Source organism: Cheilinus undulatus, linkage group 22, assembly GCF_018320785.1.
Source record: "Cheilinus undulatus linkage group 22, ASM1832078v1, whole genome shotgun sequence".
Lineage (NCBI taxonomy): Eukaryota > Metazoa > Chordata > Actinopteri > Labriformes > Labridae > Cheilinus > Cheilinus undulatus.
In genome coordinates this window covers 698175-770263 of record NC_054886.1, presented here as the reverse complement: position 1 = coordinate 770263, position 72089 = coordinate 698175, and the positions used below count along the sequence as shown (strand labels likewise).

The 72089-nt window shown below is 40.0% G+C and overlaps 1 protein-coding gene across 4 annotated transcripts; it reads left to right on the top strand.

Moving 5' to 3' along the window:
* Positions 1-14571: 14571 nt before the first annotated feature.
* tmem102 (transmembrane protein 102) lies at positions 14572-67303 on the top strand. Of its 4 annotated transcripts, none has more exons than XM_041778737.1 (7): positions 14572-14842; positions 18380-18459; positions 18703-18906; positions 60648-60989; positions 63996-64189; positions 64449-64661; positions 64836-67303. In XM_041778737.1, exons 3-7 carry the CDS (start codon positions 18705-18707, stop codon positions 65433-65435), a joined length of 1551 nt encoding a protein of 516 aa, XP_041634671.1. In that variant the 5' UTR covers positions 14572-14842; positions 18380-18459; positions 18703-18704; the 3' UTR covers positions 65436-67303. The 4 variants fall into 4 exon arrangements, with proteins under 4 accessions (XP_041634671.1, XP_041634670.1, XP_041634668.1 ...); XM_041778736.1 differs by having other exon boundaries at positions 14572-14892; XM_041778734.1 differs by lacking the exon at positions 18380-18459.
* The last annotated feature ends 4786 nt before the right edge of the window (positions 67304-72089 follow it).

The window sequence follows — 72089 nt, the reverse complement described above, 5'->3', positions numbered from 1 at the left end:
TCAGCAAAGCAGCCCCAGACCATGACACTACCACGGCCATGTTTGACTGTGGCATGGTTGTTTTTTTTGTTATTAGGAAAGACTGTGTTAGTTTAAGCCAGATGTAACGAGATGCACACACCTTACAAAAAGTTCAACTTTTATCTTGTCAGTCCACTGAATATTTCTCCTACATGTCTTGGGGATCATGAAGATCTTTTGGGCAAATGTGAGATGAGTCTTTTAGGTCTTTTTGGTCAGCAGTGGATTTCACCTTTAAACTCTCCCATGGATGGGAGACCTGCAGGTGTTTGGATGTTCTAAAGTCGTCGATGCAATCTTGGAGTCATTCCTGGAGAGGTTAATCACTGTTCCAAGTTTTCTCCATTTGTGGATAATGGCTCTCACCATGGTACGCTGGAGCCTTATGGCACTGTAACCCTTTCCAGACTGATAGATGTCAATGACCTTTAGATGGCACCATGCTGTGTTGCTGTTGGAGATCTTTAGCCTCCTTCACAAAGAGATTTCTGGATTCATCTGGTCTGGCATAATCAGGCCTGGGTGTGGCTTTCCAGAAAAATGTGAGCACATTAATTCATGATTTGACAGCTTGGTATGCAATTACTTTTTCACATAGGGCCAGGTAGATTTAGATGGCTGTTTTCTTAATAAATGGAATCATAATTTAAACTTTATTTTGTATTTACTTGTATTTATAATCTGAATCATTTCAGCTTGAAAATTATGCAAAAAAAAAAAAAAAAAAAAAAAAAAAATCCAGCAGTTGTTATTTAAATCTTTTTTGTTAAACACAGTAAAGCTATAAGACATGACAGCGAGCAGTAGGGTGCATTCCTTTATATTTATGTTACAGTTCAACTGAATCTGGAAGCCCTGCAAAAGCAGACCCGCTGGCAGTGAGTCTGTCTGGACTTTTGCCTCCGTGCCCGTCTGAAGCCTGCTGTGGTGAGCATCAGAGAAAGAAGCAGCACGGATACTAATGGTAGATATTGTTAATTATACCTTTAGGGACTTCCCCTACACTTCATAAGCCTCCCTCCCCTGTGTTTTTTTCTCTTACCCTGCAGACAGACTTAATTACATCAGCTCCTTCTGCAAGGGAGCGTCTCTTTGTTCCATTGATTTTCTTGGTCTGAGTCTGTTTTGGTCAGAAATGAAGAGAGTGGTTGTTTGAGAGTTGGTGGTGAGGTGATGGAGAGCGTAGAGCAGTGATACTCAACACGTGACTCTAAAGCCACATTTGCTCTTTTGTGAGGATTTATATATGATATGATATGATATGATATGATAATATGATTCCCCTGGAAAACTATTAAAAAGGGAAACTTTGACCTCAGAATTATCCCTTGCAATTTGTTTCCCACACTTTTACAGCAGGCTATAATTGTCGGATTTAATTGTCAACCTTTATTTTTGTCTGTATATTTTCATTGCCCTTATTTGCCACTTTTTGCCCATCTTTTCCCTTTTTTGCAACTTTTTTCCCATTTAAGGTGCCCCTTGCCATTACATGTCACTTTTCCCATTTTCCCCCACCTTTTTGCTGCATTTTGCTAATTTTAGTTATTTTTCACTCATTTTCCTCCACGTATTTGCTGCTTTTTGCTAATTTTGGTCACTTTTAACTCATTTTCCCCACCTTTTTCCTGCTGTTTGCCAATTTTAGTTATTTTTCACTCATTTTCCCCCACCTTTTTGCTGTTTTTTGCCAATTTTGGTCACTTTTCACCCATTTTCCCCCATGTTTTTGCTGCTTTTTGCTAATTCTGGCGAGGCAGCTGCTAGCACATCTACTGGTGAGTTGGGGTCTCCAAAAAAATCTATTAAACTCAGACTTAATTAACTGATTGTGACAGACCTGCTATGCTTCATATTGAAATACATATTTCGCCATACATCGGTTGGCTGGGTTCATATGTGCACGTATGCGTGTGTATGTGTGAGCGCGCGCCCACACGAGAGGGAAGCGTGAGTGTCCTATACGGTCACAGAGCAGAGTTGCTCTGTAGTCCTGCAGTTGTGTGCAGCTTTGTTGATGATGATGCTAGACTGGGTGATGTGTGTTTAGTGTGCGTGTATGCATTACTTGTGGTCCTGTATACTGCATGCTGTGTAAGACTTCAGCCTGAAACTGGAGCACTAGTTTGGGTGGACCCCCCCGATTGAGGCCGGGTATTTTGCACACTGGTTACAACACTTGATTGGTTGTTTAAGGTGGGACGTCAGTCCACAGGGGACTAATACTGTGACAGCACTCAGCCCACAGTATTGGTCCACTGTGGGCTGACGTCCCACCAATCAGTGTTGTAACTCTTTATTCAGGAGGGTATTTAAGGTTTTCCAACTGCACCAGTATTGTTTGACTCTGATGAAGATGCAGTGCGTGTTGAAACGTTAGTCCTCTGCACCTGATTAAACGTCATCAAGTGATTCGTGTGCTCCAGTTTCTTCATGGGGTGTACCTGGTTTGCCCACTGAAACACCTCTGTTTGTTGCTGGTCCTTCTGTGAGCACCGACCTCCACTAGTGGAGGGGCTGAAGCGCAAGTGACTCTCTCATCACAATAGAAGTTCACTTTACATTTAACGTTATTCCCCCCAGATAAACATCATCTGATCCGACCAAAATGTGCTGTCAACCTAACGTTAACGTTAAATTATAGTGACGTCACGTAACTGATGTTGGTTTCACTTGAACGAAATAAATGTTAACGTTGTCGGTATAATACCGCTGTGGACAGCGTTTATGTTACTCCACGCTGACTGCATCGTTGGATGATTATGATGTTCACAGAGATGAAGAAATTTACCCAAACCTTGCTCCCCTTTGGGAAAAAAAAGGGAGAAAAAGAAAGAAAAGTGGTGAGTGAGAAGTCAAGTACTGCCCACAGTTCCCACCCAGGACAGGATTATCCTTATGCCAAATACACACAGGTATTAAATAAACAATACTTTCCTCTGATCCAGTTCAAACAATGTAATGACCACAAATTTTGACCTTGGTATTTGTCAAATCCTGGTTACGGCCCTGTGCACAAGCAGGTGTTACGGTCAGGATTTCAAGAGGAATGGGCAGGTAGGGTGTTAGCAGTCCCACACAGCTCTTATCTTATCGTCTAGTCTGTTGAACACTGTATGAACGAGGAAAAAGAAAACTTTTTTTTTCTCTTAACGTCTTCCTGGGCTTCCAGTGTGTGTGGGCTGGGGAGCGCACATGGAGAGAGAGAGAGCGGCGAGGCTGGACGGTTTCACGAACAAGGGGCGTAGAGGTTACAGATGTGCAGGAGTTGATGATCTGATTAATTAGTGGACCTTTTCAAAATGTTCAGGGTTCATGACGGTGACCCCCTCAGCGTGGTGCCATAGGCAACCGCCTATATCACCTATGCCCAGAACCGGCCCTGCACAGACATCTTCATTTAAAATGTTAATCTGGAGTGAAAATTAACGTCTGTTTACGTACCTCAATGTGCTTTCACAGGTTGGACGGTGAGTTCTTGAATGCAGAAATGTAGTTTGTTCGCAGTGTACACAGAAGACTTTGAAATGATTTGAATCATTCTTCATTTCTGAAACCTCAAACATGGAGCTGAGATATGGCCATGGGTGCGCTGGTTTCTCAGCTTGAGTTTCTCCTGCCATCTCCATCGCCAAGTTTTGCTTGAATGAAGGCGGGAGAGCTTGCCACACAGAGCGAGGATGACGTGGCCTATTTCCGAATCCACCCCAGGTGTGAGCAGTGACTGTGATTGGTTCCCTTCTGTGAGAAGCACAGCGTGTGGCCTATTGCATTTTAGAAAAAAAAAAAAATCCGACTACGAAGCTATGCTAAACCTAAAAGGAACGAGTAACAAGTAGTGGAGTTAAAGTCATAAGTTTCCAAAAAAACAAATACTCAAGTAAAGTACAAATACTGAAAAAATGTACTCTGTTACTGTTCACTACTGCCGATAAGCCATTTTTTGTCACCACTCACCCATTTCTCCCACTTTTTCTCCTCATTTTTTAGCACTTTTCACTCAGTCTCTGCCATTTTCTGCCTATTTCACCCCTGTTCACCCATTTTTGGCCACTTTTTTGCAGCTTTTTCACCTGTTTTGCCAGCTTCAACTTATTTTTATCACCACTTTCACCCACTTTTCACCACTTAGATTGTGGCTCTTGCAAAGATATTTTTCAACAGTCTGGCTCTTTGGTTGAGCAGGATTGAATTACACTTAGAGGGAAGATCCTGGAATGAAACTGTCCTGGTTGTCCTCTCTGATTACCCACAGCTTCCTTCCTCTCATTCACACGGACCAGAGGATGCACAAATATCAACCCACAGATGCACAAAGGCAATATATTAAAGCACATGCCATATAATACCCACCACAGAAGCACCAAATCCTCTTGCAGGCATTAATCAGGCGGCAGCCGCCCGGACAGTGAAGCGGAATGACTGTAATGGCCGTCCCGAGCGTTTCCACATCCCGGTCTCTTAGCTGACCTCTTAAATAATGGTCAGCACTATCACACCTGCAGATAGATCACTCCCTCACTTCAGTGGACACTGAGGCCTCATCACTATAGCCTCCATTTTTCATGGCTTTAAACGCAATCATTTCACTTCAGTTGTAGCAGAGAGATGATGGCCACGCATCAGAGGAGCTAACAGGAAGAAACCCAGGGAGAGCAGCTATTGTTACCAAATCACCATAACCACTGACGGAAACAGTCGTCTCACAGAGTAATGTCCTGTCGGGGAGCCATTATTAGCCTGCTGGGAGATGGTGAAGAGCGACAATGGTTGTGTTAATGCTGTGTAAAAGCTAACTGCTTGTACTGTGGAGATTTACAACAAAAAGGTGTTAATAGTGTGACTTACCCTTCCCCATCTGGACCTTAAGTCCTTATGCACAGAGAAATTAAGCATCTATGTACAAACTCTACCACGTACAGTCATGTGCATTAGTTTAAGTCATATCGGACCCTAAGGATTCATCATGGCCCCACCTGCCACAACCTGGGGCTGGAGAGGCAAGGGTGGGGCAGAGTCAAGCTTGATGGCATCTCTTTTTTCCTGAGTTTTTCACGCCTGGAGACTACTGGTGATTTTCGGTCCCTCTGGACATCCACAGCATGAGCAGTGGCAGCCCTACAGTTAAAACCAGACGTTTACATACACTATATAAACAGGCACATAAACTTTTTTTTCTCACTGTCTAACGTTAAATCAGATTAAACTTTTCCTGTTTTTGGTCAATTAGGATTACCAAAATTATTTCTATTTGCGAAATGCCAGAATAATGAGAAAAGGATTTTTTTAGACAATTTTTATGACTTTCTTCAAAGTCAGAAATTGACATACACTAAGATTACTATGCCTTTAAACAATTTGGGAAAGCCCAGATGATGATGTCATGTCTTTGGAAGCCTCTGATAGGTTTATTGACAACATCTGAGTTAATTAGAGGCACACCTGTGGATGTATTTTAAGGCACACCTGAAACACACTGCTTCTTTGTTTAACATCATGGGAAAATCAAAAGAAATCAGCCAAGATATCAGGAAGAGAACTGTGGACTTGCACAAGTCTGGTTCATCCTTGGGTGCAATTTCCAGATGCCTGAAGGTGCCACGTTCATCTGTTCAAAAAATTATACGCAAGTATAAACACCATGGGAATGTCCAGCCATCATACCGCTCAGGAAAGAGACGGGTTCTGTGTCCCAGAGATGAACGTGCTTTGGTCCGAAAAGTGCATCTCAACCCAAGAACAAAAGCAAAAGACCTTGTGAAGATGCTGGCTGAAGCTGGTAAGAGTGTGTCATTATCAACAGTCAAACGAGTCCTGTACCCACATGGGCTGAAAGGCCACTCTCCCAGGAAGAAGCCATTACTCCAAAAGAAACATAAAAAAGCCAGATTACAGTTTGCAAATGCACACAGGGACAAAGACCTTAATTTTTGGAGACATGTTCTGTGGTCTGACAAAACTTAAACTGAACTTTTTGGCCATAGTGACCATCGTTACATTTGGAGAAAAAAGCCTGAGAACACCATCCCAGCTGTGAAACATGGGGGTGGCAGCATCATGTTGTGGGGTTGTTTTGCTACAGGAGGGACTGGTGCACTTCACAAAATAGATGGCATCATGAGGAAAGAACATTATGTGGAAATACTGAAGCAACATCTCAAGACATCAGCCAGGAAGTTAAAGCTTGGGCGCAAATGGGTTTTCCAAATGGACAATGACCCTAAGCATACTGCCAAACTGGTTACAAAGTGGCTTAAGGATAACAAAGTCAATGTTTTGGAGTGGCCATCACAAAGCCCTGATCTCAATCCCATTTAAAACTTATGGGCAGAGCTAAAAAGGCATGTGCGAGCAAGGTGGCCTACAAACTTGGCTCAGTTACACCAGTTCTGCCAGGAGGGATGGGCCAAAATTCCTGCAAACTATTGTGAGAAGCTTGTGGAAGCATATCCAAAACATTTGAACCAAGTCATACAGTTTAAAGGCAATGCTACCAAATACTAATGAAATGTATGTAAACTTCTGACTCTCAAGAAAATAATAAAAAAATGTCTAAAAAATGATCTCTCTCATTATTCTGGCATTTAGCAAATAGAAATAATTTTGGTAATCCTAATTGACCAAAAACAGGAAAAGTTTAATCTGATTTAATGTTAGATGGTGAGAAAAAAAAGTTTATGTGCCTTTTTATATAGTGTATGTAAACTTCTGGTTTCAACTGTATATCCACCTAAGCGGTGGCCTGGCCGTTTCTTTGTTTCTCTTTGTTTTTTTTGTTTTTGTTTTTGTTTTTGTTTTTTTTGTTTTGTTTTTTTTTACAGCAGAATATTTCCCCATGCTCCTGGTAATATTGAAAGACATGCCAAAAACTTATTCTGTATCTCCAATAACTCTACTTTAACCCTTTAGCTTTAAAGCAAATATATTCAGCCATCCAACTCTTTCCCTGCCACCCAAGTGAGCTATTGGATCTTCTTGGATCTGCTGTTGTATAATACGAATCAATACATCTTATCAGTTGGATTATATTTTCTGACGAAATCAACAGCCATCTTTAAAGTTGGTGAAAACTTCTTGGTTACCTTGTGGTGATGGAGGTCTCATGACTAATGAAGTTTCAGGGTGTTACACTTACAGAGGTTATTTGAGGGGTAAAACATAATTGTATTTCTTTGACTTTTTTGTGCAAAGATTAAAAAAAAAGTCAGCGCATTTATAATTTTTATTTCCAGAATGCACAAACTGGAGTAAAAAGGCAGCCCTTTGGTGTCTGATGTTCAATCTTCTGAATTCAAATGCTTGTCCCAGCCAGATCCGATCCATAATCTACATTTTTTCTTGACAGAACTGATGCACAGGGCTACTGAATGATATCTAGTGTTGTTTTGCCATTTTTATCGGGGTTGAATAAGGGCAAAAGAAGACAAGAGGGGTGTCAAGCATTGAGTTTGATATTGCACTTTGAAATGTCTCACTGTGTCTGCTGGAAGCCCGCTGTCTCTCTCGCCTCTCATTTGGCAGAACAGCAGTGTCACTCCCTCAACTTGCTCATTAAGTGCTGTTTGGTGCAGCATTATCTTGATAAATGTTCCACTCACACCACAGAATAGGCTGATGAATCAAGCACTGTATGGCACTCCAAAGACAGTTCCTCTCACAGCCGGTGATGCTGCAGTGTATGAGCTTGTAATGATCCATCGACAGGCTAAAAGAGAGGTCTGACAGGTTATTCCAGACACTATCAATCCAGAGAGGTTTAGCACTGATGCAGGAAATGAATAACTCGCAGCTTAATCGGGGAGGTTTACGCATGTTCAACAGCAAGAGGTTATAATTGGCTGCAAGGCTGCACCAGCAAAAACTTTACCATAAAGACTTTGAACATTATAACCCTAACCTTTACCTTACTTACAACAAGTTCAACTAATCTCATCTGTCTGATATGTTACCCTTTCCTTTTCACTTTGGTCTTTTTAGGGCTCAGGCACAGACTTTATTATTCTGTCAGAGGAATTGCTAATCTGGAGCTTTAGCATGTTCAAAAACTCACCAAACTTTCCAGAAAATTGACCCATAGTTTGGTGGAATCGTGCAAGTATATCACCCCACAGTTTCCCCAAATGTGGGTAAAAGCTCGCACATGAACTTAAGTGAAATCCCATTTTTAATCCATAGGGTTTATTATGACATCTTTCCACTCTTTGCAGCTATAACAGCTTCACCTCTTCTGGGAAGGCTTTCCAAGAGGTTCCACTGATGTTGGATGAGAATGCCTGGCTCTCAGTCTCCACTCTAATTCATCCCAAAGGTGTTCTATCAGGTTGAGGTCAGGACTCTGTGCAGGCCAGTCAAGTTGATCCACACCAAACTCTCTCATCCATGTCTTTATGGAGCTTGCTTTGTGCACTGGTGCACAGTCATGTTGGAACAGGAAGGGGCCATCCCCAAACTGTTCCCACAAAGTTGGGAGCATGGAATTGTCCAAAATCTCTTGGTATGCTGAAGCATTCAGAGTTCCTTTGACTGGAACTAAGGGGCCAAGCCCAGCTCCTGGAAAACAAGCCCACACCATAATCCCCCCTCCACCAAACTTTACGCTTGGCACAATGCAGTCAGACAAGTACCGTTATCCTGGCAACCACCAAACCCAGACCTGTCCGTCAGATTGCCAGATGGAGAAGCGCGATTCGTTACTCCAGCTAACGTGTATCCACTGCTCTAGAGTCCAGTGGCGGCGTGCTTTACACCACTGCATCCCACGCTTTGCATTGCACTTAGCGATGTATGGCTTGGATGCAGCTGCTCAGCCATGGAAACCCATTCCATGAAGCTCTCTACGCACTGTTCTTGAGCTAATCTGAAGGCCACATGAAGTTTGGAGGTCTGTAGCCATTCACTCTGCAGAAAGTTGGCCACCTCTGCACAGGATGTGCCTCAGCATCTGCTGACACTGCTCCGTCATTTTTCGTGGCCTACCACTTGGTGGCTGAGCTTCTGTCGTTCCCAATCGCTTCCACTTTGTTATAATACCACTGACAGTTGACTGTGGAATATTTAGGAGCGAGGAAATTTCACCACTGGACTTGTTGCACAGGTGGCATCCTATCACAGTACCACGCTGGAAGTCACTGAGCTCCTGAGAGTGAGCCATTCTTTCACAAATGTTTGTAGAAACAGTCTGCATGTCTAGGTGCTTGATTTTATACACCTGTGGCCATGGAAGTGATTGGAACACCTGATTTCAGTTATTTGGATGTGTGAGTGAATACTTTTGGCAATATAGTTTATGTATCAGGTCTAGATGAGAGAGTCTGTCAAACCATCCTCTAAAATGCACAGGAAGTGCACTACAAATAGCTACAGGTCCAAATTTTTGCCTCCTCGACAATGGACAGGTTGTAGATTGTAACAATCTTGCACAAAAGATTTTATTCTACAGTCTCCAGAGTTTTCGTGGTCATTCTGGACATGATGCCGATCATGTCTAAAGCTGTCAAAAACACCTCAGCTCTCAGCATAGGGTTGGCTGGTGACCGCCGGCCAGATTGGAACTACTTTTGTGTTTTTTGCAGAAAGAAAACACACGAATAAAGCCTTCTAACTTTTTAATTCTTTTATCAATCACCACCAGACCTCACAAGGATGATCACACATTAATCCTGCAGACAACTCATCAATAATGGTGCTGGGCAATTCATCAGAATTTTGATTAAATTGCTTTATGTTCTATCGCAATTTTTACAGAGCAACCAAAGCAATATTCCTTATATAACCTCCTGAGACCCAAGCTTTTATTTGGTGGGCATTTTTGATTTCTCATAGTTATATGGGATCAGTCAGACCTAATAAGTATAGAAAGTAAGCATTTTATTTTAAGTTGTCTTAAAAAGATGTCCTCATATGAGGACAGTGGGTTTATTTCACTGTGTAACCACTAAATATTCCATTGTGTAACAAAATACAGTGGCTTGCAAAAGTATTCAAACCCCTTGAACTTTTCCACAAAATTTTTCACGTTACAACCCCAAACATAAATATATTTTATTGGGATTTCATGTGATAGATCAACATAAAGTGGTGCATAATTGTGAAGTGGAAGGAAAATTAGACATGGCTTTAGAATTTTTTTTACAAATAAAATCTGAAAAGTGTGGTGTGCATTAACAACGTAAGAGCAATAGGTATGAGCTACTTTTCAAAGTAAAGCCCTGTAATATATTCTATACAGTAATTAGCAAGGAGGCATGAAGTGTTAATTTAACTATTTTTTTAAGCTAGACTTTTTTTTTTCTTTATTTGAAAAAAAAAAAAATCGAAGGAAAACAATGTATTCACTTGCTGCTCTAAACATTCTTAAAATGTAAAAATCATTAAAACATTGAAATCTATGTATTGATACATTAGTTTTAAAAACAGGCCCAGTCTTTTGCACATGCCAGGGACCTGTTTGAATCCCAGTCTGTCGTTGTTTCTATCTTGCTGCCTTGGAGAGAGGCACATGAAGGAATGGTGATTTTAAGGGTCAAACAAAGTTTTTTTCCCTTTAAAGTAAAATCCTAACAACTTTATTGTCATTGCACTGATGTACAATGACGATCACACGCCTCTCCTTGTGGACGAAAAAAAGTGCAAGTACAAGACAACAAGAGACCAACAGCAAACGCTCGTCATAAATAATACCAAACCTCGTCATGAATGTATTACACAGTCCCTGTATGAGCTCTGAGTTCAGCACTGGGATAGGAACTGTTCATGAATCCTGTAGTAGGGACCCTAAGGGACCTGTAGCGCTTCCCAGAAGGCAGCAGTGTGAGCAGGCTGTTGTCTGGGTGGGAGCAGTCCAGGATTATGTTCCAGGCATCTGGACCCTCAGTGGATTTTATGACTCTCTCTAGAGCAGATCATCAACTGGCGGCCCAGGGGCCAAGTCAGACCCCCTACAGCTCCCCATCTGGCCCCCAAAAGATGATAAAATTCAGAAAATATGAGGTGAAAACAATCAACCCTAAAACTATCAAGATTGATGCACAATAAGAATGTACTGATCAGTCCAGTCCTGATTAATAAAAAATTAAATAATAAATAATACATTTTGAAAGAAAATACATTCACTTTTATGATAATATGAGGACAGAGAGAAGGTGGAGCAGAAGAAAGCCGGGACAGAGAGTAAGATGAGGATGATGGATGAGAAGAAAGCAGGGAAATGGGGGTTTTTCAGGGTTGTGAAGAGGAGGAGTGTACAGTAGGCTAAAGGGGGCCCTGTGTAATATTCTTTCTGGGGGGCCAGAATCCCTAGCTGCCTCCCTGTGTGGTCTATGTTCCTGGTCTCAGCCTATTGGCTGCACACACTTAGATCTTCGTAGACTTGTTGTCATGTTTTCCTCCTGTTAACGGCCTTTTAGTATTTGAGTTTGACTTGCAGGCCACACTGAGTGAGGAGAGACACATAGGCATGTTATTCCCAGACTATATATGGCTTACATGTTTTTTACCCTTCTCCTCATATGATAATAATTTAAATCAATTATGATATTATAGCTTGTAAAATGTGCTTAGTTAGGATTTATGACCTCTAGGCTTTTAATATGAGTGCACTTGGTGAGTGCACTATAGTAAGGTTCAATACAGGTCATTTAGTTAAGCAGAGCTATAAATGGCCATCATGGAGAGTTTTTATTATGTGGGAATCATTATTAACCATCTGGAGAGGGCAGATGGTGCTAGTGGTTGGAGTTGTTGCATAATCTTAATTATAGGGTGAATTCAGGGAACCATTCTTGAATTTTTATAAGCATTCTTGGCATGAATTAAAGAGAACATCTTCATTTCTTTAACACTGAATATGTCAGCTATCCAATCAGGAGAGAGCTTTTATCATGACCCGGACTTACCTACACTTTAGTGTAAACTGGACATTTAATAACTGGTTGAGGATGATACGGTATTTTTTAAAATATAATTTGCTTTATATGAGCTTTTAATTTCCCTGCATGAATTCTCTCGAAGGTTATCAAAGAATATTTTTGAATGTGATTTGAGGTCTGCACACATGAAGAGGTTGTGAACCACTAATGTGGAGAATTTAGAGTCTCACAAGGTTGATCATTTTCAAACCCTGTCTCTCAAAATTCTGCTGGTCATTCACTGAGACTCTCCTTGGATTCATGGAGCAGCATAAAAAAGACCAAACTGAAAAACAAAAACACATTTTTTTATGAGTAGGAGCAGTGCAGCGTCACTTCCTGCTTTCCAATGTGGCCACGCCCCCATTTTGGTAGAAAAAAGCCCTGAGATTAAATGGTGGTAGGTTAGAAAATCATGAAAGAGTGTGTAAGAAGAGTTCTGTGTCTGTTGGCTGAAACTAGAGAGGACTGTAGTGTGTAAATGTCAAACCAGTGGTGTGTTCCTAATGACTTTAAGTTAGCGATCACTCTGTGACAGCAGGAGCTGTAGTCTGTCTGCCTGCTAGCATTTTCACACATTAACTCACTTATTTATCATGGCCTACATTATATGTTTATCTTACCATTAGATTTGGCTCTCAGTAACCGTTCAACCATATAGTTTTTAAATTCTAAGCCAATGATCCTCAGTGTGTGACTCTTAAGCCTCATGTGGCTCTTTTATGTCTGAATGTGAAAAATTATTCCCCCAGAAAACCTGAAAAAAGGAAACTTTGTCATCAGAAATTATCCATGAATCAGTCTGTTTCCCCCACTTACACAACCGGCTTTAATCATCAACCTTTATTTTTGTCTATATATTTCCATTACCTTCATTTGCAATTTGTTGCCCCTTTTTCCTTTTTTGCCACTTTAAATCCATTTTTACTGCTTTAAGCCCACTTTTGCCACTTCTTTTTGACACCTTTTGCCCATTTTTATCCCATTTATACCCGTTTTCACCAGTTGTTGCCTCTTTAATCCCGCTTTTTGCTATTTTTGCCATGTTTTGCCACTTTTCACCCATGTAAGCTGCCTTTTGCCATTAAAGGACACTTTTCCCCCATTGGTTCCCACCCCTTGCGGGATTTTGCCCATTTCCCCCACCTTTTCACTACTTTTTGCCAGTTTTAGTCACTTTTAACTTATTTTCTGCAATGTTTTAGGTGCTCCTTCTCAAAGGAGCCATGCTCACTGAAATCACTGGAGGTTAAGGCCACCAGGTAATTATACAGCCCAACTAAAAAATACTGAAATATCCCTTTAAAACCTGTAAGTCACCCTTAGCTCCACCTATGACATAGTTAGTAGTCTCGAACAGGGATGTCAAACTTAATCACAGCAGGGGCCTAATTCTGAATTTGGGTCCAACCTGAGGGCCTAACAGCATCCGCATTTAACCATAAACTGCCAAGCTCACTTCACCAGCAATGCATTATGGGGGAAAATACCTTATCACTGATGAAAAATCATTTTGAGATTGAAAAAGGTCAAAATGATAGGTTCAAACTTATTAGCTCAAAAGGTCAAAAATTGGCATTTAAAGTCAAACTAATATTTTAAAAAGGCAAATAGAAAGATAGAAAGTTGTTATCATGATTCTTCACAGTCAAAATATGAAATAAATTCAAAATCATTGGTTTAAAATGTCAAAACATGAGAAAAACATTTAAAATTTCGAGTTTCAAAGGTCAAAATATGACTTAAAATGTAAAATTGAGGATCTAAAAGGTCAAATTATGAGATAAAAGTCAAAGTCAGGAGCTGAAAATGTGAGAAAAGAAATCAAAATCATGAGTTTAATAGGTCAAAATATTACTTAAACACTTAAAATTGATACCCTGAAAGGTTAAATTATGAAATAAAAGTCAAAGTAAGGAGCTAAAAAGGTCAAAACATGAGAAAAGAAATCATAATCATGAGTTTAATAGGTCAAAATATTACTTAAACAGTTAAAATTGAGGCTCTTAAAGGTCAAATTATGAAATAAAGTCAAAATTGTAAATTGAAAGGGTCAAAACATGTGAAATAAAAAGTCAAGACCATGATTTTGTGTCCTGTGTGACGCAAAATGACCACATTCCTGACTTTTTATGTAATTAATTAAACTTTTTTCTCATTTTTATGACTTAACAAGGATATTTTAGATCATCATGGTTGCGTTTACATTTTTAACTGGAGTATATCTGCAGACCTCAAAGTCGGCCAGTTATAATAAGATGGGATCTGGTGGGCCGGGTGTAACTGTACCACGGGCTGGATTTGGCCCCCGGGCCTTGAGTTTGACACCCCTGGGTAGGCCGACTTGCCCACTGGCTCATCTTAGCCCTGTCTCCCCTAATATACACTGATGAATGCTATATATCTGTTTCTTCTGTCAAATTACAAACAAATGCGACGATTTGGTCCTTGTGAGAATAAACTTAACGTGACCCCCTCTGACAAAGTGACCCACCCGTTCATCTCGCTATTAAACGGCAGAGGGGAGGGCGGTGGATCAGCACCCACTCCCACATGCTGCACCCCTCTCTGATGTGGATCCTCCTGCTACATGTGCTGGACTTAAAGGGCTGCTCGCATGCTCATGCATGGAAACACCGGCTGTTGCGGTGGTGAATCCGCCCTGTCCAGCTACTGCTAAACCGTAGCACCGCCTCATCTTCTCTGCGAGGCACAATTTTAATCATAAACCTGAGCTCGCAAATCCGTTTGTAGTTTTGTAATGTGGGGCGTGCGTGCCACACATACTACTAATCCCTGGATCCTCAGAGGAGGAGGACCATGATTTCTGGGACGGTGTTGCCAGGGGGAAGGTGGCGGCTGGGACCTGTTGGAAATGACAGCTAAAGAAGGAGGATTCAGGAATCACAATAACAGTAAACGTAGAAGATAGCGAAGAAACTCCCTCGCATCACTGTGTTAAAGGGTGTGTGTCTGTTTGTGCTGTTTCACAGCTTTAGCTTTGATAGCTAATGATTTCACTGGTGAGCTAACGTAACCCGAGCTGAGAGTGGGTGCATGCCTGTGTGTGTGTGTGTGTGGGGGGGTATCTATAGATTTAAATGTGAGTATGTGCTGGTGCCTGTTCGTTTGTGTGCTTTAACGTGTGCTGCTGTGTTGTCTTCACTGTCCCCACCTGTCACGTTAGCTAGCATGCTAATTTTTCACAGCTAGTTGGCTAATACTGCTAATAATAAGAAATTAGCCGACTGTGGGCGGTGTGCCAAGCTGACCTTACCACTGCGAGTCAAATGGTTTGGTATTACAGTTGTAGAGCAGTTACATGAATGTATCGAGATAAAGCAACCCGAGCTAATTTGTTTCCTATCTCGAGTTATCTAATTAGCTTATGTTAACTGTCAGACGGCAAGCTGGCTAATTAGCTCGGCTATTAGCTTAGCTGCTACGTAGAACCAGGGAAGCTTTCTCGTTAATTGACCTAGTTTTAGGGGCAGAGGCCGTGTTGTCATTTCCTCTCGGATGAACTTTGTTTACCTTACAAGTTCAGGGCGTGTTCGTACGAGCACACAATGTTTTATACGAGCACACATACGTGTAAACAAGTTGGCTCTCACTATCTAACGTGTTTTAATCGGTGTAACCTGACCACAACAAACGTAATTCCCCACGACCCTAGCTAAGCCCTGCTTAGTCGTTTTTCTGGTGCGCGATATATCACGTCCTGTCCGAAGCAGAGTGCATTTTAACCTGGTTTAGATGTCAATTTACAACCCATTTAACTCCTTAGAGGCGTTAGCATACAAGAGAGTGACGCCTTGGAAAGCAGCTCGTCTTGTGATCAACAACATACAGTCTTATCCGCTTATATCTGGAGAAACTCAGAGTTGGCTTTAGGTTGAATGCAGGCACTCTCAGCTCTGAAAACATGTTAGTATTAGACACAAACTGCCTTCATCTAGGGCTGCTAATTGGCACAGGTCTGTACTACTGCAGAAGAGCGTATCATTGATAATGAGTACTGTTTTATACCTCTTATGTCAGGTTATACACAGGGACAGAAGCTATGGTATTGGGCATGTGCTCAATCATCATGTTACAGATGTGTTTTGGTAGTGCTGTCACAACACCACAGTTAAAGTCTAACACATTACTAAAAATACAAAGGTACTTGTGTCAATACAATAACAACAGAAAAGACATCCTGGACACCCACAACTAAGCCATGGTTATTATGCAGTTCTTTTTGATTTTGAGTCTTATGTTGACACAGATTGATTTCTGGGCTTCTCTGTCTTTATTCAGACAGGACAGCACCAGAGATGTCGGAGGGAGTATGGAGAACCACATGAGTAAAGCCAGACACACAATGTGCAATTTTGAGCCGACTCCCTTGCAGTTGTGGTGTAATGTCAGCTTATGAAGCATGCTAGATGTGCAAGATTTATGTGCTCACACTATGTCACAGGTATATATATGGGTACTATATCCCATTTTATGACTTTTAAAACATGATTTCAATTTTGCATCTTATATTTTGACAATTTAAATTAATTTTTTTACTTTTTGTATCATATTTTGACATTTTAAACTCCAAATTTGAAATTTAAGTAATATTTTTTACTTTTTAAAGTCATCATTTTGAATTCAAGCTCATATTTTGACATTTTTACCTCCTAAATTTTGGCTTTTTAATCCCAAATTTTGAACTATCAGACTCACAATTTAAAATTTTAAGTCATATTTTGACTCTTAAACTCATGATTTCAAATTTGATCTCATATTTTCACCTTTTAAACTTATGATTTTAACTTTCTCCTCACATATTTTCTCTTTAAAAACTTTTTTTTCTATTTTTAATATCTTTTTCTGATCTTTTGAACTAATAAATTGGAATTTTTATTTGATTTGACCCTTTAAACTTAACATTTGAACTTCCAAATGATTTATTATCAGTGCTGTTTTATTCATATTTTATTACTGGTGAAAATGAGGTTGACAGTTTATGGTTAAATGTTGACCCTGTTAGGCCATCAGGTTAGACCTAAATCCTGAATCCCCCTGCTGTGATTGAGTTTGACAGTCTGACAGTCATGCACAGCCTGATAGCTCACACCGTATGACTGAAGTCTGGAAAAATTGTGACAACTGTCAGTCAAGTTCCTTTGGAAAGTCTCACGTATGGAAGTTGAAGTCAGATTTGTTTTCAAGTAGCTATGAACAGCGACAAAACTGCTCTTATTGTCTCTCTCCGAAATGCATAAACAGCATTTCCTGCAAGCACAACTAGCAGCTAAATAATAACAAATATTAGCTGGAGGTCTGCCAGTAGCTCTGTTTCCTGCCTGTTTGTGTGCTTTATTATAAGGAAGATGCATCAAAGAAGCATTCCAGCTGTTTTTATGGCTATTTAAGATGCTGTCCAATACTTTACAAACAAAAGAAGTGATCCAAAGTTGTAGCTCAGCACTTTCTGTGGGGATTGTGTATTGTCAAATGACCAAATTATCAAACATATCAGAAATCCATCTGATTATTTGGTAACGGCTGGTTGAGCTGTGCCCAGGCTGTGGTTGGTCATCATGCCCCCCCTGCTACACTGCATGACAAACACTACATAATCAGACTTCCAATTGAGTCATGTGACTCAAAATATGTGTATAAATCTGCTAAAAATTGCACAGTGTATGCCAGGCTGAGTAGAGGGCCCAGTTTGCTACTTTCAAGGATGTCGGCCCATTTGCTCTGACACAACCAATGAGCCTATGAGAGCCCCTTTTGGCATTTTTATTTTCTAACCTGTTCTTTGAAACGGGTCTTTATTAGAATCTTTTTTGGGACCAAGTGGCTTGCTGTTTTTCTTATCTGCTGTCGAGTTGTTAGCAACAGACATTAGCATTGGTATGCACATTTAAATTGAAGTTAAAGGGACTTAAAAATATTTGCTAATCATTGAACAAAAAGCTCAACAATGTAGCATCTGTGACCGTCACAGATGTATACCACTTTAGCAGCAATTAGATAAAATCCGGTATTTTCCTGCATGTTTGTGTGGAGATGTCAACATGTTTTTTTAAGTTCTTTAGAGTGCAACTGCACTGGCACATTCAGAAATTAACATCTTATTACTCATCTCTATTACTGCTTTGTATCTTTCCTATGCTTGCTCTTGCTATTTGACTTTGGAATGAAAATAAAAGTTACGGTACTGTCCAGTGGGAAGCATATGGGTATTTATTGCATACAGGGTGTGATATTGGAAATTATTGAAAATTTTACAACCTTAATTTAAGGCATATAGTCCTCGTTCCAAAGCAGTCAGCACTAGGTTGAATGATGCTTAGTATGTTTGCTAGAATGCAGATTTTTGGATGGTTATCGAGGCTGTAACTACACCTGGATCAATGACATTTCTGTTATATGATGGAATATGTTCCCCTAAAACTGCCCTACAGACTTCATGATTCACACAAAGCTGCTGAAAACAAGAGGAGCATTATACTGCGCTGACATCATAAAGGCCCAACAACAAAAAGTCAGTCTAAAAATACATTTGGCTGTAAGACATCTTTTTTTAGCCCTGTGTTTTGTTCCACAGTTCTCTCTGATTCTGCAACCTTCAAGCTGGTACTCTGATAGCATTACTCATCTCTTCAGGGGCCATGTTGCCTTTGTTGACCATGAAATTAGGGCTTTTGTGACTGATCAACATTGGAGTTAAATGATGGCATCTCTAAAATACTCTCTCTTCCTTTGTCCTCACTTGGCTTGGCTGTAGAGATGGAGTCCCTGATGAGTGCTGTGGCACCGCGCTCCCCAGCCCCCGTCAAGAAGTCATCAGAGGTGGACTTCAGGTCAGGGGCTACCCTGGATCAGCTGTCGTCACAAGTGTCTGAGCTAGTCATACTGGAACAGGGGGAGTTTGGAGACCAGACGGCCTTAGAGGTCCACACTGCCAAGGATTTTATCTTCAACATGCTAGGTATGTCTGCAACTGTTTTTCCTCGAATGTTTACTTTGGCAGAAGGAAACGCAAACCTCACACTTTTAAAGCTGCTGTAGCAGGTTTTGATGTCTCATGCAGTGATAAATTTACATTTGTAATTGCAGGGTGCTAATGGCGTAAAGATATTCTCACCCTGCACCCATTATCAGTGGATCACTAATAATTAAAATGCCTAATACAGTGTCACTCAACCCTGCTCAAACAAAGAGCCAAATTGTTAAAAAAAGAATACCTTTGCAAGAGCTACAATCTAAGTGGTGAAAAGTGTCAAAAATGGGTTAAAGTGGCAATAAAAATAAGTTAAAGGGGAGAAAAAATGGCAAAAACTGACTAAAAAATAAGTTATAGGTGGCAAAAATGGTCAAAAAACAGTAAAATGTGGCAAAAAATAATAACTCTAATGGGAAGAAGTGGCAAAAATTGGAAAAAGTGGCATTCAATTGCAAAAGGCAGCTTAAACATGCAAGAAGGGGAAAAAAATGAAAAGAGCAAAAAGCAAGATAAACAAGGCAAAAACTGGTGAAAAAGTTGGCTAAAATTGATAACAAAAAACAACAAACAGTTGGCAAAATTGGTCAAAAATGTGGCAAAAAAATGAGTGAAAAGAGACTAAAATGAACAAAAGTGACAAAATCGTCAAAAACTGGCAAAGAAGTGGAAAAAATGGGGCAAAATGGGGAGAAAAGTGGCAAAATTGATTAAAGAATGAGTTACAAGTGGCAAAAATGTTCGAAAAAACCCCACTAAAAAACTGTAAGAATGTGGCAAAAAATTAGTTAAAAGAGACTCAAATGGACAAAAAAAAAGACAAAAAAAGTGACATTCAATGGAAAAAGGCAGCTTAAATGGGTAAGAAGGGGCAAAACATGGCAAAAAAGTGGAAAAAAATGCAAATAGCAAAAAGCAGGACAAAAAATGAAAAACACTGGTGAAAAGAGGCAAAAGAAGTGGCAATCTTGGGCTTAAAAATCTGTAAAAATGTATTAAAAGTGGAAAAAAGGGATAAAAATTGCAAATAAGGGCAATTGAAATATAAGAAAATAAAGGTGGACAATTCAAGCCAACAGTACAAGAGTCGGAAAAAAACTGATTCATGTAACTTGCAATGTATAATTTCTGAGGTTAATGTTGACCTTTTTAAAGGTTTATGGGGGAAAATATTTCAAAGAAAGAAATAAAAGAGTCACACATCACCACAAAAGAGCCACATGTGGCTCAAGAACCGCGCTTTGAGTATCACTGGCCTAAGATCTCCTTTTGCTTTTCGTGTTAGGTTTTTTTTTTTATTTTTTAAATGATTTCTGTAGCTAACTGGGATCGACACTGAGAAGACTGTCATGGCCTAGTTGGGATAATCAGTGCCCTCAGTATATTATGGTATAAATATTTTCTGTCATCACTTTAACAGGATCTGATTTAATAGAGTATAAGCCCCAGGGATAGTAATTATTTATTGCCTGGAGTTCAATTAACTATTAATATCCAGTACTTAAGTACTTTGTGGAGGTTATGAGAGTATCATACTGCACACACTGCATCTGTGTCTGTATTTCTGTTTATGAGTGTATTTTTAGTGTCGGTGCAGGAGCTCATCTTTGCTTATTTAAAGGCTCTGCTTTCTCCTGTACTGCCGTCCTCCCCAGTCTGCAGTGTTGTGTGTTTTGAATGTCTGGGAAAGTAATGTTATAGTCATCATGTACTGCACTGTGCAAACATCATAGTCTTGTGTTTTTAATTAGTTCAGTGTTTTTCTTCCTGTTGTTTCTGTCCACTGTTTAAATTCCTGAATCACTCTGCTCCTCTATGTTTCATACGATAAAAGCACAAGGTGTACAACCCCAATTTAAAAAAAGTTAGAGCATTTTGTAGAATGTAAACAAAACAAGAATGCTGTAATTTGCAAATCTCATAAACCAATAATTTATTTACCTCCCACCTTTTTGACAATTTTAGTTAGTTTTCACTCATTTCCCCCACCATTTTGCTGCTTTTTGCCATTTTTAGCCACTTTTCACTCATTTCCCTCCACCTTTTTGCCAATTTTAGTCACTTCTCACTCATTTCCCCCACCAATTTGCTGCTTTTGCCAGTATTAATTATTTTTCACTTATTATCCCCCACCTTTTTGCTGCTTTTTGCCATTTTTAGTCACTTCTCACTCATTTCCCTCCACCTTTTTGCCAATTTTGGTCACTTCTCACTCATTTTCCCCCACCTTTTTGCTGCTTTTTGCCACTTTCACCTACTTTTCACCCGTTTTTTTGTTGCAATGCTGCTTTTTTTTTTTTTTTTTTTTACCATTATTGCCACCTGTGAGCCTTTTTTTTCCAGGTCTCACCCATTTCTGCCACTTTTTCTCCATATTTTTTTGTCACTTTTCACCCAGTCTCTACCATTTTCTGCCTGTTTTACCCCTATTCACCCATTTTTGGCCACTTTTTTGCAGCTTTTTTACCTAATTTTCCAGCTTAAACTTATCTTTATTGCAACTTTCACCCACTTTTCCCCACTTAGATTGTGGCTCTTGCAACGGTGTTTTCAACAGTTTGGCTCTTTGGTTGAGTAACACTGGTATAGATATCGGCCCTTCAAAACCAATGTCAGTCCACCTTTATTTCCCACAGTGCTCCATCTTTTTTGGAATTAGGCTTGTATATGTCAGCAGATTTTTTATGTATTTCTGGTACTGGGGCAAGTGTCAAGCCCTGTATTTGATGTTTACTCTCTCCTTGCTTGAAGTGGAAGTTTTTTGTGGATCTGCAGTTTTTGCATGCTGAGTCAAAGCTCTCATTTTTGCTGTAAAGATGGAGAAGCGAAGAGAGATGTCTGAAAGCCATAACCAAGATTTGCAAGTGAAGCTTTAAAGGAGGTCTTTCACATGCCCCTCATATTCATCATCAGCCACTCTCTGGACTGTGCTGCTGATCAGAGTTATCTGATGCATTAGAGTACGCCTGGTTTTAAACCAGAGTAAGGCAGAGAACAGGAGGATGTGAAGTGTAGCTCTCCGAAATTTTTATGTTGGGTTACTTAACTGTTTCACTGTCTCATTAAACAACTCTTTTAACTAGAAGTCTAAAAATCAGAAGCACCAAAAACACCATTTTTATTAGGATCTTTTTACTGTGTTTTATTTACCCTATTAACTTTTATTGTTGATACAGAAAAAGCAGAGTCTGTAGCCAGTAAACACTTTAAACATGATTTAATATTTCCCATCAGTCCAGGGAGGCTTAGAGTAAAAACTAAATAAATTTAGCTGACAGTTTTGTGGTTGCAGTGTTTACTCTGAAAATCATTCTGGGTAGCTGACCCTTTCACCCCTCCACAATAAAGGCAGAAAACACTGCATATATGGAATTTATATAATTTATGTGCACTTGTTTATTTCAGCCGAGCATGAGTGCCTGATCTGTGTTTCACTGGCCTGTTTAGTCAGTAGAGAAATTGATTTTTCAGAATGCTGGTACAGTTTCCAACTTATGATTGGGTTGGCAGCCCACATCCAGCAGGTATATTTGCCTTGAGCCTCGCCTTGTCACGTTGTTTTTCAGACACAGACTCAGCGCTCTGACGTTAGACTACAAGCTAAATAGACGGGCACATCTTCCACAGAGTGAATCAGCTGCTTTGCTGAGCTGTGCTCGCCTAGTTTTCAGACAACACACCTTTATGAAAGTTCACCTTGAGTTCCCAAAGTTTGCTGGTAAGCGGAGTGTCTGCTCATGCTGTATATCTGCTCATCACAGAGCAGCAGCAGACTCTGGGTGTCCTGTTGTCAGATTGCACACATGCACGCTGTGCATTGTAATGATTGTAAAAACAAACAGTCATTTATCATGTGGAGCAAAATGCTGCTCAGATAATTTAAAATTTGGTTTAGATTTTGCCTAAAACACTTCACTTTGTCAGACAAAACCAAGTAGACTAAGTAACAGTGATTTTCTTTGAAAGCACTTTATCATATTCAGTCCCTGCAAGTCTTGCCTACAGTGTATAAGCATGATTAAAAAGCTCTGACATGCTGTGTTTATGCAGAAAACATATGCCAGTCTTTCCAGAATGTGTTATTTATGCATAAAGTGTAAGCAATGTAGTATGAAAATGAAGTAATTACTTTTTTTTGTAAAAAAGACCCATCATGGCAAATTGGTGCATAAAAATAACCATGCATTCAAGAAATAATGCTCTTGACAGTTAGAAATTTCATGAGGAGGTCCCCTAGACCTGTGCAGGAGTAGCACGAAGTTTGGGTGCATACACATAAAATAAAACCACATTTATTTACTCTTAAATTTAATTTATACTTTTGTGTCAAATCAGGATGCACGATAGTGGATTTTTGTTGATATCGAGATGCTGATATTTACAGATTCTATTTAGCCGATACCGATATTTAAATATGCTTTTCAGAAGAGAAATTTTAGTCCTTTTGGACACACTTAAAGGTTTAAGGATGACAAAGGAAACAAACTTTAATCCTTAAAAAAACACTTTAAAGTTTAAAGAATGAGGGTAAATAAGGAAAATGACCTCAACTGACATACACTACATTGCCAAAAGTTTTCGCTCACCTGCCTTGACTCACATATGAACTTAAGTGACACCCCATTCCAATCTCTGCTCTAATTCATCCCAAAGGTGTTCTGTCAGGTTGAGGTCAGGACTCTGTGCAGGCCAGTCGAGTTGATCCACACCAAACTCTCTCATCCATGTCTTTATGGAGCTTGCTTTGTGCACTGGTGCACAGTCATGTTGGAACAGGAAGGGGCCATCCCCAAACTGTTCCCACAAAGTTGGGAGCATGGAATTGTCCAAAATCTCTTGGTATGCTGAAGCATTCAGAGTTCCTTTGACTGGAACTAAGGGGCCAAGCCCAGCTCCTGGAAAACAAGTCCACACCATAATCCCCCCTCCACCAAACTTTACGCTTGGCATAATGCAGTCAGACAAGTACCGTTCTCCTGGAAACCGCCAATCCCAGACTTGTCCATCAGATTGCCAGATGGAGAAGCGCGATTCTTCACTTCAGAGAACGCGTCTCCACCGCTCTAGAGTCCAGTGGCGGCGTGCTTTACATCACTGCATCCAATGCTTTGCTTTGCACTTGGTGATGTATGGCTTGGATGCAACTGCTCAGCCATGGAAACCCATTCCATGAAGCTCTCTACGCACTGTTCTTGAGCTAATCTGAAGGCCACATGAAGTTTGGAGGTCTGTAGTCATTGACTCTACAGCAAGTTGGCCACCTCTGCGCACTATGCACCTCAGCATCCGCTGGCCCCGCTCCGTCACGTGGCCGACCACTTGGTGGCTGATTTGCTGTGGTTCCCAATGGCTTCCACTTTGTTATAATCCCACTGACAGTTGACTGTGGAATATTTAGGAGTTAGGAAATTTCACCACTGGACTTGTTGCACAGGTGGCATCCTATCACAGTACCATGCTGGAAGTCACTGAGCTCCTGAGAGCGAGCCATTCTTTCACAAATGTTTGTAGAAACAGTCTGCATGCCTAGGTGCTTGATTTTATACACCTGTGGACATGGAAGTGATTGGAACACCTGATTTCAGTTATTTGGATGTGTGAGTGAATACTTTTGGCAATATAGTGTAGGTCTGTTGGTCCAGCCTAAAACTCCACTAATGTATTCGTATATATGTCCAAATTTACAGTTGATGTATGCTGAAATACACAGGCAAAATATTGGATTCACTATCGGGAGAAAATTTTGATATCTGCTGATACCAGGGCAATAATATCGTGCATCCCTTATGTCAAACTTATGCTGTTTCACAGTGATTTCCTAACATTTTTTGCCCAAGGCACACCCAAGCTTGCTTATATCCGAATGAAAATCACCTCTGTAACATGTCATCTTTACTTGGTGTTTATTTGTATTGCAAAGTTGTTCAAATTCTTGCATTTCCATTGGGATTAGTAAAGTATTTATCTATTTATCTACCTATTCACCATGCACACCTAAACATTCCTTGCCTCACCATGTGGAAACAAATTATTTATGCGAATACACACAAAACTGTAAGTTTTTTCAGCATACATTTCAGGTTTATCAGCCTTATAGCTGTTGATTAAAACAATCTGCTGTTGCAAATAAAACTTTTTGTACCTGTTATTTGACATTTTTAAACAGAATTTTCCAAATAGAGCAGTCAGAAAATACCAGAAAACCAGCAGAAAAAAAAACAAGTTTTCTAAGAGGTTGTCCATTTTTTATATGTGATATTGTAAGTTCTAAAATTACATCGCAGTTTCAAAAATACCCACCATTTGAGAACCACTTTTGTTTCATATGCTCAGGTTTGCAAAGCCTTTAACTTAAAAAGACTTAGACATGATGCCCTGTGCATGTGTGACTATGCATCAGGATGACTCAGACTGCTAAACCTGTGCATTGTTTTCTCTCACAATGATACTGTATTGGGGTGGTTATTTTTTAAGTGTATTTTTTGAGCTTCTGCTCTTTTGACAGATTTCATCAGCAGAACTTTGTATGAAATGTTCTGATAACTTCACTCACCCTTTGAAATGTTTCTTTTGATATTCCGTCATCCTCGCCTGTGAGCTGCATGTGTGACTACTTAGGCTGACGGTAGCATATTACAACCATCAAACTGGAGCGCAGGAGTGCAAGTTAATGTGGGAGCGAGTAGCTGCAGAAAGATGTTAAAATGATGACTTTAGATGCTTAATTGAATCAGGAAATGCTGCTGCACAAAGAGAACACGTTAGTGGAGGTCTCTCTATTCTGCATGGAGAGTGATTATGTATGGATTTGAAAAAGAAAAAAAATGTTGGGTAGATAAACTTGTGTGGCTGTAAATATACCTGGGTGGCCCACTTGAGTCTGGTCTATAATATCTATACTGGTTGACAGTCTGTACAGGTTGTGATTGGTCCACAGGTTAGCAAAGGCATACTGTGTTCTGTGGTGTGAGATGATAGCTACAAAAAGATGCAGTGCTGATCCGTGTCTCTCTCAGTGCAGAAAGAGTCCAAAAAAATCCTCAGTCCTCGACCTTCTGTCTTTCCTTCTGCAGTAACAGCAGTAAAAATTCTCAGTATTTATCTGCTTCAGCTCTAAAGTAAATATGCTTAGTTGAGGTTTTCTGTGCACAAACAGGCAGGAAGTGTGGTGGCAGGACTGGAAACTTGCATTAAAATCACACTTGCATGAAGGTGGAGTATCACAGAGCGATATGGATGTGGTGGTCATATGATCATGTCATAACAGTAGCTACTGTGTAGATTAACAAACAACCCAGCCTTTACTGTCCCCAGTAACCATATCTGCGTCTCAAATATACGAGGATTTTAAGTAACATTTGTTGTTCACGGATCAAAAGCCTCTTGACCTTTTCTTTTATATCTTGGTTCAGTGGAGCATCCATTCAGGGCAAACGTAGCCTGCAGAGCACTGTTAAGGTCACATAGGAGGGCCACTTTGGGCTTCTTTGGCTTCTCCTGCATGTTTCTTTAATTGTTGTTATTGACTTCCAAATGATCATGCACTGCATGTGTTACTTTATCTTGTTCTGCTCTGTTTTTTCCTTCTTTTTCTTTTTTTGTATGTTCAGTTTTATAAAAAACAAAATACGGTCTGCTACAGGATCATTGGAGTCAGTTAGAAAGACTTTTGTTCCCTTCATCAGGCCAAGAGGAAAGTAAAGGACATTGTCAGGAAATCTCATCATATCATGGCTTGTGAGTTCTTGGTAATGCCTTAAGATAACTCAGTCTCATTCACTGACCTTCAGTCTTAATTTTGTTGACTAAAACTATGACTAAAACTATTCGTCGACAGCTTTTTTTCCATGACAAAAACTCGACTAAGACTAACAAAAATAGATCTGTGATGACGAAAACTGACAAAAACTAGGTTTAGTTTTCATCAAGATGACTACAGCTAGACTAAAATTTAATGTAGTTTTCGCCGGAATTTCAAAATCTGTGATATTTGTCCACTGTGGGTAAATCTGTCCAAAACAATGCATCTTTATCTATTCTGCCTCTCAGCTGTAGAAAGCAGGGACCCCAGGTTTGGCAGAGTGCAGAGAACACACTACCATGATCAGATTTAGGCAAGAAAATAAATGCTTGGACTAAAAGTAAAGACTGAAATGTGAGGAATTTTTACTGACTAAAACTATACTTTTTGTGTTATCGTCAACTAGAACCAGACTACAACTATAAAGGGTAGAGATGACTCTAATGCCACTAAAACTGAGACTAAAATTAAAAATAGCTGTTAAATTGATCACTGTATTTCAAGTCTTGGATTGAGTTTACATTTTATTTTAATTTTGACGTTCTAACTCTTCTGTCTTCTCTCACTCCTGTGTTTGCACACTGCCCTGCAGTCTCCCGCCCAAATATGGATATAAAAGGGCGTTTCTCCGTACTTAACGAGGAAAAATGAGCACACTCTTCCAGTTATTAGGACTTAGGAACAAAAGTGGGAATGATTTAATAGTTTAAGAATGTAGCTTCATCTTTACAACTTTCATAGGAACAAGAAGATGATGAGGCCTCTTGCAATCATGTAGCTCTGAGTAGAGCTTATGGTTATTCCTTTAGCTGTCAGCTTATGGAACTCAGATGATAGTCACCTTGAATATCTTTTTAACAAGATTTCTATCTTTACATATTCACTGTTATTTCTGTAGTTAATCTTATGTAGGCTAACTGATTCTGCTGTCCTCTGACCTCTGAAAGTGTCAACATGGAGCAGCTGGATGCTGGTAATGTGACATTGATAGGGGGCGCTGCAAATGAATTACCCTCTTCAGATGAATTTGCATACCATGATAAAATGTTAGCTTTATACAACAACACAGCAGAAAGGTAACGTTGAAGTCATTTAAATTTTTTAGAGACCTAAAAAATAAGATATAAATCTGAAGTTACTGTTTAAAAATCTTACAAAAATAACTTTATTTTATACCTTCTGCTTCCTTCTGCTGCAAAGTTTTGTGGGATGAGGAGGGTGTGTTCCCTCTGAATAAACACAGACTGCAGATGGCTCTTTATGTGCAGGTACTGGCTCAGAGAAATGTGATAGAGCTGACTGACAGCTACTAAAACTGTGATTTGCTGCCTCCATTTCCATTGACAGATATACTGTAGCTTCTCGTGATGCTTCAGAGGAAAATATCTCTTATTCCTCTTGAAACACATTCCCTTGATTCCTTAGCCTTGCATATATTTATGCTGCCTTTGTGGATAGGACTGAGATGTAAATGAGGGAACGTTTATGCAATTTAAGAGACTCTGGATGCACCCTCTATTCTGCACTCACTTTGATGTGTTGCTTGCCATTGTTTGTTTTCAATTTCACACTGTCTGTCTGCAGAAATTTGACATCCATTTAGATTTCAACAGCAAGCAGAAATCTGCATATTTCGTGTGAACTTCATGAGGCGAGGTTTTCTTTGTTAAACACATGACATGACTCAGGGTTTGAGACGGCATGTGTGACGAACAGGATCAAGAAGGCATTGAAATCAAGCAACAGGTACAATAACTTCAATCTAATCCTTTGACAGACACATTATCACATTGTCTCAGGTTGTGTATGCAAAATTAGAGGCAGATTGTGACAGTCATGTTTTAAAATGTGCAAATTTGACATCTTTCAAATGCAAATTAGATTCAGAAAGGAGATGTCTGCATTGAGGCACATCTAGCATGATTCACACGTCCTCCTTGGATTGTTTCCTCGCTGGCTTCTATTAAACTTTAACTCCTGAGAGATGCGGAGTGAGAGGTGGAAGCTGTCTCTTATGCACTGGTTTGACTTCATCAGTTGTGAGTCTGAAGTGAAGGGTGTTTGTTTGTCCAATAGGTGGCACTCTCCCCCCTCCCTGCTGTCCCCTGTCCTCTTAGTTCTCTAATAAAACTAATACTTTGTGAAGTTACACAACAAGTTTGACCTGAAGCCTTAAAGTTTTGTCACTTTCTTTTTATTTCCTTCCTTGACTTGCAACATTTTTTTAATGAAATGTTTGCAAGCTCTCCTTTCACCCTTGTCTCTGTCCCAGAATATCATAGCTCACATTTTCCCCGTAACTGCTAGATTAGTATTATTGCATTTGGTAACAGATGGCTCCTGTAGATTTTAAAATAGCTTTATCAAACAGGCTGTCACACACAGGGAGAAGTCTCATAAATCAGACTGGAACAAAGGCCTGGTTTTCACATTTTATTGTATCACCAGGCAGTGAAATTAGCAGCTGTCACATGACAAATATGGCTTAAATGTTGCCTGAGGCAGCTTAAAATTTCGGGTAACCTGCCCATCATGCAATTTCTATCATTATTTCATCAAAACCTCTGATGTTGTGAGTGGTCGTATTTGTATTAGTCTGTATTTAAAGCTCCTGTGAGGACTTAGTAACTGGTTATGTAACAGTGAATTTTTTAATACTGCTGCCTCTTTATGACCAACAGTTGCAAATGAGATCTTCAGTGACATGATTTTCTACTTTTGTGTTGCAGTTTCTTACATTCCTGTATCAGATGCAAGGGGGTGGGAGTAAAACTAAAACGATAAACACCATGAGTTCAAAAACAACCTCTTTAACTTCCATAAAAAGTGACAAATCTGACTGTATAAAGCAGTGTTACTCAACCCTGCTCAACCAAAGAGCCAAATTGTTGAAAAATGCCTTTGCAAGAGCCGCAATCTGAGTGGTAAAAACTAGAGCTGAACGATTTGCAAAAATAATCTAATTGCGATTTTTTTCCCCGGTATTGCGATTTCGATTTGATATGCGATTATTAACAAGCTTGAAGCTTTAAAGGAGAAGGCTGGGATGGAGGAGGTGAAGCTTCGCTAGCAGCAGCGTGCAGCAGCATTGATGCAAGCAGGGATTAGTGAGAAGTACGTCATATTTAAACACACCACTGTGTTGAGAGAAAGAGCTTTGATTGGTGTTAGATAAAATAAAATAGGGCAGAACGATTAAATAAATATATCTAATTGCAATTATTGCTCCTCATATTTCAAATTTGATATTAATTGCTTTATTGAATGGGAATAATTGTTTTCATGTCACTCAAATGAACATAAAATGCAAATAAGAACAATTTTTGTAAACCATTTAATAAAATTACACTTGAATGTTTGTAAAATGTCCATAAAATCTCTGCTGCTGCAAGACATACACACATTTAACTGGTATTTTGACATATTTCAAGTTAAAGCAATATTGCAATATCTGCGATTTGTAAATTGCAGCATGCCATATTGCGATTTAATCTCATTTGCGATTAATTGCCCAGCCCTAGTACAAAATGGCAAAAATGGGTGCGAAGTAAAAAGAAATGGAGTTACAGGTGGTCAAGAAACAGCAATGACAAGTGAAAAGTGACTAAAATGTAGGGATGCACGGATCCACTTTTTTTCAGTTCCGATCTGATACCGATAAATATATGCCGATACCGATATATATATATATAGAGAGAGAGAGAGAGAGAGAGAGATTTTTTTTTTTAACAATTATTTTTGCTGTTGGTATAATGTGTGAGGTTACATGAGGCTGTAGTAAACCACCCAGCTACTCTTACTAAAAAGCAAAAAAAAAAAACAAAAAACAAAATGAAACGTATTTATTATTATTGAAACAAATTTATTTGAACTACTACTAAAAATTAAATATCAACATTATCCAAAAAACAGGCTTGAAATCCCTGTCTACAATGCTCTTTTAAACTGTAATAAACCTCCTGCCACTAGAGACCGCTGTAGCTTCAGTTAATGTCTGCAGCCTTCCTCTCTGACCCTTCGCCGGATGCAAACAATGAGAATGTCGGCGGTGGCTAAACTGTTAGCGTAGAGTAGGAAGACCGCGGTACGACTGTTTTCCAAAGTAGTAAATGGAAATAATGTGGTATGTGGGCTGTCGAGGGTTAAGCTACTCACCTGAAGTGAAAAGAGGCCAAATATTAAAGCACGATATTAATCTGCAACGAGGAACGAAGGCTGGTGGCGGGGGACGGTTGTAAAAAAGTGGTTTGGAGACATACAGTGGGGTAACCTCATGTCCCCTCACCTTTTTGCTGCTTTTTGCCAATTTTAGTCACTTTTCACTCTTTTTTTTGCCACATTTTTTGCTGTTTTTGTACCATTTTTGCCACCTGTATGCCATTTTTTTGTCACGCCTCATCCATTTCTGCCAGTTTTTCTCCACATTTTTTGTCACTTTTCACCCAGTCTCTGCCATTTTCTGCCTATTTTACCCCTGTTCACCCATTTTTGGCCACTTTTTGCAGCTTTTTCACCTGTTTTACCAGCTTCAACTTATTTTTATTGCCACTTTCACCCACTTTTCACCACTTAGATTGTGGCTCTTGCGAAGGTAATTTTCAACAGTTTGGCTCTTTGGTAGAGCAGGGCTGAGTAACTCTGATTTATCAGATGTGGTTTTGTATCATATGTGTATCTTGCAGAAATACTGAAGTCATGAAATTCATTGTTGTGATGTCATTGTTGCCATGGGTTGTGCATCACATCAAATTTTAACCTACTGTATCCTGTGTTATCGTGATGAACCCTGGGGTGTGTTTTACCACTGGACTAATATTATCCTTACATTTTGGTACTTTTTAAGAAAGCAACCTTCGGGGGATTTTGAATTGTAAGAATGGCATAAAGAAGCATATGTGGTAGTCAGAAAAGGGTCTATTTTCATACCTGCTTAGTCAGCATGTTTCCCCTCTAAAAACAGTGTAGGTCTAAGTCCTAAAGATCTCAGGTTTATATGGTTTCAGTGCAGAGCCCTCTGCTCTCCTCTGTGTTTGCTCCCTCTCTCTCAGTCGAGACTAGTTTCGGGGCTGCCTTCTATGCCATTACGGTTGGCTGGTATTTTCATACCCTGTGCCTCACCACCTGCTGTGACATCTCTGACTGCGGGAAAAGAAATGAAAAAGTTCAGCACTTTCAATGCAGAGTGATGGTTTGTGTTGGATTCCAGGAATATAAAGTGAAGTATGCCGTTGCAGCTGCATAAGAAGCTCTGCGCCTCTCAGACCCTGTGGAGGATGAAAGGCGGCATTGAAAAGCAAATATCATCCTCTTTATGGAGGGGTCTTGTTGCAGCATGCTGGCCTGCTGGATTTGGGACTCGTCACAGCTGTATAGGTGTGTGCAGGGATGCTGAACACAAGTAGCTGTGGCTGTTTTTGCCAGCTTTTTATGAAGTTTGAGTAGTGGAGGGATCCCCACCGGGCTTTGCACACTGTCAGGGAGAAGAAAAAAGAAAGGGGAGTTAAGTCGCATGCACACTCGCAGGCACACTCAGTGAGTTTCTTCACAAGCTGACACATCCAAGAAGAGGCTCTTATTTACGCTGCTTTTGAGTAAACACTGTGGTTTGCCTTCGGGCAAGCGTGGCTGGGGCTACTGCATGTTACTGTGGAGAAACAAAAGTCTGATGAAGGCAGGAATAAATCCGACCTGCCGGTGGAGCAGAGGATCTGATGCTAGGCCCAGACATACCCTGAACCCAACTTTTTAGATCTTAAAGTTTGTTAGCAAGCTTGAGAGAGTTTAGTTCAGAGTTTAGCATCCCCCTGATGTCTGTGGAAAAAATATACTCTTGATGCGGTGTTAAAAAGGCATGAGCGCCGCTCTGCCTCAGCTGAATTTTAACATTTTCATCTGTAAGATGAGAAAAACAACCTGTTGCATGTGAAGTTTTTGAGGAATTGAGTTATTATTTTGAAAAGAAATGCTCATGATTGATTCTTTTTCTGCATCAGATCAGCTTTTTGTCCTACGGTGAACTCCACGTCTTGCCTTCCTGGTGGGATTCTTACATCAGCTCCTTTGTTTTCTGCTATTCTTCACACTTAGGCCACTTAGTTTGATGCACATTTGTGCTTCAATAGTGATAAGTGGAGGCAGTTAGACAGAGAGGACTGATCAGCACCCGAGTTGTTTTTCTTTTTCTAAGTCAGGAGAGGCACATGTCAGAGGTTCACCTTGAGCTATGATAAAAAATGAAAAACACAAGGCAACAAAACAAAGCCTGTTTGTTTTTGTGCTTCTGTGAGTGATGTAGCATGAAAGCATGCATATTTATCAATCCCACTGGAGTCTAAAAATTCTCTCTGATTGTTGTAGTTAAAAAAGACTGCATTAGCAGTAACCACTCTGAAGGTTTCTAAACCTTTTCTTTGTTTAAGTTTGAAAAACACTACATGTTTTTACTCAACAGTGAAGTCATTACATTTTACCTTGAGTGAATGCTAATGTTAATTCAATGACCCAGTATTATGTAATTTATTCTATGCAGGAGTTCAGTTTGTGACCAAAGCATTAAAGATGAAACAAACCCAGCTATTGCAGGGGTTCTCAACTGTTCGGGGCTAGGGACCCCTACGGGGCAGAAAGTTTTCCAAGGACCCATAACCCTCATGCTGATTAAACATATGTTAACTGCCATTTTTACTCCTAGATGCTGTAGTTTAAACTCTTCAACCTAAATACAGGTACAACAAAAATTAGAATATCATGAAAAAGTTCAATAGTTTTTGTCACTCATTTCAGAAAGTGAAACCCATATATTATATAGACTCATTACACATAGAGTGAAATATTTCAAGCCTTTATTTCTTGAAATGTTGATGGTTATGGCTTACACATAATGAAAACCCAAAATTCAGTGTCTCAGAAAATTAGAATATTGTGAAAAAGTTCAATATTGGAGAGTCATGGTGTCACACTCTAATCAGCTAATTAACTCCAGACACCTGCAAAGGTTTCCTGAGCCTTTAAACCAGTGGTTCTCAACCTTTTTGAGTCAGGACCCCCAATTTAACATGCACTGACGCCCCAGCGCTGTCCGCGGTGCTGAAACAAAAAACAGTGCAGGTATAAAACAACTGAAAAATGTACTTAGAGTTCTTTTTCTACTCCCTTTACTGGTTGTCAATAAAACTCTGGTTCGAATTTCACTCTAATGTCAGTGGAGAAATCGAAAGATTGCAGAAACATAACTTAGTGAAGGGATCGTCAACAAGTGTGAGAAAGAAAAAAGCAGGGAGAGAAAAATTTTAACATTTCTGTTGCTGAGAGCTTGTAAACATGAAAACACACTGCGGGTATTCATTCTGTGTTGTTTCTGCTCGTGCATGAAAAGCCGTATTTCAAAAAGTGGGGCTGATATTTACGGAGCTCGAAGCTCTGATATCAGCCGGTGTCGGCCCCAGGGCCTTGTGTTTCTCACGTGGTGGAGCTGCTGTTAGGCTTTCTGGTGACTGACCTTGAGACCCCTGCTGCTGCTGCTGCTGCTGCTGACCCAGGTCTGAGCTGGTACACTTTTTCTGTGAAGCCAATCGCTCCATTTTTCATCAGGTAGCTAGCAAACTTGCTGCAGCTGCGGCTAAGGCAACAACGCGTGAGCTTTTTTCTTTCTCGTAGTTTCTTTTTTTTCTGCTGTGTGTAACTGAACAGAATCTCCCGTGCACAGTTCAGATCGTACAAACTCAGTTGAGACAATGAATTTTTGACAAATAATAATGAATCAGAAAACAACTAAAACAACTCCCTGTCTAATTATGTAATATAATATTAATTATGTGCATTTATATTTTTCCAAAATGATTTGGCGACCCCCAGAAATCATCTCGCAACCCCAGTGGGGGTTGGGACCCCAAGGTTGAGAATGGCTGCTTTAAACCAGTGTTAGTCAACCCTGCTCAACCGAAGAGCCACATTGTTGAAAAATACCTTACAAAAGCCACAACCTAAGTGGTGATAAGTGGCAAAAACAGCTTGAAGTAGCAATAAAAATAAGTTAAAGGTGGCAAAAATGCACCAAAAGTGGCAAAAAATAAGAGAAAAGTGATTAAAATAGGCAAAAAAGCAGTCAAGAGTGGCAAAAAGGGCAAAACAAAAACAGGAAACTAGTGGTATATTAAAAAAGGGCAAAAATCAGACAAAAGTGGCAAAAAGAAGTATTAAAAATGGGTAAAAAATGGAATGAGTGGTATTTAATGGCAAAACGTAACTTAATTGGGTGAAAAGTGGCTAAAAATTATGAAAAAGTGCAAAAAGGGGATAAAAAATGTAATAAATGGGATAATTAAGTTTGACAAGTCAAGCATTCTGTAAGTCTGGGAAACAACCTGATTAATGTGATTCATTTCTGAGGTTTTTTGGGAATAATATTTCAAATTAAGACCTAAAAGAGCCACATTTAGCCTCAAGAGCCACACGTTGAGTATCACTGCTTCAAATGGTCTCTCAGTCTGGGTCAGTAGGCTACACAATCATGGGGAAGACTGCAGACTTGACAGATGTCCAGAAGGCAGTCATTGACACCCTCCACAACTCTCTCTCATCTTCCTCTTGACAACCCCCCTTAGATTCTCTATGGGGTTCAGGTCTGAATCAAGCACAGTAACACCATGGTCATTGAACCAGCTTTTGGTACCTTTGGCAGTGTGGGCAGGTGCCAAGTGCTGCTGGAAAATGAAATCAGCATCTCCATAAAGCTTGTCAGCAGAAGGAAGCATGAAGGTCTCTAAAATGTCCTGGTAGATGGCTGCGTTGACTGTGGACTTCAGAAAACACAGTGGACCAACACCAGCAGATGCCATGGCAGCCCAAATCATCACTGACTGTAGAAACTTCACACTGGACTTCACGCAACATGAATTCTGTGCCTCTCCACTCTTCCTCCAGACTCTGGGACCTTGATTTCCAAATGACATGCAAAATGTACTTTGACCTGAAAAGAGCACTTTGGACCACTGAGCAACAGTCCAGTTCTTTTTCTCCACAGCCCAGGTAAGACGCTTCTGACGTTCTGGAGTGGCTTGACACGAGGAATGCCACATTTGTGGCCAATGTCTAGGATTGGTCTGTGTGGAGTGGCTCTTGATGCACTGACTCCAGCCTCAGTCCACTCCTTGTGAAGCTCCCCCAAATTCTTGAATGGATTTTTCTTGACAATCCTCTCAAAGCTGCGGTTCTCCCTTATGCTGTTGCACCTGTTCCTACCACACTTTTTCCTTCCACTCAACTTTCTATGAATCTGCTTGGATGCAGCACTCTGTGAACAACCAGCTTCTTTAGCAATGACCTTTAGTGGCTTACCCTCCTTGTGGAGGGTGTCAATGAGTGTCCTCTGGACATCTGTTAAGTCTGCAGTCCTCCCCATGATTGTGTAGACTTCTGACCCAGACTGAGAGACCATTTAAAGGCTCAGGAAACCTTTGCAGGTGTTTGGAGTTCATTAGCTGATTAGGGTGTGACACCATGACTCTCCAATATTTTTTAAGATGTACCAGTAGTTGATTGATTGAGAAGTGCCACGTGTGACAAGTGCTACAGCAGGGCCAGGAAGAGCAGTGCCGTTTATAACAGACTTCTATTGAAATACATCGAAAGCATCTCAGTTTAGAGGGAAAGCTGGTAATTACTCGAGTATTTATGGTAGCTCCTGCTGCATCTGCAGCAGTACATCATGGAAAAGATTATTTTCAACATCACTACTGGTTGACAGCTGTTAGCGTTAGTGTCAAGCTAGCGTAACATTCATGGCAATATTTAGATGGTTCCAGTAAAGTACGGAGACTTCTTTGTGGATAACCCTAGCCCTGCCCCCTGTCCTCATGAGACTGTTGTCTTTCATGTTTGGTATTTATGACAAAGTGGCTGTTATAACAGACAAAACTCACCCAGTCTGACCTCGATTTGACTGAAACATTCCTACATTTAGTGACTTTCCAAGGATGTACCAACTTTTCTGCAGTTTGATGTGTTTATATTGGAGGTTCCCAAAAGAAATCCAGTCTGGTTGAATTTTAATCAGAAGAGTTTCACCACACCCCCATATGAGAAATCAGATGACTGGGTTATTGTAGCAGCTTGAACCATGCCGTGGCTGAAGCAGCCTATTAACACAAGTCTGTCTGACATGTGACTGACTCACAGCTGGATGCAGACATCACTGCTGGGATTCGCGGGATCATTATACGAGCCTTTTCTGATGCTTCAGAGGTCTGTAGTAGATTTTACGTGCAGGCTGGGGATGACTTCCCACAGGGCCACTCTGGCTGAATAATTCTTTGTTAACGGCGTTTTGGATTTGACAGGATTTGACACCCGTGGCATTGCATGACGTATTTGGGTTTGAAAAGTTTGGGCTCCGTTTCTGTTCAGCTTTCGTCTGCGCTGTCACATCAAGGCTGAGTGGCACAGATAAGATGCTTTTTGGCTGTCATAAATGTGGGTCGTTCACTGACACCTTTTTTCTTAACTGTTGGAAAATGGCACATCACTGACAATGAATCCAGAATATATGCTTAGATGCTGATAATCTTCGACAGTTTTCAAGCTGTCAATCCAGCCCCAATGCCAAAAACTGTTATTCAAAGGCAGAGGCATGTCCTCTGAGCGAACACGGCCTCACACAGACATCACATTATTCAGCAGTTGTCTGTATTTGTGTGTAATTATAAGTTAAAATATGTGGCATGCTCTGTAGAAGTGTTTATACATTGCATGACTTACAATCTACTGTGCTGCTTTGAATAACCGAGGCTGACATTGTGATTTCAGCTCTTTCATAGTCACACTTCATATTTTCCTGAGGCAGCGAGGTTGGAGCAAATGATAACAGGATCTCGTGTGCAGGCTGTCGCTGTTTGAGATGCAAAAAACATAATTAAAAGCGAATGTTTGCCTCACAGCTTGTCACGCAACGGCTGACGCTTTTCTGTTATCCTCATAATGTTTCCTGAACTGACAGATCTTTCCCTCCACCTTTCTAATAATTTAAGTGAAATCTCTGAGAAGTTGCTTCGCTAAAATAGAAGCTTTTCCAAGTGCTGGCTGCACTAAAGGAAAAGTGACTAAGGCTTGATATAAAATTCAGGTAGGATATCAGCCTCAGTCAGTTAGTGTGAGGGCGAGAGGAAGAGCAATGGACTGAGCATATTCACTGTGGAGCAGCTCACATAGTGTGGGACTGACTGTTGTAACCAGTATGACCACTGTGGAGCAGCTCACATAGTGTGGGACTGACTGTTGTAACCAGTATGACCACTGTGGAGCAGCTCGCATAGTGTGGGACTGACTGTTGTTAACCAGTACGACCACTGTGGAACAGCTCACGTAGTGTGGGACTGACTGTTGTAACCAGTACAACCACTGTGGAGCAGCTCACATAGTGTGGGACTGACTGTTGTAACCAGTACAACCACTGTGGAGCAGCTCACATAGTGTGGGACTGACTGTTGTAACCAGTATGACCACTCTGGAGCAGCTCAAATATAGTGGCACTGACTGTTGTAACCAGTATGACCACTCTGGAGCAGCTCAAATATAGTGGCACTGACTGTTGTAACCAGTACGACCACTGTGGAACAGCTCACGTAGTGTGGGACTGACTGTTGTAACCAGTACAACCACTGTGGAGCAGCTCACATAGTGTGGGACTGACTGTTGTAACCAGTATGACCACTGTGGAGCAGCTCACATAGTGTGGGACTGACTGTTGTAACCAGTACGACCACTGTGGAGCAGCTCACATAGTGTGGGACTGACTGTTGTAACCAGAGCTTCCTACATCCTCTCTATCTTAAATGTGTCTGATACTGCTTTAAATGCAGGTATTCTCTGTGTAACAGTGAAGTGTGACACATATCTCTGTAGTCTGGTGTTTCTATGTACATGGAGGAGTGCTTGATTAAGAGGAGAGCTAGTATTGATCATATTGATGAGAGAAAATGGAGCATGTGTGTCCTGTCATAGCATTACCAAGTTTGGCTGACACTCCAAGCCCAAAAACTGTGGCTAAAAAATCTCAAGCCACTGTGGTGGGCAAAGAAGTTGATGTCAAGCCCTGGGTGTAAGTATTCATGCTGAACCTTTTTGGTACTAGACTTTCAATTAGGGCTGGGCAATTAATCGAAATGTAGAGTAAATCGCAATGTGACCTACTGCAATTTTCAAATCGCAGAGGGTGTAATATTTCTTTGACCTGAAATGTGTTTTGAAATACCAGTTTAATACATTTTTATAAGCAGAGGTGTTTTACTCTACATATAATGCAAACATTCAAGTGCCAATATTTTCTAGAATATTTGTTTTTGTATATTTTTGTCTTCTTCAAAATAAGAAATCCATAAAATCATCATTCCCTTCATTAAAATTTATATCAAATTTGCAATATAGGAAAACATAATTGCAATAAGACATTTTTGTTAGATTGATTTGAATTTTGGAGGGATTTTTTGCTTAGAAATTTTTATATATTTTTGCTGAAATTTGAGAAATTTATTTTGACATTTTTAGGAATTTGATTTGAATTTTGGGGGGAACATTTGCTTCAAAAATATGAAGTATTTTCTTGAAAATTTGATAAATTTATTTGTACACTTTTGGGGATTTGATTTGAATTTATTTGGAAATTTGTTTAGAAAATTTATCGGAAGTTTTTAACATTTATTTGTAATTTTTGGGAAATTTGTTTCAAATTTCTGGGGTATTTTGGTTTGAAACCTTAAGGTAATTTCATGAAAATTTGAGAAATTTATTTGTAAATCTTTAAGAAGTTAATTTGATTTTTGGGGGAAGGGGTGCTTTGATTTTTTTTTCAGTATTTTTATGAAAATTTGAGGAATTTATTTGAAATATTTTGGGGAATTTGATTTGTTGTTTTGGATGGTGGGGCAGGTTTTTAATTTTTAGTTATTTTCTAAGAAATTTTGAACATTTATTTGTAGATTTTGGGTTTGCGTGTTATAGTATCGAATGGTTTATAAGATGAGGAACCTAAAAAATAATCACGTTAAATTGCAATCGCAACGTTGGGTGAAAAATCGCAATTAGATTATTTTCCCAAATTGTTCAGCTCTACTTTCAATACAGTGCAGACGTACTGAACTAAAATGTGTGTTAAATCTGAGTTCGACTTAGACCCACCATGGTGAAACAAATGTGAAGCAAGAGCTTAAAAATCCTCTGCTATAAATGATGTCTCTTTATCAATAAGTCAGCTGATAATCCACTTTCTAAAGTTCTGACTCCCCTTTGTAGGGCTTGGTCCACCTCAAGGTTGTGGGTGAATTACTCCATATTTGTTAACTTGATCCCTAGCTGACTTATTTTGGAAGTATTTTGCTTTTTTATAGTTCAGGATCTGGTCTACATGACTTTCTTAAATGACTAGACCGCCGTGCTGCCCTGAAATGAAAAGAGAACCTGCACTGATGCTCTCCTCTTTCAGTGATAATTGCCTGTCATTTAGTGGGATGTGCTATCACAGTGTGACTGGCATCAAAGCAGCAGTGGAGAGCTGAAAGGGGCTGACAGCTTCCTGCATCCTCTCTGTCAGCAGGTGGTTTAAACACACTGTCTGTCATCACTTAGAGTTGTTTCTATCACACACACACACACCCCTAGTTCTCTGGCCTGAGACAACCTCTTGTATCAGATTACATTCCAACCTAGCCCACATTCCCCTCCTTTAAAAAGCCCATTTTTCAGCAACTCCACTTCCTTGATATGAATTCGTACACAGCGAGCAGGCAGAATAGCTCACCTTTGAGCATCTGGGTTGTCTGGGATTAATCCTGCTATTAACGTGCTGCTTGAACAGCACAGATAACATCTGGTTGAGACTAAAGCAGTCAGGAGTCATCGTATCAAACAGGCTGTCTCCTCTCTGGATGAGGCTGCTTTAAGAATACTATTACGGCACGCTCTGCTGGATTAGAGTTTTATTGTTGAACATAGAGAAAGGTCACACAGAGGTAGGGGATGTGCAGCTGCCTCACTGGAAATCAGTTTGACAGAGACAACAGCACCAAGATGGCCCGACTCAGCATCCTCATCACAGACTGTTCTGCTCTTTAGTTTTTATCTCCACAAAGAAAAGACAAATGGAATAGATGGCCTGTTTTTTTTTTTTACTGCTGGTTTCTACTAAACAAACAGTCTGGAAACCTGTTAACTGTTATCTGACAATGACACTTGGTTTCTAGTATAATCATGCATGCATTGTTATGCTTAAAGACCTACATGAATGTGGGATTGTGTCAGCCCGTTGACCCTCCACACACACAGTTTTCCCTCATGATGCCTGCTCAAACACTGACTTTAGATGACACTACTAAAGTTACCAGCTTGGCCTCTGAGAGCCCAGTAAACAGGGCCCTCCCTGGATGGCTTACTAATATCAGTGTATGCATGTTAAACCAGTAGTGCTGGTGCAGCCTCCTGGTTAATATTTGACACTTCAGCTGCTTTTGGAGCTTGTAGTAATCACGCTATTGTTGGGGTCAGACAACTTTCTTTGAATTTTGTTTTTTAGCATCCCAATTTTTGTGGAAATCCTGGCATAGCTAACATTATATAACAGATATTATAACAGTTATGTGCTTATGTTAGTCAAACAAAATCAAACAAACAAGGAAGGACAGAAAAGGAGGAAAGACGTGAGGAAGGATGGAAGAGACAGAAAGAAAAGAAGAGGGAAGAAGGGAGGAGTAAAAATGTAAGAAGAGCAGGAAGGAAAGGATAAGGTGGGAGAGGAAAGTTAGAAAGAAAGTAAGGCAACAGAGAGACAGGAAGGAAGAAAACAAGCAAGAAAGTGAGGAAAGGAAGAAAGGAATGGAGATAGATGTGAATGAAGTAAGGAGGGCAGGAAAGAAGACAGAATGGAGGGAGGAGGAATCAGGAAAAAAGAAAGATAGTAAAGAGGGAGGGGGAGAAGGAATACAAGAAGAAGACAGACAGAAAGGAAAGGAAAGGAGGAAAAGGGAAAAGAAAGGAAGAAAAAGAGGAAGGAAATGAAGGAGGGAAAGAAAGAAGAGAGGAAGGAAGAATGGTAGAAAGAAAGGAAGGAAGGAAAGGGGAAGGAAAAAAGGAAGATAGGAAGGAGGGAATAGGGGAAGGAAGGAATTTAAGGAACTTGACAGGAAGAAGTGACATCAAGCATGAAGGAAAAACAGACAGAAAGGAAAGGAAAAGGAGGCATGGGCAAGGAAAGAAAGGAAGGAAATGGAGGAGGGGAAGTAAAGAAGAGAGGAAGGAAGACAGAAAGGAAAAATGGTTGGAAGGAAGGAAGGAGGGAATAAAGGGAAAAAAACAGGAAGAAATGACAAGCATGAAGGAAAAAGACAGACTGGAAGGAAAGGAAAATGAAGAAAAGGGAAAGAAAGAAAGGAAGGAAGAAAAGGGGAAGGAATGAAGGAGGAAAGGGAAGAGGAGAGGGAGGAAGAAAGAGGAAAAAAGAAGGGTAGGAAGGAAAGGAACAAAGGAAGAAAGGATGGAAAGAGAAGACAGGAGTAGAGAAAAGAAGGAAGGAAGAAAAATAATGAAGGGTAGAAGATGGGATGAACAGAGGAAAGCAAGGAAAGAATGCATGAATAAGGAGAATAAGGGATGTAAAGAAGGAAAAAAGAAAGGAAGAAAGGGGAGAAGGAAGGGAGAAAATAAGGAAATATACATGGGAAGGACAGAAGAAAGGAAAGAAAGAAGGAATAAGGAAAAGAAGGGAGGATGTAAAGAGGGAAAAAGGATAAATGAAGGAAGAAGAGAGGAAGAAAGAAGGAAGGAAGGAAGGAAGACAAAGAAAGAAAAGCTTGCATCTCTTTCTAAGGAAGTGTAGTAGTAGTAGTGTACACTTTGAAACATGCATCAATAATAAAACATTTAATTTGTGTCTTTAATAAGTCAGAGTTAATATTTAGGATTGCATTATTATTTAGTTAGCATTTAGAAAGGATCCTGTTTTATCAGTCTCCCTGGGCCGCAGGAAGCCTCCCTTCAGTTTTGGCGGCCCTGTCTGAGGGTTGCTATCTCCCCTTTTTTAAGTGCAAATAAGCCTTTTTCCTAAAACATGCCATCATTATTTATTCAGAAAGCCCATTGTTAGTCATCTGAGAGAGCTGTAAGATATGAGGAAGTGTAAATGTAAGCTGGTCAACTGTATTTGGATAAACAGAATTAAAAATAAATGGAAAGGACATTATCTCTACTCTGCCTTAATTACTTGTTATTGCAGCCGAGTTTCTTTAGAGTCGGAGCGTGAGACCTCCTCCTCTCTTTCAGCGGCTACAGCAGCAGCATATAGAAGTCATCGGCTTATTTAGAGGAATCCCATTTTCCAGAGAGATTTACGGGGCTATTTTTGGAGTCCATCAAACTCAGAGGTGTGTGGCAGAATATTTTCACTGCGCTCTCACTGTGATGAGAAACGACGTCTTTCCCATGATGCCACTGCATTGCTGCGGGGGGATTTCTCAGCTGGCTTCATTTTGGAAGCAGGCATGTCTGAAAGGTGCCGAGAGGGGAAAGTATGTGCATTCAGTAAAGGCGTGAGGTAGAATGTCAAATGGTTCATTTTCAGGAAAGTACAACTTTACGTCGTTATGAATGGAAAACTGAATTCAGTAAAAAAGGAACAGTTGACAGTCGAGGACCTCGCTGTGAGCGAGCCCGTTTAATATGGGCAGTGAAGTAGGGTAGAGCATTTTGAACAGACATCTTTAGAAAAATGAGAAAATAAGGCTTTGAATACATGATCTATTGATTTAAAATCATAATAAATTTGTCTTTAAATAATGACTTTTCTTCTTTTGGGGGGCAGGGCCAAGACACCAGTCTGTATATTTAAATTATATATGGGATTTCTTGCTTGCTTGCAGTGTAAGTGCCTTTCCCTCTCAAAGTTAGGACCTCACACACAGAAATAAACCCTGCACCTCTCATATGGTGAATTTCTCATGATAGTTCACATCATCCTAAACTAAGGCTGCGGACATAGTCGCTGTTAACTATGCGTATGATTGCATCGTGGCTGTCACAATGTATATGTCAGCTATGCACGTCCTGAAAAATTAGGATGCAAGAAAAGGTACACACATGACTGGTAGAGTTTGTGTGGAGGCAGAGGAGATGCATCAGTCCTCACAGCAGCAGAGACGACACTGGTGGAAAGTTTCAAAGACAAACTGAAAACCCCCCCGACAGTTATCCACATCTAAACGCTGTGTTATTGAGGATGCACAGAGACGCAGGTGCCTGTCAAACCCACTGGTGACAGATAAAGTTTGTTGTGTGAGTCAACGTTTCAGCCTGTAAAAACACTAAAAATTAGACCGGTGTCACAGTTCAACAAGTGACCATAACTGCTGATGCTAAGTCATGTATCCATGGCCGTTTGTAGGAGTTTTTCCTTAATTACATAGCTAATGAGGATATTTTAAACCTTATAATAAAATCCAGTTAAAGGGACATTTATGAGGACTTTAATCTACTTTAATTTGTCGTTTGGGAGCTCATGTTTTCCCATAAGTCTAACAGGCTTTTTATGTTGCAGGATGGGGGTGACAGCGACGTGACGTGATTCGCTAATGCTACGTACCGTCACCATGCAGCCCGTGGTCACTGTCCTACTCGCAGGCTAGCCAGCTAGCTTCTGTGCTAACCTGTTGTGTTTTGGACAATTAGTCTAGCTCAGCGATACTCAACGCGTGGCTCTTTTGTGATGATTTGTAGCTCTTTTATGTCTGAATGTGAAAATTTATTCCCCCAGAAAATCTGATAAAAGGGAAACTTTGACATCAGAAATTACCCATGAATCAGTTTGTTTCCCCACTTACACAATTGGCTTTAATTGTCAACCTTTATTTTTGTCTATATATTTCCATTGCCTTTATTTTTAATTGATATTAATTTTTTGCCCCTTTTTCCTTTTTTGGCCACTTTTCACCCAGTTAAGTTGACTTTTGCAATTAAAGGCCCCCCACACACACACACATTTTTACTGCTTTCTGCCCATTTTAGTTCTTTTTCACTTAATTTCGGCCATGTTTTAGATGCTCTTTGACTGTTTTTGCCACCTGTAACAATTTTTTTTTGTCATTTTGCACATATTGCTGCCACTTTCTGCCCTATTTTCCCTTGTTTTCTCCCTATTTTTGCCCCTGTTAACCCCTTTTTGTCGCTTATAAGCTATTTTTTCTGCTTTAGGCCCACTTTTGCCACTTCTTTTTGCCCATTTTTGCTACTTTTATCCCATTTCTGCCCCTTTTCAACCAGTTTTTGACACTTTCATCCTGTTTCTTGCTATACATTTCCCCCCCTCTTTTTTTGGCCACTTTCCAACCATTTAAGCTGTCTGTCGTCATTAAATGGGACTTTTCCACCCTTTATTGCCACTCTTTGTTGCTTTTTGCCTGTTTTGGTCACTCTTCACTCCTCTTTTGCCATGCTTTTTCGCATTTTGATCATTTTTGCCACTTGTAACTCCTTTTTGTGATTTTTGTCCATTTTTTCCATTTCATGTCTACTTTGCCCCCTTTCACCCATTTCTGCCTCTTTTTGCCACTTTTTGACTGTTTTTTCCACCTTTAATTTATTTTTATTGTCACTTTAACCCATCCTTGCCACTTTTCACCCCTTAGATTGTGGCTCTTACAAAGGTATTTTTCAACTATTTGGCTCTTTGTTTGAGCAGAGTTGAGTAATGCTGGTCTAGCTAATGCATACAGCTTCACTGTATGTACACATAAATCCTCTGAGGCTGAAAAAGTAGGGATTTAAATAATATCACTCTGGAAAATGAGGATACAAAGATAGGGAGTGATGGCTCTTCTGTTGGTCGGTGCCAGGAGGCATGTTGCTGTAAAATGCTTTAGTTTTAACATTAGACCTGACTACTCAGTTGGTACATTTGAGGAACAAACTAGACTTTTTCTCTCTCACATGCTTGCAGTGACAAACATGCCATCACTGTCTGCACATATTTGCTCCTTTGGTGGTTTTGAATAAAACTTAACGGCCAGTCTGAGCAGAGTCTGTGAGGGAACCAGTGCTTCAGCTCACTTTTAGCTTCTCAGTTTATCACATTTAACAGCTCCTGCTGTGAAAACTGTTAGAAACAAACCTGTAGTATTGTCCTAGGTAAAGACGATTCTTGAAGCTGCTCAGGTTCCTGAACATTTATTTAAAGTGAATCCCCGTGTAAAGGTCGGCAGCAGCGATAGATTCCCGTCCTGTTTGTTCATGGCAATCAAAGTCATCTCTTTAGATTAAAGTTGTGATGATTTATTGACGTCAGAAATCAGATATTGAATTTTTCCTGCCAGCCTCATCTTCCAGAGCAGGTCATTTCAAAGACTCTGGCAACAACGTGATTGCTCCTTGATTGCAACATGATTGCACATGATTCTTATCCTTCAAAGTTTGGTTTCTCATTTGACTCAGGCTGGGTGCAAGAAGTAGAAAAGGCTGTTTTTTTCTGACTGTAAGATTTTATGTTATCAACATTTAAGTGGTAAATATGAGAAAGCAACAACCCATTCACTTTAAAAAGTCTGCTCCAAGAAAATCTGTGAAGTATTGCTTCAAATGAGCAGCCATATCTGCCAGCATAACAGATTTTATATCTCTCTTAGTGAAAACACACAAAAACCCCAAGGCACTATAAAAATGTCCAGCCAAAGACCCGGTGCATTTTTCTGTTACCAGTAAAGGCTTGTGTAGAAAAATGTATGAAAAAAGTTGTTCTTTAAGCACCATTTTGTTCCCCTGTATGGAGTTTACATAAGTAGCTATCATACGGTAATTTAGCTCTCAGCCCATGGTGATTGGGAAACACACTCGTAGTCCAGCAGTTCATGCTGATAATCTGCTGTGTTGAACGGAGGAGTCTTTCCTGTAAAAGCAGCTCTCAGAAAGCGTTTTCTCCCTAATAGTAACCCTGTTGTTGTCTTTACATGCAGGATTACATCCTAATGAGGGAGAAAAGATGGTTGGAAAGTGGCGACAACCCCACTAGTTTGGTCTGGATCACCAGGGTGTCAAACTCAAGGCCCGGGGGCCAAATCTGGCCCGTGGTGCAATTATACCCAGCCCAGCAGATCATATGATATGTTCATTAGAACTGGCCCACCAGTATGAGGTCTGCAGATTTCCTCCGATTTAAAAATGTAAACTTAACCTTGGTGATTTATAAAATCCTCGTTGAGTCATAAAAATTAGAAAAAGTAAACAGTAAAAATAATTTAATAAAAAGTCAGGAAAGAAATTGGCGTTTTCTCTATATTTTCAATTTTGCATCTCACAGTAATGACTGAAAGTTATGATTTTGATGTTTTATTTCATGTTCTGACCCTTACATCTCATAGCCTTGACTTTTTATCTCATACTTTTACCTTTTAGATTCATGATTATAATTATAAATCCTATTTGACCTTTTAAAGTCATGATTTTGACTTATATCTTATGTTTTGACCTTTTTCAACTCCTATCTTTGACTTTTATCATCTTTTTTTACCTTTAAAACTCATGATTTTTAATTTTATCTCAGTTTTTTGACCCTTTAAAATAATTATTTTGACTTTTATCTCATGTTTTGACCTTTTTCAACTCCTAATTTTGACTTCTATCTCATTTCTTAACCTTAAAAACATCATGATTTTTAACTTTATTTGTTTTTTGACCCTTTAAAATCATTATTTTGACTTTTTTCTCACGTTTTGACCTTTTTCAACTCCTAACTGTAACTTTTATCTATTTTCTTACCTTGGAAACCCTTGATTTTTAATATTATTTTATATTTTGACATTTTAAAATCATGATTTCGACGTTCACCTCATATTTTGACTATGAAAATACATGATTTTGAATATTATCTCGGTTTTTGACTATTAAAATTTATGGTTTCAGTATTCTATCTCATTTTTTGCCTTTAAAAAACATTATTTTGACCTTAAATGTCATGTTTTTACCTTTTAAACTTATAAGTTTGACTTTTCATCTCAGATTTTGAGTTTTTAAGTTGTCATGTTCACCTTTTAATCACAAAATCATTTATCATCAGTGCCAAGCTTTTAACCCCGATAATTCATTCCTGGTGAAAATAAGGTCGACATTTTATGGTTAAATATGGACCCTGTTAGACCCTCAGATGATTGAATTTGACACCCCTGTTCTATAACCACTTCAGGAGAGGATGGTGGCAGCTACACTTGTGCTCATGCAGCACATGTTCCAGTATGTTATACTGGTTTATTGGCCACGTAAGTATAAAGGATGCAGCAACCTTTTAAAAGAAAAGAGGTACTAAAGTGCATCTTATATACTGGATCTTTAAAAGTCTTAATATGTAGGTATATTGACTGAGACTTGTCTCTATCCAGTATTTGTCTTCTAGAGGACAGTATATTATTCTGATCTCTGTTTTTGTCGATGATGTTCGTCAGCTTTACAGTTAACAGCGGTAACAACAATGCTGCCTGAACATGGCCTATCTGCCGGTGTCAGCCACCCTCTCAGTGTGATCGGGACTCAGAGAGGAGCCATCAGTTTCAAGAGATATTGATGAAGTAGCTTAAGAAGACAGGAAAAATGAATTCAGCCAAGAGAGGACTGATCGTTGTTAAAGGCTGAAAACAGCGGAAAAACGGTGGCAGCAACGGGACGGCTGTAAAGTTGGCATCAAAAGAACTCTCTCCATATGTTCACTCACTCCCTCATGTCTGCATCTCTACTTCTCTGTAGAATTATGACCGGGGATACACTGCCCTGTGATCAAAATTATTATGCTTGAAAACAGAAATCAGTTGAAATTTTTTGCACAAGGAGGTAATTTTTCTCAAATCAGTAGGGTTGATTTTTTCCCCCTTTATGCCCATAGCAGCCAAGGCCTCAGTGGTGTTTTTGCAGCATGGGATGGTGTGTTGTCCTGCATGAAATGATTTTACTCCAGACGGCACGGTTCTTCTTTTTTATACCATGGTAGGGGATGGGCAGTTAGGAACTCCACACATTTAGCTGAGGTCATTCCGACACCTTCAGACACCTTAAAGAGGTCTACCAACCCACTTCCTATGCTTCCAGCCCTAATCATCACTCCACCACCTCCTTATGCTGCAGCCTTGTTGGGACATGGTGGCCATCCACCAACCATCCAGAAGTCCATCCATCTGGACCATCAAGTGTAGCCAGGCATTCATCAGTGAATAGAACTGTTAGAAAATGAGTCTTCGTATATTTCTGAGCCCACTGCAATTTAAGGATTAAGGGTGGCTGAAATACAGCTTTACTCCAGAGGCACCAGCAGCTTCAAATACCTGTTTGCTACCCATCAGTGGATTTTTCTCTTGGCTGCTCTCTTGATACCATGAATTTACTTCACAGAAACTTTCCTTAATACGCTTTTATCTGAACAAACTCCTCCGCTCTCTGAATCACACACAAACCTCTCCACAGTTTGATGATCTTTCTTAACTTTTCCTGAAACACCCAGCGTTTTTATACCTTTTGTAAGATACTACTGCAGTATTTCACACTTTTCATCTGCAGAAAGATCGTTCTTTTTCCCTGTACTGCATGAATCCTGTGACTTGTGACTTGTTAATGTGGAAAAACCTCTTTAAGTAGTTTCCCCGTTATTCGACTCACCTGGCAGACTAATGACCACACCTGTCTGAGAGTGATGTCAGTGACAGAAACTGACAGGAGAAGCAGCACAATAGAAAACTTTCATTGAAAAACTAAAAATCTAATGTTGATTTAGTTGGAGTTGTATTTGCATAATAATGTAGAACACAGTGTTTAGCTAATATGTAGCGCCATGACATGTTATGTTCTAGAGAAAATGGTGATCTTACATTAACAAATGAGCATTTTTGTGCACTGTTTTAAAATGCAGATGATGACCATTGCATGCTCTATAGACCAATTAATAAGAACAGTATAGTCATCTGACTTCTCAAAGGGCTTTAACACCACAGGTCACACCTGCCCATTCACACCCTTTCACTCCACATTCACACACTAATAGCAGAGTTTGCTATGGAGAATTGGGCATCACTATTAGCTAATCCCATTCAATCGCATCCATACCCATTTATACGCTGCCAGAGAAGCAGTGGGACTAAGAACACATCAAACATGTGACTGCAGGAGCCAGGGATTGAACCCACAGCCTTCTGATTGTGGGATAACTGACTCCACCTACTAATCCACAGTGACCCAACAACAAAAAGAACACAAATCATCTGAAAAACCAAAAACCAGTCACTAATGCCGGGAGAGACACAGGAAGAGTTAGCATGTTACAGTCACCAAGGTTGATAAACTTTTGCAGCTTTCTCTGCTCAATATTAACAAGTTAAAACCCGTTATTTTGGTGAAATCTGTACATTGTATAATACCATGTTTACATATACGTCAGGTTAGCTTTACATAGTCTTTATTTTTTGGGTGTTAAAGCAGTAGACGTTTGATTTGTGCTTATTATGAAACTACTCCGTTTTAAAATCAAAAATTCAAACAAATTAGAATAAAAGCTTTTTAAAGGAAAATGTCATCTTTTTTATTAAAAATCCACAAATTTCCTCAGTGAATTCTTGTACAAATATTCTCCAGAACGTAGAGAACTCAGTGTTTCCCGCGGGACCTCTAGTCCAGTTCTCTTGCCTCTGGGCTACCAAGTTTTCCACTTAAAAATGCATCCAGCCCACACTCACTTTGACTGGTCTTTTCTGACAACAAAAATGATTATTATTAGTTTTGTTTATTCTTTATTAAACAGTTTGGAATCTGCTCAGTACATAGAAAATTGCTTTGACGAATATTCCCATATGTATGTAGAAAAAGGCGTCAAATGTGCCAGAAATCATCATCTTTTAGCATTTATGACTAAAGAACATATTTATCCAGTTACATTTGACATTTTGTAGAAGTACATGAAAAATCAGAAAATTCATTCCTGGTCTGGTGTACTGAAAAACCTCATGTTTGCCATGCTAGAAGTGGTATTAATTTTTCTCTCTTCCAGTCTTAAGATGTCTTAAAAAGTCTTAAATGAGATTTTTCAAGCTTTGAAGGAACCCTGTATACACCAGAGACTGATTCACAGAGAAGATAGATTTCTGTTTTATTTTAATACTGTTTTCCTCTAAATGTCTTGACAAAGCATACATGTTTTTGAAATGAGATTTCCTTGCTTTCTTTACATTATAAATTAAACTCTGGGATGTGGTACCATCCTTGGAATATGACAGAACTGTGGAGCAGCTGTTGGCTGAGATAGGAAGAGTGGTCTCTCTTTGTTCTGTTAGTCTGCAGATATAAATTATGGCTCTGTAGTGGTATTAGACTAGATTCTGCTGGGTAAGATATAGTCAGACATATAAAGCATACATTTACGATGTAAAGGTTTGTCTTTAAGCCAGTGTTACTCAACCCTGCTCAACCAAAGAGCCAAATTGTTGAAAAATGTCCTTGCAAGAGCCACAATCTAAGTGGTAAAAAAGAGGCAATGAAAATAAGCGACAGGTTGCATATTGGTTAGAAAGTGGCAAAAAATGGGAAGAAAGGGGCAAAATAGGTATACAATGAAGAAAACTGGGAGAAAAGTGACAAAATTGGGTGGGAAATTAAAGAAAATGAGTTACAGGTGGTCAAAAAGCAGCAAAAAAATGAGTGGAAAGTGACTAAAATGGACAAAAAGCTGTTAAAAGGTGGGAAAAATTGGCATTTAATGGAAAAGGCAGCTTGCAGGGGCGAAAAATGGCAAAGAACCAGGATAAAAGTGGCTAAAAGTGATAAAAAATTAACACATTAACAGTTGTTAAATTTGCACTAATAGTTGTTATTCACATGTGGCTGTTCTGGAAAGGAGGAGCTGGGGTGGAGGACGCTTGTAAAAAAAGTGGTTTAGAGTCATGCAATGGAGAAAACCGGATGAAAAATGGCAAAATTGGGTTGCAAAATCACTAAAAATTGAGTTACAGGTGGTCAGAAAGCAGCAAAAAATGAGTGCAAAGTGACAAAAATGGGTAAAAGAGCTGTTAAAAGGTGGGAAAATTGGCATTTAATGGAAAAGGCAGCTTGTATGGGTGAGAAATTGCAAAGAAGCAGGATAAGAGTGGCTAAAACTGATGAAAAACGGCAAAAATTGGATAGAAGTGACTAAAATGGTTGAAAAGTTGCTACAAGATGTAGTAAAATGGGCTTAAAGCAGCAGAAATTTATTAAAAGTGGCAAAAAATGTAAAAAAGGGGGAAAAAAATGCAAATTGGACAATGGAAATATACAAAGAAAAAGTAAAGCTTGACCATTAAGTTTGACTGTTAAAACCTGCTGTATAAGTGTGGGGGAAAAACTGATTAATGTGATGATTAATGAATAAGGTCAAAATATCAGTTTTAAGTTTTTCTGGCGAATTATATTTCATATTAAGACATAAAAGAGCCAGACGTTGAGTATCAGTGGTTTAAGGCGTTGATAGTGTATGAAGGCATGCTTTATAGGTGAGTAGGTAGGCTGGCCTCTACTGTTACCACACACTGAGACTGATAGAGTAACCAATAGCCATCTAGTAGTCATTTCACTCACACTGAAGTGGGTTTAGTCTGAAAATAGCTCTGTCGAAAAAGTTCCCTATAATGGAAATCTAAATTCAAAGACATTTCTTACAGGATTAGCTTTAATCCGTGGCTGTGAAACAAGCCTAGACCGTCTCCATTCCAGCTCTATTCTCAGAATGCGAGTGTCTACAGGCATGTATGAAGGAGTGTGTCAATGTGTGTGTCCATGCACGGATGCGCCTGCTGGCAGATGCCCAGTAAAGCAGTGTGCGACTGTTGATTTGAGAGTTTGGATTAAGAAGTAGATTGGGCCAACCCCAAACTTCTCCCCAGCCAGCGTGGAGATTGAAGGAGTTTTGCTAATTGATACAGTTTTTCCTCTGCGCTCCTCTCTCTAACTCGAGCCCCGGCTGGAGAGATAAGATGCTCTTTATTCTCTTTTTTTTTTTCATCACTCCTTTCCTCCTCCTCAGCTATTTGACCCAGTTTATCAGTGGCAGATAAAGCCAAACAAATCAGAGGAGTCGCAGCTTTAAACCCGTTGCCCTTTGGCTGGGGTGAGATGACGTTCCTCCCTCTGAACGGGACTTTTACCCTCTCTTCTTCTCTTTGATCTGCCTATTCAGTGTTTCACCCTCTCCCTGCCTCCTCCCAGCCTTTTAGATTTTAAATCCTGATAATAATTTGGTCATTATTTTAGTAATGAGCTTTTTCTGTCTGTAGTTTTCCCCACAATATTCAACTCTTGAATAGCAATGAAGCAGAAGCATGAATTTTAGTGTTGTTTTTACTAAAAACCAGGGACAGGTTCTGCTTATCATGTGTGAACTTCTTATCAAATGTTTTATTAATTGGTAGGATTATATCTACCCTGAAGGGTCAGAATAAGAATTTGGACTTGGCAAAAGAGGAGCATTTCTTAAGTTCTACCCCTAAAACAGTTTCATTTCTCAATCTGTTGTAAGCTAGGTGATTAAAGGTCACATATTATGCAGACTACACTTTCTCAGGCTCTCAATCCCCCCAGTATGTGATCTTTAAATTTATTTTCTACACAAGATTTTGATGACTACATAAGGCGATGGAGACATTCTGGAAAAAAAAGAAAAAAAATTAAATAATCAGTTTTCGAAACATAATAAAAAGCAATAATAAAAACTATACCACCATTAAAACTGTAGCATTAAAGTCGATCTGTTGGTACAGTTAGTATAAGAGAAGGGCATCAACCTCATGTCCACAGAGTGCCCCTCCTTTCTGCTTTCAAAACTATGTAACTGTCATTGGACTGCTGTTTTGCGTGAGAAGACAAATAGCTTCATGAAATCATTCAGGAAGCCAGTTTGAGCGTCTTGATACGCTTTGATGCAGTGTACACCAAAAACACAAAATCTACTCAATAAAATTGAGGTAACAATTTGCACTTAGTTTAACTGTGTAAATTTTACACAGCTGTGCTATACTTTGATAAATTTGGTAAATTTTTACTCAGTTGTTTATTAAATTCTACAACGTATTGCTATATTATTCTAACATAAAGGATATTTCATCTAATGCCTTTTTTTTTTCTTTTTTTTTTTTTTTTTAGCTTTACACCAAAAATATTTTGTCCCCTTCTTTTCCCTCTCATCTGAGTTACAGCCGTGGTATTATGAGAAGCCTGAGTGGCTCAATGTAAGGAAGAGGCAGATAAGTAAACCCTGACCTAAGGAGGGCTCCTAAATGAGTATAACTCACCCATCATGTAAAGGTTACCGCCACTTCCACAGGTAGAAAGTCTCTAACTGAGTGGGTAACTTCACCCGTGGTGCAGTAGTCTCTATACAAAAGCAACATTGATACCAGGAGCACGGCTAAAATAATCATGACTGCACAACAGGCAACATCAGAAGATGTTTAGGTTTCCTCTGACTAGTGCTCCAGTCTTTTATATCATCACGTAACGACCAGGTGTTTGTGGAGGGAGACTATGGGAGACGAGCTGATCGTCACGTCCAGCTTTAAGGACTGATGGACTGTGTTTTGGGGAGGGCATGATGTGACAGGCCAGTGGTTTATTACATGGCACAGGTCCTTACAAATTAAACGAAGTAATAATGAGCTGTAGCTTCAACAGGCTTGTCCGTTTACGTTCGCCATTGTTAGCTGTAATGCTATCACTAAAATGTCTAGCCCTCAGATTCGTTGTGTTGTCTGAGTATTTCACTCTGGCGTGGCATATCTTACAAACAACTTGACTCCTCTCGAAGTTTGTACCGTCTTTAATGTTTTTGAAGCCAAAATAAGTCCACATATCCGCTGTGAATGCAGCAGAAGTCGCTCTGCGGGGTAGGATCGAGCAACTGGCTCACTCAGACCTGTAATCTGAAGATCTTGTTGTCTAAACAGAGAATAATAGGGAAGAGTCAACTGCCTGCTGCCACCTAGAGGTCAGGGGGTGAAATTATACCACAAACAACCGCACCAACAAAGGGAATTATTTAATGATAAAATATCGATACTGCATTTTAAGAAATATCGCGATATTTCAGTGCATCAGTGTTTTGTCCCACCCCTAATTATGATATTTATTAGTGTGTATGATGATATGATAGCATATTGAAAATAAACCTGCAGCATATCTTGAACGAATCAGAGCGAAGTGTCGGTTCATGCACGCGACACTGCTGGTCTGGAAATGCTCTGATAGACTAGAGAGGGAGTAATGTGCTCCACAGTACGATTCACCGGCGGTTCGTGGCGCACTTGCTGTATGTGGAAGTTGGAGGTTAGATGAACCATGACAGTTCTAGCACACATGTAACGCTGAGTCAATTAAAATAATGGCGCTCAAAACCACTTTGTGCACAGTGCTCCAGTAATGATTCGTTAATGCTTTGAACTTGGACTCAGAGACCGTCAACCCACTACAAACAGGGAAAAGCCAAGTGGGGGAGAAAAAATCTCAATAAAGTAATATATCGACATCCAGACTGTGGCTCCTGAGTAGATCGTAGTTGGGTAGCACTGCTCGAGTTTTCTTCACTGGAGTTAAACAGATATATTAACCATGAGCAGTTTCAGTATTTTTATCACATTCAGAAATATTCCACTGATACACTATAGTTCTGATACGACTCCTGGAGTATCATTGTTTTTTCCCATCTAATGTCACATTTTTGCTCTTTACTCTCTTCCCCAATTCTTCACACCTCCGAGTACACACTCTTGCCTCCACATGAAAACACGCCATCAAGGTTGTGTGCCCATGTAACTGGATGAGAGGAATCATGTTAGGAGCTTTGTGCCCCCAGCCATGGCCTGCCGGCTCGCTCTGATGCCTGGGCTTCAGCTTTCTGCAGCCACTTAACTCCCCTGCAGGGGATAAACACTTGAGCTCAAGCTCTCACAATCTGTCCACTGCAAAGGGGTTTTTAAGTGTCAGTGCTTACCTTGTGACCTGTAGTGGCTCACACTTAGCTCTGCTAGAACCAGCACAGGTTTGGCCATAGGATCAGGCTTTTCTCAGCTGCTCTTTTAAGCCAGAAAACATAATTTACTTGACTCCAGCACTGGGACTCCCATGGGCCCAGAGCCTGGGAAGTTTACAACACAGCTAACTGGCTGTAAAGGGATTTGGAGGCTCCAGTTCCTCTCATATAAATGGTTCATAGAGGAGAGTGGGGAATGCCTTTTAGCACTCTGGAAAATGATGAAGCAGCTTGAGCTAAATATAATAAAAATATAATACAATGATCGTCTGAAGACTTCCTTTTTAGTAGTACTGCTACTTCCAAAGACCTCAGCAATTAACTAGCCAAACTGCTAAATGTAAGCCAAGTTGAAATAAACCGTAAGTATCCTTTAAATAATTAATCTTTGTCTGTTTCCTGCTACAGTAGAACAGAAGAAGTCCAGAGTTTTCCACATATGGCCTCTTCTGGGGAAAGTACTAACAGCAATATGAAAGGCGGTAATCAAAAAGTAAAGTGTGCAAAGAGGCTAAAACTCAGTTTTTGTGACTATCTGCTGTTCAAGTTTAGATGAAGTTAAATGAATTTTGTGGCAAATTTCAGGGTTTTGTTTTTATGTTTTAAGAAAAATGGACATCTGTGGTCAAGTCATGTCTCAACAGTCCCCCCTTACTCTCTACCTTTTGCTTACCTTTTGCAAGAGAGAAGACAAACTGATGTCTTCTGGTACAGGACAGGAGGATAGTATCACAAGACACTTAAAAGTGTTGCTGATGCCAGTTTGTGCCACATCGGCTTCTGTTGCAACACTACCAACAACTTAAAAAGAAAGATGTTGCTGATTAAGGTAGACATCATAGCATCCATCCATCCATCCATCCATCCATCCATCTTCTCTACCTGGGACCAGGTCACAGGAGGTTAAGCACCTTTACTTCCTGGTGGATTCCCAGTCTTTCCCTTGGCTTAGGTGGCTTTCACACTAGAACTCAGTACTGGATACGAGTGCACTTGAGCCCAAAGTCCAGTTTGTTGTGGTCAGTGTTAATGCAAACAAACCGCGCCCAAGCTAGGGAGGTTGTCTCTGGCGCGATTCAAGTGGACTCTGGCACGGTTCGAATGAGATGTGAATGCAACCGCGCCCGGATACAGGACATGAGTTGGAATCAGTAAGATGAAATTTAAAAGCAATAAAAGTCTCCTGTCACCTCAGAAAAAACGCGTGAATCCATTTAACCCACTGAGTTGCACGTAGATGTGTAGAAATGAAGAGCGACGCTGCTGGCATCTTAAAAAGGGATTTTAAATCATCAGTGATGGGAGGATGGATTTTTTTGTGGGGTTACAACATAAACTAATCTTAGCTCGGGTCATGACCCAAGTGGTTGCCATGGTAGCTTCTTCTTTCTCCTCCTTGGCGGGTTTGTAAACCAGCTACGTGCATACCACCACCTGCTGTATCAGACTGAGTACGTATGCAAATAGGCCTGGGTCCGGGTCGATGTTGCTAGCGTGATAGCCAGCTAGCAGAGGAAAGGAGTAGGGGCAGGAACCAAAGCGTGTTCGAAACAGCTGGGCCAAGTATGAAAGCACCCCGAATCTCTGCAGCAAATTTTGGATCGGGGTGTCCTCCCAGTTGGATTTGCCCAGAAGATTTCCACAGGGAGACAACCAGCAGGCATCCTGATGAGATGCCTAAACCTCGTCAGCTGATTCCTTTTGATGCAAAGGAGCAGCAGCTCTACTCATATTCCCATCCAGATGTCTTAGCTCCTCACCCCGCCTCCTTGGCTGAGCCTAGCCACCCTCCTCAGGCATCTTTCTTCAACCACTTGAATCTGTGATATCATTCTTTCAGTCATTACCCAAAGCTCATGAATGGCGAGGGTTGAAACATAGGTCAAAAGCTTTGTCGTCCAGCTGAGCTTCCTCTTCACCACGATGGTCCAGTACAATGGCTAAAACACTGCACATGCTGCAGCAATCTGTCTGTTAATCTTAGGGTCCATTCTACCTGAAATGATGTAAGACCCTGAGATACCTGAACTCCTTCACCTGGGGCAAAGACTTACTCCCCACCTAGAGGGAGCAATCCAATGTTTTTAGGCAAAGAACCATGGTTTCGGACTTGGATGCTCCTCCGTGCTGCTTAACTCTCAGATACAAACCACTCTAGTGCCTGCTGGAGGCCCCTGGTTAAAGAAGTCAAACCAGAAACCTTCCTCCCCCTGCCTGTCCATGGATGGAAGGATGGAACATGCCTGAGTCTGTGCCACGAGTGCAGATGCAGCTCTTACTTGTGTCATACAGGGATCTGAAGGTTCACTGCAGCAGAACCTGTGCCTCATATTCTCACAGTACTCCTGACAGACATCATAGCCGATCACTAAGGTCCAAAACGCTGCAATTCATCAAGTATCCACTTGATGTGCATTAGCTAGGAGTCCCATTTTAAAATGCTCATATTTTCAGCATGGATCATGATGTTTACTGCCTGGTTCAAGAATCTGTCTCGGTCTCTATAGCTCATTTTATTTGTAAAAACTGTCAAGGGGCTGAATTTGTTCATAACACATCTGTTTTGATGATGTAAAGGCTAAGAGTTATGAATGAATTAGCATAAGTAGGAGTGTGGGTGAGCTGATTGACAGATGGGTATGTTGAAGCCGCTCGCCAGCAGACACATGTCCTGCTCCAGTTTCTTTGCCAGTATCTAGATCAGTGTTACTCAAACATGCTCAACTACAGAGCCAAACTGTTGAAAAATACCTTTGCATTAGCCACAATTTAAGTGGTGAAAAGTGGGTGAAAGTGGCATTAAAAATAGCTGGCAAAATAGGTGAAAAGCTGCAAAAAGTGGACAAAAATGGGTGAACAGGGGTAAATAGGCAGAAAATGGCAGAGACTGGGAGAAGAGTGACAGAAAATGTGAAGAAAAAGTGGCCGAAATTGGTAAGATGTGACAAAAAAATGGTTTACAGGTGGCAATAATGGTATAAAGTGGAAAAAATGTGGCAAAAAAATGAGTAAAAAGTGACTATAATTGGTTAAAAGAAGCAAAAAGGTGGGGGGAAATGAGTGAAAAGTGACATGTAATGGCAAGAGGCACCTTAAATGGGCAAAAAGTAGCAATAAGGGGAAAAGATGGGCAAAAAATTGCAAATAAGGGCAACGAGAATATACAGACCAATATATAAAGGTTGACAATTAAACCTGACAACTAAAGCCTGCTGTATAAGTGTGGGAAACAAATTGCAATGGTTAATTCTGAGGTCAAAGTTTCCCTTTTTAATGGTTTTCCGGGGTAATCATATTTAAAAGTTAGACATAAAAGAGCCACAAATCTTCACAAAAGAGCCACATGTTGAGTAGCACTAATCTATATAAATCTAAAGTTTGGTTGAGGAGTGAAAGGACATCTTCAGACTTGCGTTATGACTTTGGTCAGTCAGTAAGAGATGCCACTGGAACTATGTCCATGTTTTATACCGTCTATGGAGCAAGCAGATTCAGGGGAACAGAAATACTGAGGGAGAAAGGAAACATGAAAACTTGAGCAAAGCAAGATGAAAAGATGAGAGAAGTTTGTGTAAACACTAACATAAGACAGGGAAAGTGTATTAAAAATGCCTGATATGAGAAGTGTCTCAGTAGAAATAGGCTAATGTATTCCGTCAGATATTTTTAAGACAGTTATATCCCACTTCCTCCTGCGCCTCCGCAGGTACTCTGCTCAGTGAGAAACTCTGAAAATCCCTGTCAGTCATGCTGAAGATGCTCTGTGTTTGTTATGTAGATTGCCTTGTATATGGGGACTGAAATGAAGGATTTGCTGAGTACACATGTTGGCGAGCCTCTCAGATTATCATAAATTTGTTGCCCAGTGGTCACAGAGGTGGCTTGTTAATTTCACACTTCTTCTTGAGTCAATATTACTGCAGGGCCGGCTCATAAATATATGCAAAACAAAATAAGCCAGAAATTTCCCAGACTCACTTGTGGATCTGCTGGTGTGTGATCACTAGACTCAGAGCACATCCGTGCATCTGAATATAAAATGCTTTTTTATGTGTTTATGTTTGAGAATACTCAAAACCTTCCTGCTCAGGTCTGCATGGGAAATGCGTCTCCACTACGGCTAAGCAATATGGACCAAAACTCTTTTTTTAGCTGAATAATGATACACTGAGACATATTTTGACCCTTTAACTCATGATTTTGACTTATTTGTAAGATATTTGCCATCAGAAAAACATAACTTATTAATATCAATTTCATGTTTCGACCTTTTTGAACTAATAAATGTACTTTTCTCAGATTGTGAGCATTTAAACTTATCTTTATAACTTTTTAAAAGTCAAAATCGTTTATCATCAGTGCTAAGCTTTTTTTATTTTTATTTTTTCATCTTTTATTACCGATGAAACTAAGTTGACAGTTTATGGGTATAAAGGTGACCCTGTTAAGCCCTCAGGTTAGTCCTGAATCCAAGATCTGGCCCCTGCTATGATTGAGTTTGACACCCCAGGTCTAGGATCTCAATTGTGGGTTTTTTTTGTATTTTTTTTTTTTTTTATCAAACTGGTCAGTATAGTTTGATTTTTACTTCTAATATAAATCTTATGAATCAAATTACATAGAATAGTAATTCCTTAACATTTAAGTGTTTTTTTTCTTGAAATCAGTAAGCATATATTGTCACTGGTTCTTGCTGTAAACAATCATTTTACTTAACAATAGGCCAGACATGTACTTTTTTGAACAACCAAAACTAAAGCAATGAAAACAATACTGTTCATTTCAGAGAGGTTACCCAGCCCCAGCACAAGTTCCTGTCAGTTGAAATCTTACAGAGCATAATAGATTGATGTCTTTCTTCCTTGCTCTGCTCCTGCTCAGGTCTTGTCCAGAAGGTTGACCAGCGCCTTCCAGTGGCCAACGAGTACCTCCTGCTGTCAGGTGGAGCCCGGGAAGGGGTCTTAGATCTGAACCCTGAGGATCTGGGCGACTATGCCAGGGGGGCCGACTTTGACCTGGACTTCACCCTGCTGGTCCCGGCCCTGAAGCTCCACGACCGCAACCAGCCCGTCACCCTGGACATGAGGCACTCCCCGCCATGCCACTCCTGGCTCAGCCTTCGCCTCTGTGACTCCAACATCTTGTCCCGCTGGAGCATCTGCTGCCAGGAGGTGAACGGTCTTCACAATGAGGAAGAGGAGGAGGAGGAAGAGGAAGGAATTGGTGAGTAGAAATAGTAGGATAATCGCTGCAAGATCAGGGGAAAACAGGGAGGGAAAAATATCTGATGAGGACGTGGTAAAAGGGACACAAATGTGTAAATGAAGTTCCAAAAGAAAGAAGCAGCAGATGTAAAAATAAGATGTAAAACAGGTAGAAGAGAGAGATAGAGGAAGAGTAGAAAACACAACCATAAAAGTCCTGTAGCAGTGCAAACTGGGAGGAAGGCAAGCTGATTGAATTTGGTTTATGTTGCCCAGACATAATTTGATGCATGATGTTGTGATGCAATTTTTGCCCAGCAAAGCTGCAGCCCAGGCCTATTCTTATTACTCTTCAGAAAGGTAAACGGCAAAGTGCTTCCCCAGGAAAAACACTCCAACATTTATGAGTTTCACTCTATAATCAAAAGTTCAAGAGTGCACTCTGAAATCAACTGGCTGAACCTCGCAAGTGTAAAACTCCCAAGATGAGAAAAATAAGTGACATTTATTGAAATGAATCACCTCTGTCTTTGAGACTTCAGGTAACAAATGTGCTACATTTACTCTTTTCATGCTAACATTTGTGATTGGATCTGACGCAGCTGTGCCAGCAAAATGAAAAGTCAGCACCATTGGAAGTTTGCACCAGAATGACTTAATGATTAATCCTTTTAGGCCCACAGTCTTGGTCAGATGCTCTGTTACCAGCTCCAGTTAAAAGCTACCGCCATGCTGGTATAATGCTCTGCGACCTGGATGTAAACAAGCACAGAGGATGCACAGTAGCATTGATAGCATCTCAGTGAGGCAGCTTGATTTGGCTTTTTTGATCTGTAAAATTCAGGTTAAGTTTTGTGTATGTAATGTCAGCTCGTACTCACATATTATCACTGAAATGGTTCAAAGAGCAAATCAAAAAACAGTCACAGGGCTGAAAAAAACAACCAGGCACTCTTACACACACCTACGGGCAATTTAGAGTCACCAGTTAACCTAACAAGCATGTCTTTGGTCTAGAGGATTAGTGCTACAGATGCAAGTCTGATCAAAGGCTAGTTAGCAGTTAGCAGACAAAGGTCTGTTACTTTAGCAAATTTTTTATACTGCAGAAAAATAAAAGAGGGCCGCCAGTATAGATTCATTCATCAGTGCATCATTGAGGCCCATTATTAGTGCATTCAGTTATTTTTATATCGAATTCATTGAATGCTTTATTGTCCATTTCCGTACACTTTACAGTGTTTCCCCTAGGATGGAGTTGTAGCAGCGGAGGTGAAGCGCGTGTGCCAGAAAATACATGTGAGCCTCCAAAAGGCGCACTGCCGGGAAGAGCTCTTGGAACCTACAGTACATACAGTACTCTTGTGCACAGTAACGGGCAGGGGAAATGTCTGGTATACATATGAGGTGTCTCAAAATTTGAGAGAATACACTTTTATTGAACATCAACAGTCTTTAAAACGAATAACTCAACACTTAACTCTTTTGGAACAAAAAATAGATATGAGCATATGTTACTCAGTAAAATAATAAAACCTAAATTTGATAAAATGGTGGTCCAGACTTCCCATCACTTGTGTTACAGCTATTTGACACATTTTTGCAGCTACACTTTGTTTGGCCACTGCAGTGTCTTGCTGCAGGTTTCTTTTTTCATGCTAAATGTCACCACTACTGATCTATACAAAGTTCTTTATTTTCTTTCAACATAAAAGCAGGTCTCTATTTGAACAAACTCAGTTACCCTTAGTTTAAGATAAATCATAAATTCAAAATAAAACTAAACAGTTTTAATTACAGAATAGTGACATTTTAAAATGTAACAAAAGGGGGATCAATCAAACTTATCTTTAAATATTCTGAGATTATCATCATTAAAAGTTTTGTTTGACAGCCCTTTATATTATTATTATTATTATTATTATTATTATTATTATTATCATTAGTAGTAGTAGTAGTAGTTGTAGTAGTAAGGGCTGTGAAAACTTTTAATGATCATAATCTCAGAATATTTAAAGATGAATATGATCAATCTCCCTTTTTCGCCACTATAGGCGTATTCATAAACCACGAGACCGACCAATCAGAGAGCATTCTCCTCACACAACAAAGGTTTTGGTCCACTTGTAAATGCCCCCATGTGAACATGGACTGAAGTTGACGTCAAATGCAACAATGTACAAAACTGGTCTATGATTCAGACCAGATCAACCGAACTAGAGGACTGAAAATGCCCTGAGAATAAAAAGGCTCATCAGAAGATGTTCAAAGACTCACAGAGCTGACAGAAAATCATCCAAATCAAGAAAAAGGCACGGCATGAACACTAAACATTCCATTTAGCACTTATAAATTGGATGACTAGAGAGGTGGGGAGTTCTTATTGGTGGAGCTCATGACTGTTTGGAGTAAAGACATGATAAACTAATCCGAGAGTCATTTATTTATTGACAGAATTACTCTAACAGAGCTATCTTGCTCACAGTAACAACTGAAAATTCTCGACTTTTATGCACTAAAATGGTGTGAAGTTATTCTTCAGTTCAAGTGGAGAGAAAGCCAAAGTGAAAAACATCCTTCTAGGCATTCTTAAGTTTGAAGTTTACAAGAATGGGGTGAACTAGAACAAAAAAACTGGAACACTAAATGCCTCCCACCAGGACTATTGCCAACCAGCTGTGAGGCAGAAAAGGCTAAACTCCCATCAAAATGTTGAAAAATCTGTGTAATACTCTTAACAGTAGGAACTGACATGTGTTGTGATTCCACTGTGGTGAATTCTGCTTAATTTCTGAAACTGAGCTGTAATGAATAAATCGTGTTTTGATTTTTGGATGATAAAAGTTTGCATGAGCACAGCCAGCTGTCTAAATGCTTAATATTGTACCAGCTACAACACCAGCAGCATCCCTCCCAGGCATCCTGGAGTACAGCCATGTGATTTCCATCTCTTGTTTGCTTATTTCCTACGGTTGACTCTTTTGTAAATCTGGCCTGCTGTTGTTTCACCCTCTTCCCACCTCAGGTAAAGGCGCCATCCCCTCGCTGGGCTCTCCTCAGTCTTTGGATGGCTGCTATTTCTCTCCCACCTTGGTGACAGATTGGTTCTGGGGGGTGGTCAGTGAGGCTGTGGAGGAGCTGAGACGGAGCCCGCAGAGAGGCATCCCTATTCCGGACCGACTGGAGAGGAATGGACCCCTCACTACTATCATCCTCCAGGTCCTCCCGGAGCAAAGCTGTTTTTATTAAAAGTCAAACATTGTTTCTATGTAGAGGTCAGGGCTAACAACTACTCAAGGACAGTTTGAGCCATGCTTTGAAATTTAATATCTGAAGAAGACTTTTTTCTGAGTAAAAATCAATATTTGAGCCAGTTTTTAGTTTAATGTTTCAAGAAACAACCCCTGCAATATCGAGAAATAAAAATTCAGCACGGGGTCAGTGCTGTTCTAATATTCTCCCACCCTCCTCTCTGCAGGCGGGCTCCAGCAGGGTGCTGTACGACCTGCTGCCTGTGGTGTCATTCCGGGGCTGGCCTGCTGTAGCTCAAGGCTGGCTGACCGCCAACCACTTCTGGGATGGTAAAATCACAGAGGAGGAGGCCATATCTGGCTTCTATCTGCTGCCCTGCTGCTCCCCACTGGGTGGTCGGCCTGACAGAGAGTGGAGGCTGGCATTCTCACGCAGTGAGGTGAGAAAATCAAAAATACAATCAGTGTTACGCCACATTTGGTGTCGGCTTGTATCGTGTTTACAAAATCAATACTTTTCATCTGTTTTTCTTTCTTTGCTGTTTTTCATTTGTCTCTTGAATATCTGCTTGTATATTAAATCCTCATTGGTCCTTCTTTTCTCTTAATACCAGGTTCAGTTAAAGAAGTGCATCCCCTACCCCATGGCTCAGGCTTTCCAAGCAGCCAAAGCTGTTTTATCCCGTATCCTGGCCAGACCACGCACAGGCCTCAGCCTCTATCACCTTCGCACCCTTCTGTTCTGGGCCTGCGACAGACTCCCTGCCGCCTATCTGTCCTGCCCAGACCCTGACACCCCTGGCCGCCTTCTTTTGGGTCTCCTGGATGATCTGGCTCACTGCATTCTGGGTAAAAACTGCCCAAACTACTTCCTGCCCCAGTGCAACATGTTGGAGCACCTGACAGACAGCCAGGCGTTGCTAGTCGCAAGGAAACTCGCCCACGTGCGCTCAGATCCTAGCGAGCACCTGCGGGCGGCTCTGGACCAGGCGCAGCAGGCCGGCCAGCTGAAGAAGGAACTAACGGCTAGCACCAACGGCCACGGATCCCCTGGGCACCACCCTGCTAACGGCATCATCTCTCCTTCAGAGGACAAGCTGGCGCAGCGGCTGCAGCAGCTGGTCACCGAGAACCCTGGGAAATCCATATCTGTCTTCCTCAACCCAGATGATGTCACCAGGCCGCACTTCCGCATCGACGATAAGTTTTACTGATGAAGACATGCTGCTGATAAGATGTGTGGAAATCTGTGTTTAGCTTACAAACACGCTCTGAGATGCTTTAAGACATCACGACAGAGACAGACATGAGGCTGAGGATTCTCTCCTAGACTGCACACTCCTTAAGGCTGAACAGTGCTACGAAGCCGTGCTGCTTGACCAACTTTCTAAACCAAAAACTCTCATGTTCTACTACTGACAAAAGAAGTCCTATTTGAGGGACATAGCACAAAAGACAGTGATGTCACCCAGCTGTTGCCGTGGAGATGGCCCTCTCCTAACGAGCTGGCCTTAACGAGACTTATCAGCTGGTGCTACAAAGACGAGGGCTGGCTTTAGTCATGTGGAATAAGTCCAGTGGAGATCAAAACAAAAACGTGTGCGTGTGTATATGCTAGCTGAAGGGTTTCCACAATACTTACACTCCTAAAGAGGCAGGGAGGAACGCTCCGTGATTGCTGCGTTTCTCCCCATTTTATTTCAGATCAGAGTGGGCGATGGTGAATTAGAAAGGAAAAACAAGGTGTGGCTGATGTAACTGAATGTAACGTTGTGAGGAGAACTGCCGAGTCTTTGAACAAAAAGAGTCTCTTTTCTCTGTCAACTGCATCTTAGCCCCTTTTTTCTCACCCCACGCCTTGATTTATGGCATGATTTCATTTTTTAAAAACGTCTTTCTCAGGTATTCACATTTCTTATCTTTTTTTAATTAATGTAATTCCTTTTTAAGGTCTTTAATTACATTTCAATGCCGCTTACATTTCATTGGGTAATGGGATGTACCAAAGAGAGAACGGAACAAGCCCTATATATTCCTTAACATCAAATGTATCTGCAGATTAACGGTCAGAATGTTAATTAACCTTCTCTCCTTCACAAGACCTGGTCACATCCTCATTTAAAGCAGCAGTTTTTACAATTAATCCCCATGGAATCATCATAATAAGTGGATTTGCTCATATGGTACTGAAGCTTGAAGGGAAGTAGAACCATCGAGTCAAAAATGAAGAAAGCCATCAGCTTAGAGGCTGACTGTGTAGTTTTGTTTCACCTCCTCTGAGTTTAAAGCGCTTTAACAAACCATGGATTGCAGAAAGTTATGAAACATGAGTTAACAGTACAATTAAATCTCTTAAAAATAGATCCTGACCTTATTAACTTACCCCCTTAGCGACTGAGCTAATGAGTTTGCTAATGCTTACGGACAATTAGCAAAAAGTTAGCAAGCTGTTTTCCCCTCTCTTTATCAGAACTTTTTTAAAGAACAAAATGCTGCAGGTGGGGTAAAAGGCCTATGGTGCAAACACTTTTTCTGCCTTCTAGAGTTGAGAGTAACTTGTACCTGGTCAGACTCTGCAGAATCAAACCTACCTACCTATTTTATCAACGCTAGTTCATGCTGTGATGTTGACAAGTTGTCTGGAGAGAAATCTAGCACCATCCAGAGACAGTTTGTTGCTTTTACCACATAAAGAGATAGCCTGTTAGCTTGTGTACCTTCTTCAGTTGTCTTCAAACTGTTTTTGGAAGTACAGCGAAATCCTGTTTACGAGACACTTTTGATATAATCTAAGAACTTAGCTGCTTCCTGTATGCCAGTGCAACCAGTATAAAAATGCACATGCACCATCATTACGGTCCAGCTGAGACCATCATAGACTGCATGCAATTATGCACCACAGAAATACATGCGTTTAAACCAAGACCAGACTGGCACTGCCACTTTTAAACAGCTTTTCTCCCTAATTAGGTCATATCCCCCCGTTAAAGAAAATAATGGTGTAATGATGCAGTGTTAATTTCATCGACTAAAACTATGACTAAAAACGTTTGTCAGCAGCCTTTTTTTCCACAATAAAAACTAGACTAAGACTAACAAAAATAGATCTGTGATGACTAAAACTAGCAAAAACTAAGTTTAGTTTTCATCAAGATGACTAAAACTAGACTAAAATGTAATTTAGTTTTCGTCGGACATTCGAAATCCGTGATATTTGTCCACTGTGGGTAAATGTGTCAAAAAACAAAGCAGCTGTATCTATTCTGCCTCTCAGCTGTAGAAAGCAGGGACCGCAGGTTTGGCAGGGTGCAGAGAACACACTACCATGATTTGGTACCAGATTTAGGCAAGAGAATAAATGCTTGGACTAAAAGTAAAGACTTAAATGTGAGGACTTTTGATGGACTAAAACTAGACCAAAACTAAAATGGATAGAAATGACTAAAATGTGACTAAAACTAAAATACATTTCATTTAAAGTCTAAAACTAAGACTGAAATTAAAAATAGCTGCCAAAATTAATGCTGGTGTAGTGTTAAGTAAACAAAACTTGTGCAGCGCTGAAATTGAAAGGACTTCTTATTCAAAGACAAGTGACCCGAGGAGGGTCTGCAGGTCTGTACTTCACAACTATCACTGTCAGGTGAGAGCTCAACTACCGTTATCCAGCAGGGTTATAAACTCCACATGGTGAAAATGGATGGTACTAAAATAACTGCAAAGAACTTGTGAACTTTGCAAAAGACAATAGAAATCAGGAGCAGAAGTCAGTTTAAAACAATCTGCATCGCTCTTTTCGTTGCCACTTGTACTCTTGATTTTTGGGTATATACCGCCAGAGTTGCACTGATTGAAGCACCTTTTAAAGGAAATGTATATTTAATTGTTTGTATGAATTTCAGTTGATATTTTGATTAAGAACTTTTTGCATGATTCAAACACTAATCTAAGTATGCTGCTTTTTTTTAACATGCAACACTATAGTAGCCTTTTTTTTTGCAGTTTTCTGATATTCAGATGAAATGATCAATCAACAGTGATGAACCATGCTAACTGCATCACCACTACATTTCTAGTTTGAGGTGTGACCAGGCCTTGCAAGCAGTTCAAAATGAGAGGGATTCTGAATAAATCAACCTAACCTGTTACAACTCTGGAAAAAAATTAAGAAACCTCTGCAAAAAATACTTCATTATCTGGTGACATTCTTCAAAGGTTTGTTTTTGAGTAAATATAACATTATCAGGCGGTGCAACCATATTTATGGTTTCATCGCTTGATACTCTTTGGGTGTTGAAGATAAAATACTGTTACAAAAAATCTAAGTCTCCAAAAAGTTGAAGACTTTTTAACACGCACATTTTTGCGGCCTTATACTGTACGTCATTGATCGAAATATTAACACAGTTTGGCTTTTTCTGATCAGGAGCTTAGAATAAGCTGAAATTTAATGGGTCCTGGAATAGAATGGCTTCTGTGAATATAGAGAGGCTGATTTAAGTCAATTTAGAGTGGTTTCTTAATTTTTACTGGAGTTGTATAATATAACACTATGGGGCTTTTTGTACTAAGATGTAAGAGTTTTACAACATCTGAGAACTCTTTGGAACTCATTCAAGCTTTATAATCTTGTTTTTATACCTGGGCAGACATTGTGGTGTGTGTGCAGTGTGACGGTAGGCCCTTTAGTGGGGATTTAGGAGAATTATGAGCTTCTTTATGGAGGATTGAGGAATCAAATTAGCTGAAGTTTATTGATCAAGCTAAAACAGAAAGGGTGCAAGAGAGGCGTTCAGACTGTTTAACCACCAGAGTTTGAATCACGTGAAGGCACTTCGCCGTCTTGTTTCACGTCATGTAAGCGTGTCAGTTCAGGAAAGTAGCCACTTCTCGTGTTTCACTTTGGATTCTTTTTTAGAGACCGGCTCTGACTTGACTGATTCTGATAATTGTCCCCCGTCTCCTCTGCTTGGCTGGGCGTTTTTAATGAGCTCTGTGCGCGCGTACGAGCGAGTGTTTTCACCCAGAGACAAAACCACACAGCAGGACGCAGACAGACACTCAGATGCCAGCCAGTGAATTATACCCTCAGTGGGTGTGTGTTAGTCGCTGGGTCCTATCGTTTCTCACCAGACAGGAGGCATCCCGAGGGAGGAGGGATGGATGGAAGGAGGCAGGCCCTGCTCTGCTCCTTTGAAGAGGGAAGATGGGCCTTGCGGGGCCTGGATGACTGCCTCTCTCTGGGACTGTTGCTGTTTCTCTGTTTCTTTTCTCCTTCTGTGACTTGCTTTCTTTCTTCCTCTCTCTCTCATGGCTCTCATTCCTTCTTCCCCCCTCCTCCTTTCTAGATTTGGCTCAACTTTCTGTCTTTTAGAACTCGAGGTCCGGAGCAACACAAAGCTCCTAAACTTGGTTCAAGTCCAACCTTATGTTTAAACGCTGACTTGATTAAGAGCTTTACAGCACAGCCAACAGACAGGCATGAGTATTTTCTTCCTCTTGCAGTCATTTCCAGGGTTTAACTTGTTTACTGTAAAGAATTCAACTCTATTATGGCTGAGGTTTACTAACTAAACTGCTGCTTCCAATGTTATTGAACAGGCAGGGTAAAAAACACAACAAGCACAAGATTGATTACTGCTATGTTTACAAGAAGAAGCTGGTGGTCAGGGGTAATGTTTGACGTTTCTAAGCTGCCTGTGGATTATTTCTTACTAAATCTGGAAATGTACTTGCTGTTAACCTTGTGTACACCTGCGCATCATGGCTGCCTCGCGTTCCCTGCATCTGATTGGCTCTGGCTGTGCACATCTTTAAAAAACTAGTGCAGATAGGAGCAGTGTAGAGCCACAGTTAAAACATTAGCAGAGGTCACTTTGGCTGGGAGTTTTGAAAACAAGATGATAGGCCAAGTCTACAACTTTCACATTTATATGACTAACACGTCGGTCAAAAAAGCTGGTGGAAGACGAGTCGACTGGAAATCTGTCAAACTACCGCCACTGTCAGCTGTGAGCATCAGCGGCTGCAATTATTATTTTGACACTTAAGTAAAAAAGTAAACAAAGACATTTATCAGGACTTCCTGGTTTCAACTGTTGCTGATTCTGCTAAAAGTCACCAGTTTACACGGCTGCATGTTAAACCACAACACCAAGACTGTTACTGCTGTGAAGAACAAAAATATATAAGAAGTAGACTGTGTATGGTATCTACAGTGTGCTCTGATTTACCAGTATAAGCTGATCTGATGCTACTATTGATTACTGATCATAAAGATCTATTTGTTCTGATCTGAGAACAGACATCATAGCTTAATCCCAAACTCCATCCACAGATTTAGTGATATGTTCCCAGTAAGGGTGTGTTATAGTGTGCTTCAATAAGGTTTTAAATGACCATTAAGAATTTGTTTAATTTTATTATTTTAGGTCTCTGAAGTTTTAACTTGTCGTCTTTTTATCCCATAATTTGTCTGATGTAAACAGCATGTGTTATGATTGAACTGGTGTTGGATTAATTACGATTTACAATTTCGATTTATTTCACACACAAGTAGAGATTATTTCATACACAAGCAATGATTAATCAATTTTACAACATTTGCAGCAATTGCATAGTTGTGTGAAAAGGGCTCACTCCAAGGAAGCTATTTAAAATTAAAAATCAGTGACCCTACAGTCTACTATTCCTCTCAAGTCCCAGTTCTAAGAATTTACCAGCGTCTTTGGAGACTTTAATGTTACTGTGAAGGAGTTTGCTGGGCCACAAAGTAAACGTACCGAGATAAATGTAAGGAGCTAAAGAGTGACTTGTTGGCTAAAATGAAGTCATTAAAAACAAACGATCAGAGCAGGCATGGGTGCTCTGTGTAAAGTGATATTAGCAACAGCCAGATTCTTGATTGCAGTGTTCCAGTCTGGTTGTTACCGTGACAACCAGTGGGTTAAAAATGTACATCTGTTATTTTGTCCCTTTTGTGATACTGTAGAAACATGCAAGACTCAAAATCCAAGATGTGAGAGTCTGTGGAGGTGACTTTAACACTAATTTAGACGAGCATACTTATGAATGTTATGGTTCATTTTTGCCAAGTTTGCTCAGCTAGAGGCAACAAGGTGAAAAATTACACACTGTACCTTTATTTTTTTCTAAGGCTGAGAATAGAGGCAGAATTCTAAGGGTAAAAATGTGAGAATTCTGACAAAGTTTTTTGATAATTTAATGACAAAAAAATTTAGAATTCTGACAAATAGAGATTTTTTTCCCTCAACAATTGTAGAAAAAGTCTGAATTCTGTTAAAAAAAAATGGAATTCTGAAAGAAAAAGTCAGAGAATTTTGACTTTCTCCCTCCTTTTATTTCGGACTTTTTTATTCTGACTTCTGAGCCTCGGTAGAGGTCTGATGCTTTCTGAAATTTCTGACATTTTCTCAGAATTCTTTTTCCCCTCCTTAGATTTCAGACTTTATTCCTCAAAATTCAGACTTTATTCCTTCCTTAGAGTTAAAACTTTTTCTTCGAAATTCAGACTTTTTTCCTTCTAAGATTTCAGTCTTTTTCCTCAAGATTCAAACATTTTTCCCTCCTTAGATTTCAATCATTTTCTTCAAAATTCTGACTTTATACCCTCCTTTGATTTCTCTTTTCTCAGAATTCAGGCTTTTTTCCCTCACTAGATTTTTGTATTTTTTTTTTTTTTTCAGATTTCTGACTTTTTCTCAGAGTTCTGCCTTTTTTTCTCAGGATAGAGAAAATTTGTCTCAGTTTTAGTGGTTTCAGCCCTCTTCTGTGCATATTTAAGTTTTTAAAATAAACAACTTTTATGGAAATAAGCCTGGAAGTGATGGAAAAAATCACAATGAAAG

Bases quoted from the DNA above. Each gene is read 5' to 3' on its own strand.
- tmem102 (XM_041778734.1), top strand. From the start codon at position 14,803: ATGACAGCTAAAGAAGGAGGATTCAGGAATCACAATAACA. The intron at 60,990-63,995 runs GTGAGTAGAAAT...TTCCCACCTCAG, and splicing joins GGAGGAAGAGGAAGGAATTG to GTAAAGGCGCCATCCCCTCG. The intron at 64,662-64,835 runs GTGAGAAAATCA...TCTTAATACCAG, and splicing joins TGGCATTCTCACGCAGTGAG to GTTCAGTTAAAGAAGTGCAT.